The sequence below is a fragment of the Manacus vitellinus genome, unplaced genomic scaffold (genome assembly GCF_001715985.3).
Source record: "Manacus vitellinus isolate BGI_N305 unplaced genomic scaffold, ASM171598v3 scaffold_2_pilon, whole genome shotgun sequence".
Classification (NCBI taxonomy): domain Eukaryota; kingdom Metazoa; phylum Chordata; class Aves; order Passeriformes; family Pipridae; genus Manacus; species Manacus vitellinus.
The window spans coordinates 1,353,997-1,426,085 of record NW_021940208.1 but is presented as its reverse complement, the minus strand read 5'-3'; positions in this window follow the sequence as shown (position 1 = coordinate 1,426,085).

The window sequence follows — 72,089 nt, the reverse complement described above, 5'->3', positions numbered from 1 at the left end:
AGCCAGCATTGACAAGTCCACACACCCCAACTGGCTGCAGTTCCATTCACCACCACTCTCTAGGCCTGGACAGCCAGTTTTTTACCCAGCAAGGAGGGCACCCATGCAGTTTCTCCATCACTGGACAGTTAGTTTCTTTAGGAAAATACTGTAGGAAATGATGCCAAAGGCTTTACTGAAGTCCAGACACAGAACATCCACACCCTTTCACTCAGTTACCTAGTTCAATTTAAGTCTGTTCTTGATTATTGGTAAAGTTTAGGTTCCAGTTTAAACTCATTTTATTGGAATTAGGTCGGAGTAAGGCTGATCATGTGACTATTAGGACATTGTCCTGGCATGGTAAAGGTACATATTTTTTATTTCTGAAGACCAATAATGCACATGAACCATATTTCTAAGCTCTTTGATAAATATTATGAACTCCACATCGTGATTGTTCCTTCCTCACTATTGTAAAATAAATGGAACAAGCTCATTTCACTTAGAAACAAATTGACTTTAGGATGAAAGGGGTTTGGAACTGTGAGTGACAGTCTCACAGGGGCTCTCAAATCTAGTATAAGGGAAATAATAGCCAATGCTTAAACTTTTTCAGTCATTTGATTAGTTGATCTGGTTGTTGGAATTCCTTTTTTGTTGGCCTTTAACTTCCTCCATGTGCAGTTACAGGGACTATTGCTGCCAAATTAAGGGCTAAGAATTTAATGTTTGGACTAGAGTTGCTGCCGGTGTATTTTGGTTCTGAAAAAATCTCCGGAGCAGTTAATTAGGGGTGAGATAAGAAAGGGTTTATTTGCCAAGGCAATAGGTGATATAGCCGCGCGTGCCGGCCGTGCCCGAGAGGTTACATTTTATAACATTATCCATCCAATCCCAGATGTGTCCACCCTTTGGCCCTTCCTCTGGACCGCCCCGGGCCCTCCCCCTGAGAATTGGGTCTGGGGTCTTTTTGGGACCACCTACTTCATCATCTTCAGCTTCATCAGAGTAGAAAGGGTATATTGTTACCTAGTTTTTGACCGTACTCTGTGGTTTAGGCCCTGATACGCTGTTCTCCAAACAGTCTAGGCCTTTACCTTGACAAAAGACTAAACACTGCTACTGGATTCAGGGGTAGGTTGATATAGAAGGCATAGAATGGGGTAAAAGGGTTAGGGAATGTGTAAACAAGGGAAAGGAACAAGGGACAGAGGGGTTTCTGCTTTTAAACCTTCCTATAAAATTTACAAGTCTTAAATAAAAAAAAACATTAGGGGCTTAAGGCATCAGAGTTTAAAAACTAGTATGATGGTCCTCAGTGACACCACATAAATTTTATGGACCAAATCTCTTGTGAAGTAGAAACTCAAATTACAATTTCAAAAAGAAATTGAGAAACAACTAACCTCTACTATCTTGCCTTCTTTCATATTACCAGCCAGAGCTGGTCTACAGAATAATTGCAAGATATCAAACTACTTTATTTTACCCCTCTTTTTTTTTCCTTGTATGCCTAAACCACTTCTCTACCTGCATTCCCACTGGTAGTTGTTACTGTGGGGCCCTCAGTTCATGTTCCATTCTCCTTTATTGAGACATTTGAAATAATGATGGTTTCAGAGAGGGAGAGGGCTGTGTTTTATATCTGACATTTTGCTGAAAGGAAGTCCCATTCTCATACAAGATTCACTAATCATAAGAAAGCAGGTTTTGTCACGTGTATCCATAAATATAATCATATGGTATATAAATAGAATTGTTTTTAAATAGAATAGCTGTCACGATCTTCAGTCAGGCTTCATCAACACCTCTTTAAGAGAAAAAGCTGATTGAAAAGGAAAATCAGTCAACAGCAATTTAGTATGAGGGTTAATAATCAACACTTCAGTTTCATTCCTGTTAAGCAAAAGGAAGTCATTTGACATAGATGTCACTAGGAAGGGTACAACATAAATACTGATGTTTTGAAGACCTCACAGGAACTGCAAAAAAAGATACATGTATATTATAATCCAATATATCATCTATGTGATTACCAAGAGGGTATTTATATTTTAAATATAAATAAATTGAAATAAAAGAAACAAGAAAACCATTAAAAAAATTTATTTTCAAAATTTGAAAATATAGAAAATTATTTTTATGATGCAGATGTATTACAACGTGCATATTCAATACATTGATATTAAAAACTTTCTGTATGTAATGCAGATTCCAGTGAACACTCATTGATGTGTATAAGGTAATCAGCAGCTCCTAATAGCAGTTTCAAAGGTTAATCTGCCCTCATTTACACCTCTTTAGATGATTTATCATTTGCAGAGTTAAATTAGAAGCAATATAAAACAGAAGTGCTGTGTTAAGTATCAGTTTCTGAAGACTTCTTGCAGAAGCAGTGATTGAGCCCTGTTCAAAGAACAGATCGCAAGGACCTGGCCAACACTGGTGCCACAAAGGCTGCTGGAGGGGCTTTTCAGCCTTTATATTCTATAGATGCTGAGAAACTACAGATCTTCTGGTACAGTTCAGAAATAAAAGCAGCTCTGATGTTACATCCTAGGGTGAGGTACTAGTGGGGGTTGACTCCTGAATTTCTTAATGTAAGGACTTTGAGGGATGATTTCTATCACCAAATCCATTCGTTCTTCCATCCCAATGTCCTGAAAATTACCGGGAGATTTTCTTCTGCCTACCAGAGGGAAAGATACTGTCACTCAGCCTTTGAAAAGAAGATGTTTGTGTTCCAAAGATTAATCAGGCTCTCAAATTTGGAAGTAAGACATTTAAAGTTGTGGGGTTACAAAGAAAATAAACAGAACTTCTTTAGATTTCATAGTAAGAAGGCTACCAATATTTCATGAGTTATTCTTTCTCCTTGCATATAACAGTATCAATTGTGAAAAAGATCATGCTGTGCTTGGATGAAGAGCCTTTTCCATTGAATTTGAAGTAAAGCTATCCTTGTTCTTAGCATTTTCAGATGTTGAGAGGCATGAAATTTTACTTCATTACAGCAATAAAAGAACTTCAATTTCTTATTAAAAATACATTATTTTATTTTTATCATATGGGTGTGAGTATTAAAGTGATGGCAATAAGAGGCATTTATGGTAAGCAAGGTAATTATTTATTCTAGTTCACTGTATCTGACTGCTTCACAATAATATTTCAACAGGCATCAGTAAATTTATAAAACAAAACCTGAAGACTTCTGTCACCAATATGATGATGTAAATATCTGACATTTTAGGAACAGGCACTTGGAAAACTTCCACTTAATATGAATATCTATAAGAAGATAAAAGACTTTTCCTTAGTAATTATCCATTTCTACTATTTTAAGATTATCAGAATAGCACTAATATGTTATAAGATTCTTTCAAAACACAATACCAGACTCATTAAGAAAGTCAATAATTCCTGATGTGCTTGAGCATTTCATTTGATGTTCATAGAGCACTATATTTTATATCAATTTATAATTTGTTTATATCTATATGTTAAATATATATATAATCATATATTATACATATCATATTCTTATATATTCACTTATTATTTTAGTATTATAGTCTTATTTTTTTCTCTCTTAGGCTTTTTTTTAGGTAGAGAAACAAGTGCTCAATATCCACATTCAGAGCCATAGGGACATAAAAGCAGTATTTTCAAAAGTTGCCTATGCAATTGGACGAGTTAGGTCTCAGGTGACTGAGATTCACAAGTTATTTATGAGATAAAGTAATTGAGTGATATTAAATGAGCTGCTGGGATCAAGCAAAAAAAACCTTTGAGTACCATACATGTTTGGATTCAAAGTGTTCTGCAATGTCCAAATGCCCACAAATATGAAGTAAATTGAACTATATTTCTAAACCTGCATAAGTTGACAGCTAAGAACAAACAAAAACAATTATGCTATTCCTTGATAACTCTGATAAAGTGTTTAAATCTTATGAAAGGTTGCAGGAAAGAAGCCCCTATGGTATGATTTTTTTTTCTGTTTTTATGAACACTGAATATGCATTGTAAGTAATTTTTATATTATTTCATAATGGTATTTGCCTCTTGTATAATGAAAAATATCAAAGTATTATGAACCCCCCAATTATTAAGACCAGAATTTTTCTTAAAAAAGCCAAGTTTGATCAAACCCGTCAATTTCATCAGCTCTAAAAATTCGTACTAAATATCTTGAGTTTGACAAAAGCTTGACTGAATTACAGGCTGAATTCCACTGAAAGGTTTCCCTCTTTCTTGTTAGGATACTGAAGTGGTTTGGTTTTAAATAATCTCTCTAAACTTAGATCCAGGAATCCAGACCTTCTAGAGTAGAGCCTGCATTTTCAGAGGGCCTCTTTTCATGTCTTTGCCAGAATGCTTTGTTATGTGCCTGGCAACTCTGGCAACTTTGGAGACATGCCACCTACAAGGGTCCTCATTTTCATGCTTTTTGAGTTCAAAAATGCTTATTGTCCTGGTGTCCACAAATGGCCATGGGACAAAGAGTCTCTAAACTCTGAAACCAAACTAATATGTCATCCTGATAACTATAAAACCTTGAACATTCATGAAGTAATAAAAACAATTACTAATCCTGTAGAATTTCCACGGTAAGCATAAAAATTTAATTCATTTAGAACCTGAGAAAGCACATCTACAGAATTTCCATAGTTTCTCAAACATTTTATGTTGATTGTTGAAGAATTTGATGTGTTTTTTAATTAGAATAAAAGAAAAAAAAACAAACACCAAAATACTAAACTGAAAATAATGAATTACAATGCTTGAGGGAGTTTCCTTCTAGCCTACAATGACCTGTTTTCTTATTTGATTTCTTGATTTCTTTTTCCCCTAAGAATACGATGGGGTTTAATAATTTTCTTGACTCCCTTTGAAATTATCTTTTCTTGCTTGATCTTAGTTTTATACTATATAGTTTTGTAAGTCTTTAGGAGAAAAAGAAAACATAGTGTTTTCTTTCTTCCTAATTAATTTCTTCCTCTTTGCACTGCTTTCAATCTTCGAAAAGAACAAGGAAAAGAGCAAACTTCTTTGTAAACATACTCTTCTTCATTGCTGGAATACTAACAACTAGAAAGAGGTAAATTAGTCAAACTCAAATTAGGATGATGCTTAGCAAGTTAGAACCCAAGACAAAAAGTGGTTGTAGTGAGGGAATAATTCTGGACTCTTATTGGCTTATAACAGGCTTGAATCATTATACTGTTCCTTAGTAGACTGTGTCTGCTGATCATATAGTAGATGCTCAGTACTGAAGCACTATCCCCGTGAGCATTAGCTTTTATAGATTCTTATTACATGGCAGATACTATCCCCTGAATGTGGGCTGTTTCATCAGGGTTTACTTGCTTTTGGTCTTTAGGATTTTCTACTGATTTTCTCTGGATGACATTCAAGCCCTAAAAACAACATAATGGGCAAATGAAATCACAAGTTGATACTTTTATTCAGTTTGATGCGCTTACACAGAGTACACCTCTTTGAACAGGTGGTTAAGCTGTACACAGGCTTATTTTCCAAACAGGAACACCTATAGCTTTTCATTTCAGTGATTTTGATGCTTTTCATAAATTGGATATTATATACATAGTGTGGTGACTATCTTTGTCATTATTTAGGGTGAGATTCATGTGATGAAATTTAGACAGCTACTATGTATGCTAATCACTTTCTATTCCCTTTAAAGTAAAAAAGCAATTCATGTGAATGACTACAGCAAGTCAGTCACACTCAGCAGGTAATTGTCCCACATGTAGGTGTCTGTAATGTTGCTTAAAGCTAGACAAGATAAATCCCAACCTGGATTTCTGTGGTAGGAAAAAGATTTACAAACTGAAGTGGAAACAGCATCCACCAGAACACAGGCATGAGAATTGTCCCAAACAAAGGTTTATAGATGTATTTACATATACTCATTTTGAGCTTCCCACCTCTCACTTTCCCCTTAATGCATATCCTAAGCAACCTGCAGTTATGATGATGAAAGTTTATCTTCCTGTGTGTCTCCAATATAATTTTAATCTTTTTAACATAATTCAAGCCTGTTCACTTTCTCCTTCCAATATAGCACTCAGATTTTTTTTTGTTTTTATATTCAAAGGAATTTTTACTTACCTATAAAATATAAAAAGAAAATGGTGGAGATGCTGATATAATCTTTGAAATATTATCATATAATCATAGAATTGTTTCGGTTGGAAAAGCCCTCTAGGATCATTGAGTCCAACTGTTAACCTAGCGCTGCCAAGTCCACCAATAAACCATGTTCTTCTGAACCAAATATTTGTGTCTTTCAAATGCCTCCAGGGATGGTGACTCTACCACTACCTGGATAGCCTGTTGCAGTGCTTGACAGCCCTTTCAGCGAAGAATTTTTTCCTAATACCAATATAAACTTCCCCTCACACAACTTGAGGCCTCAGCTGTTCCTCGTCACATTTGTACTCCAGACCCTTCGCCAGTTCCACTGCCATTCTCTGGACACATTCAAGGACCTCAACGTATTTCTTGTAGTGAGGGGCCCAAAACTGAACACAGGATTTGAGGTGCGACCTCAGCAGTGCCAAGTACAGGGAACAGTCACTGCCCTGGTCCTGCTGGTCACACTATTGCTGATACAGTCCAGGATGCCCTTGGCCTTCTTGACCACCTGGACACACTGCTGGCTCATGGTCAGCTGCTGTCGACCAGAACCCCCAGGTCCTTTTCTGCTGGACAGCTTTCCAGCCACTCTACCCTCAGCCTGTAGCCTCGCATGGGGTTGTTGTGACTCAAGGGCAGGATCTGGCACTTCACCTTGTTGAACCTCATACAATTACCCTCAGCTCTTCGATCATAGCTACCCTACAGTCATAACAACAAAACGTTTACCTCTCTGTCTGTTTTCAGCACAATTTTCTTTCTTGTGGTTCAAGTAACACTTTTTCTTTCAAGACTGAGCCACTTTTGTTCTGCAGGTTGATAGACATAAATTAGGGAATTTATAGAAGTAAATTGTTTTATTCATTTGTCTTTTTCAGGAAGCTCTCTGGTTAACAGATAGAGTTTAAACTTCCTGATAAGCTAACTATGAAGGTTATACCATTTCTGACTGCCCATTCTGTAATGAATTAAGGTCAGCTTTGTTAGGTATAAGACCCTGTACAGATTGATAAATTATTTAGTGAGGTAAAGGCTACAGGGAAACCTAATATGTTTCACTACATCATATCTGGGAAAAAATGAAATGAGCATTCAATTAGAGAAGACTCCCTTTAGGTTTGAAATACACCTAACAAATTCTAAGGCTGTTTATAGAATTATATGGCTGTATTCAAGTTTACTGTATTATTCTAAAATCTGTTCTTATTTCCTTGGCCATTCTGCTACCATGCATACTTACATGTTCAGTTTCCTTTCATTGGCTTTAGTAGGACCGTTACAGGTTCTCTGATTTTGTTATTGTCTTTGGCTTAGTGTATGGATTGCAGTAGACATTTCTTCACTTCAAATACCGGATCATGCAGACAGCATGTTTAGCTTTCAGGAAGAACTGTGATACTATTTTAGTCAAGTGGAACAGAATTTATATTTTAGATAATTATGATTTTAGATAACTATGATAATTATGACTTCTCATCTTATGATAGTTGCTCAAACTGGACAGATGATTCATATCCTAAAAGTGATTGTTCCTATCCATTAAGTGCAAAGTGATCTAAAATCTGGTGCCTCAAATATAAACATCTAGTGTGAGATTAAACTCAGACATTAAATGAGAGGTCTACACGTAAGTGTCAACTCCAAAAAGCAAAATGACCAATTGAGTTGCCTTAAGGTGCCCAGGAAATCTGCATGGAGATGTCAGAAACAACAGAGACCAAGAGAGGTGAATTTGGTCAATCACATGAAACACAGTCAGTGGCACCAAGAGAATAATTCAGCTTACTTTACAGAAGGTATCTGTTGTGAAAGTCACATCCTAAACATATGTGTCTAACACGTTTGAGATTCATAATGATTAGATATTGTCATTCCTGTGTCGGCTCCTTGTGGATGTCTAATACCCTAGGGCATTATAAGCCCACTTATGTGTGTGTCACTAAGCCCCATGCCAGACTATCATTAGATCTAGATGTTTTAAATTAATCACATCCCTAAAAATAGGTGAACTAATCTTACTTTCTAATCTCTTTCTCCTTCATTCCACTCTTCTGTAAAATGAACAAAATGATACCATGCACAGTGACAACAGGATGTTTTCTTAAATGTTATAATGTTGTCATAACTTCATTAAAATAAGTTCATGAAATCTGTGTATAAAAGCAGTCTGCACTAGCTGAGGAACCAATTCAGTAGTTGTAAAGTGCTTTGAAACCCTTCAGTAACGAGGACTATAAAACTGCACAGTAATATCTTCTAAAAGATTTTTCTTAATTAGCCACTAAAACTGTAGAGATAGACCTTCCCCCCAAAAAAAATTTCATGCAAAGTTAAACATTTTAACTGTCTTTGTAATTTAAATATAAAATATGCTGAGTTCTCTCAGTCAAGAAAAAGTCCCTAGTCCATTGAATTTGCTGCTTCTCTGCATTCCAGCAATAATCAGTACAACAGTTACCATGCAATGGAGTCTAAAGACATTGTTAAGACAATAAATCAAAACGGAGCAGCATGTTCAACTTACACTTAATGGACATGATGACACATCTAGATGCAGAGAGTGATTCAGTATGGGTAAGCTGCATGAGATGTTTAAAACCCTTAAATATTACACGGGCAAGGGAAAAAACCCCTAGAAATTCCAGAGCACTAAAAAGAAAGTCACATTTAAATTTGCCATTTAGCTGTCAAAATACATCTACTGATTATGCTCCCAGTCAACAGGATGCATATTTCATACATATCATACATGAAAGGCAAAATACTTTGAAATATGTCACAGACCTATAGCACAGGCATATTTCCTCTGGAAGCAGATGAGTGCCATTTAACCAGAGATCAGTTAATGACTTCTGTCATTGTGCAATTCAATGAGGCCTCTACAATGGTTCATTTTATTTATTTTCCCTTTTGAACATGAGAAAGTATAATTGCATTCTTTAATTAAACCACTTTTAATTATATTTGGCATGCTTAAATAGAATGTTTTTGTACTATGATGTACAGCCCTAGGCAAAAAAATAATACTTAATAGTGTAACAAATGTCATGTTCATTCCTCTGCTCCTTTTAGCAGTCTTCTAGTGAAAACTGTTTTATTTGCCTGTGTTTCTGAAGACCTTCCAAATGTAAGGTCCTTTGAGTAAGCAGTGAACTTTCATTTCAACAGAAAAGTAACTGATGGTAATAATAGCCCAAAGACAAATTGTCCTTGTCAAGAGGGAATTTACTTCTGTGCAAGAGAGTAAGGCATTGTAGATATAATACTACCCGTATAATGAATGCCAGTTACTTGGCCTAAAACTGTATGGAAACCCGAATAGCTGAAACAACACAACAAGATCTTAATTCTAAAGTACTTTTCTAACAGCATATCCGAAAACATACAGGACACTGTCTTGTGGGCATCTTCACTGAATGTCATGCAGCATCAGATATAATATTTTTCTTCTTTATGTTCACTTACAACCATTTATTATATTTTTAAGCAAACTATATTCCTTAATGGAAGCAATTTTTTTAACTGTAGTCTTTCAAACTCTTGCCCAGCCCTGCTGATGTTAACTCTTAGAGCAATATTATCACAGCAAACAAAGTTTTCTCGTCTCTCATTTATTATCAGCATATGACGATTTGTATATTATTTTTTTCTCCAGTTTCATTCAGTTTTTTATAAATAAATTTGTTAGAATGTTGGAAGGAATGGTAGCCTTTGTCTAATGAATATTTATTGTATTAATTTTCAAAGGAATGAAAATAATTGATGTTAATGGCATAATGTTAAATGATTAAATTTGATATAATTAATTCAGACAACTAGGTCCCACATTTCTCACTATCTCCCTGCCCTCCATCATGATACACTCCTTAGCAGTGAACAACAGCTGTCTTCAATTATATTTCAAAGCCAGCTATCATTATTGACTTTGTTTTTCTTTTTAAAGGCATTTTCACTCTAACCTTAATAAATTTACTGTAAATGTTGCAAGTGAGCTTGCCATGTAAAATTAAAAAAAAATAAGAAAATACAAAAAATCCCCACCCTCCAAAAAGACCTGAAAAAACCAAAGAAATAAAGCCCCACTAATTCATTCTGCCCACTGTTTTCCACCTATTGTTTGTGTATTATGTTACCTGTGTTGCTGGATTTATCAGATTTTAAAATTTTGTGCATATTTAATTTTCACTAATCTGGAGAGATACTAATCATCCTATTGATCACGGGCCACTGCTGCCTGCTAAACCCGAAAAGTAGAACCTACAAAGGGCATGATGTATTTCCAGACCTGAAAACTTTGTAAAAGTGCAATTTAGCAAGGCCACAAGATACAGACCAGATGGCAGAATCACCAGAGGAAACATTTAGACTTCTGCCCATACTAATTACTCGAGTTCACCACTTTCAAGCATACTGGATATTTAGGGTTTTTCCTTTGTCTTCTTTGTTTTCCACCCAAATTTTTAGTGTTTTTCAAATTAAACAGCTTGAGACACACTGCATAGTAACTGTTTAATACATAAAGAATGTTTCTTATTATAAAATGGTAATTACATTGAAATATAGAGAAAGGACTTCATTATCAATTTTTCTTTGTACTGACTTGGCTTGAATTTTGACTTTGATTTAAGTACATTAGTGACACCATTTAGTTGCATCAGCTACTTTTAATAATATATTCATGCCAAATGCTATTTTCTGCTGCAACATATTTGGAAAAAAACTGTACAATACAAAAATAGACAACTCTGCTGAAAACATACAGTAAACTCAGAATTTTACAGTGACTGAATTCCAGAGAATTAATTATATATTCATGTTTTTCACTTAAAACCACCATAATTCCACTGGCTTACAGTGCATCTGATCTGATCTGATCTGATCTGTCCCTGAACCACACATTATTTGAGTTTGTAGAAGCATTCTGTTACACGTTTACCCTATTTTTCCAATTCTTCACTGCATCTTCACTTTTCATTATGGTTTGAAACAGGATACTGGACTAGGTAGACTTTTGATCTTACCTAGGAAGGCCATTTATCGGAAATCAAATGACTATTTCATTTCCCCGAAGTGAAATTAATTCTCAAATTATTTTAAGGATATGATTAACTGTGAATATTGTGGTACTATCTGTCCTGCAGTTCACTATATCTCACATTAACAAAACGTGACCTCTTCTGCTCTTCTGACAGCACTGTGGAGTGTTCATCTATTCACTCCTGGAAAAGAATATTGCTACCTAGAGTTACATCTTCAATCTGTGCAAATTGTCATAGCTCAGTTGGAAATTAGTGCAACTATAGTAATTTATACCTGCTGAGCATCTGGTCCCTGGAGAGTGCTGGAGGAAAAAAAATTAAAAAAAAAAAAAAGAAGATAAAAATCTTTTTTGATGTCTCACATCTAATTTAGATTCTCATTTAAACTTTCTTGGACAACTTCTCTTCCAGTGCTTGTTCCGTGGAATTAACGGATTTAAGCCAACAGGAAGGCTAACATACTATTGTTGGACCAGAGGTTCTTATTTTCCAAGAGAACAAAACATACTCTTCACATTGAGGCAACGCTGGAAGGCTTTTGATCTATGGCAAATTCCAGGCTGGACAAAATAACCTGGTGATCAAGTCATTACTGGTTATCATTCAAACTTAATTGTAGTGCAGCCCAGTTGCTCAGAATTCCTGTTTCATGCTGGAAGCAAATGTTTCAGACAGGGAGAACTTCCAAGTTGGCTCCTTCCCCAACCAGAAGATTTTACCAGAGGTTTAGTTCTAATTCTGAGAATAAAATAAAATAAAGGATTTCAGAAGCCAGCTGTCTCTGACATTGCTCTGCACATTACTGCTACTGTTCTCTTGTGATATTTGTCAGTGTTTCCACTGAGATACAAGCACGTATTTAATTTGCTGAACAGAAGTTCTATACAGATAGTGTTGGCTGCATGAAACAAGCCTGCTAAAGCAAAGTCAGACATCAGCAGTTGTCATCAAAGGACAAGAGATATTAAGTGCCAGTGACACAAGTTATATAAATGCTCTGAAGTTTCTTAGAAATTCACAGTAAGACATTAGAGAGATCATATGTGAGTAAAGTGACATTTACATGGAGTTTTAAAATATTTAAGTCAAGAGACAAGGCATTTATTCACAATTATTTGACTGCAAGTTATTTGACATTCTGTTTTCAATTGCATTTAATTAATCATATTGATTTTACAGGAGTTTCTTGATGATTTCTTAATACAGTTATCGCCTTCTGCTGAACCCTAATATCCAGTTAAACTCTTATGAATGTGTGCTAGATCCACAATACTCCTTTTTCCCAGCTGGATAGCAGTGGTGGTGGATTTTAGTGTTTTATTTAGACAATGCCTGACAGGGTCTGGATGGTTGTGATATGATGATTTCTTTTACCTTTTCAATGAAAAATTAATTTTAGGCAATTTCTTATGTGTGCATGGAAGGTGTTTCCACCTTTCAAATAAGTAATTTTAAAATAATTTTCCTTTAAAAAATATTTAAGAATGGGAGGAATGTCTCCCTTCCTCCTCCATTCCTCACTTTCTATTGTGGAAAAATTCCATTGACACCAAGAATAGAAGGCAAAACTACTGCAGTTGAATCAAAAAAGTCTTCAAGGCTGAAACTTGTTTATTTTGCAAAAATATCCTGCTGTAGATTTCTTTCTACAAGTCTAAAAAAAATTATTAATTCAGAGGTACATGTTATTGTGACTCAGGACACCAGTCAGCTGATGAGATTTTCTGATTCTTTTCTTTGAGAGTCTTTGTTCTCTTGTTGATAAATCACATTAGTCACTTTTGATTTGTCAAATAATTTCAAGATTGAGGAAATCTGGAAACATTATTTTTTTCATAGCATCTATTTTTCTCCATGTAATTTTACAATACATCCAGTTTTCATGAGCTTTTTACACTATTCACACCAATTTCAGCATCGTATCTCAAATCTGAGAGCTACCAGATCCTCCTGAGCAGTACCTGAAAGGTTCAGGGCACTCATTAAGGTTTTTTGGGTTTCTGTTTTCCCCCTGCATGTCTCTTTTAGTAGTATTAGAGGAAAAAAAGATTAATATAATGAAAGATACTGAAAGCTCACTAAGGAATGCATATTCACTATTTGGATTAGAATACTGTTAAAATTTAAGAATAAGGTTTCCAACCAAATGAAGTTACTTGTTGGATGCTGCATAATTATGCAATGGGGTACTTGGGAAACCAGGAACATAAATAGGATCCAGATTAATTAGAAAATTATGGAAAATAGGTCCAGGAGTGACTATTAAATATGACCATCTAAGTGCAAACTCTGTCACAGAAACTCACAAAATGCTGCAGGGTGGAGAAATATGCCAAAAAAATAATCCATATGGTTATGTTTTTCTTATCTTTTTATGGGAACCTTGCTACTTACTGCTGTTTATCACTAGATTCACAGAATTAGTTACTATATTTTTAGGTAAAAAAATCAAAACATTGTAATTTGAGTCAAACATTACAAGCATATATTTTAAGAACCAAGTGTTTCCCTTTTTTCAAGAGGAGAAAAATAGTTTATACTGATTATTGCTACACTACAAAAATGGAAAAATTTTTGAACAATTTGTCTTTTAGTGATTAATAATTAAATGTTAATGTGGATTTGAATTTCAGATGCATAAACATGTCCTCTGTTATCAAGATTTTTAACTCATACCCAAACCTTAAGTACATAAAATCTATTTTATGCCAAACTTTTTTCCTAATTAGATTACTAATTGTTGAAAATAACATTGCTTCATGGTGAGAAAGTATTGCTACACATCTTTGCAGTATTTCTTTTATGTGAAACTCTTTTTTTAGTTGGATAGAATATTATTAACGAGGAGAATAAAATGTTAATTTTTAGTCTTTAGTTTAACCTACAAACCTGCAGAGGAGCAACAGAAAAACACAAATGCTTGTGTAGTCTTCTTGAATGCTTGACACAGATGAGAGGATCTATTTAAAGAGATTTAATAGATGCTGTAAATAACTGGAAGTATGACAAAATCTTATTGTACCCCCCAAGAACAGCTCAATTATTGCAACACTGAGAAAAAATGACAAAATTTCAATTTAGGCTAAAAGTGCAAGGATAGTCTGAATGAAAGAAAGGATAAATTGTGTATATACTGAGCACAACAAACAAAACAAAATCCAACATAACTTCCCACAGCCTTTGCAAACAAATGGTAGTTTAGTTGTAGCTGATTTTGGAAAAGAATATCCTTATATGTATATATATATATTTGCTGAGTACACACATTATATTAAAAATATTTGTTCATAATATTTCAGTTCTTAATTATAGCATAAAAAGACAAGTAAAGAAAGGGTAGAAGTGGCAACTGAGAGGCAAAAAAGTCTTTTACCTTCTCAGAAGTACAAAAATAGCACCTAGTATTTAGCCCTTATAAACAAAAATCCATGCTGCAGAAATGGTTATGGAAATACACTTGCTTAAGTAAAATATATATTTGTCTGGTTTTTGTTGAGAAGACTGACACAGTAATAATAGATATTTGGTCTAGTATCTTAGTAATCATATTTAGCTAGCCTAGTTTGTTTTTCTATCGCAAGAGTAATTAGGATTTCATGCAGTAATGTTTTTACAGAGGAGTTGCATTTAATTATTGAGTTGTTTTGGCAACAAATAAAATATTGTGACATACTGTTTGAGAGGGAGGTCTGTAAAATTTCTGACCCTTCATGTGCACAGGTATTTTGTTTGTTCAGTGTATACTAAATAAGTAAGTAATGTGCTTTAGTTTGAATAGTAGACAATTAATATGTTGTCTCAGCTATGTTCACACACCCATCTTTTGCTCCTTGATAGTGCCCCATTTTCAAAGGAGACTAGCAGTTATCTTTGACCCTGAAAGCCTGACCTACTCTAGTGCAACAGGCTTAAGAATCCTGCCTTAAGCCACTACCAAAGAGACCAGTAAAAACTGGTCACCTACCACATATGACTTTTATCTAAATCCATAGAAAACTGAAGTGAAAATCTTGGGAACTACATTAAAGTAATTGTTTAAGGCATGATTGTCTTCCAGAGGCAGCATAGGATATAAGTATTTTGTTCTGATAAAGTTTATCCTTCTTTTTTTTTTTAAACACTAACACTGTCAACAAAGTAATTTTTAATAGCTGTTCTTTATTGACAATGCTAAGGTCTTTTCCCAGTGCATAGCCAGAGAGCTTGTAGAGAGCCACAGGTTAACTAACAAAGCCCATTACTGTTTTGATATTATTGATGATGCAATCAATGCTTCAGGTAGACTGAAAAGGGGAATTGCAACTTTTTCCTGGTCAATCTCACTGCAGTCTCATCTCTGGTAAGGAGCAGATGGGTTGTTAAAGTCTCAAAAAGCGTCATTTATGCCATGGCAAAAACTACCTGTGAATTATACAGCTTCTTACTTTTGTCAGGACCATGCTAAGGACATGATCCCAAACTAGACAACTCACTGAGAATCCCTCCAATGATTAAAATTAATGGAAGAATTACATAGGTTTCAAGAAATCATATAATGAAATGACACTCTTACATCCATGAATGCAGAAACTGAACTACAAATGCAAATTATTTCTGGGGAAAAGACCCTTGAGTGATAGGTGGGAGTTTTTCCGAAACAAACCCTACAACTTTTCCTTGAGCCTTTGCAAGTGAAAGTTAGACTTTTATAATTCATTCCTGTCCTAATTTTTTGGTCACAAAGAGATGTGTTGCACTAGATTTTGGCCTGGAAGCGATAGACTTTTCATTTAAAGGTATTAAACATTATGTGAGATGAAGGATAGCAATAGGAAAAAAATCGGGACAGCAGGAGAAACAAGAAAAGGGACTAGGAGAATAGAAGAAAATGGAGAACGCAGAGGAAATTATGGCAGAGCTGCTCATGCAGCTTCAAAGATGTGAGTTCAAAGATGTGTAGAGTTTGACTATAATGCAGTGAAGAAATGAAAGACATTGATCTGAGTCAATAAATCAACAAAGTACTGACACCCTGGTTAATGACAGCAACTCTAAAATAAATATTAAAATGTTAAATGAACAATTAGTTCATTTCCTAAAAAGGAATATGGCTCCCAGAGTGAGAGGGCAAAGATATTATCAAGAGTGTTTTGGAGAGGTGAGTTGGGAAAGTCCTTTCACATGTCTGCACCAAAGTTTTATAAAGGTAACAATGGAAAAGAGATTCTGCTATTGATAAATTCTTTCAACAGTAAAAGGAGAGTTACTGGGGAGATGAATTGTTTCTTGGTATTGTAATCCCATTGGTGCAAGCTTTCTGAAAACATAGTGGTTTTAGATTTGCAGGCAGTGCCTTAAACCTACAGACTTCTCCAGGGGCGATTTCAAAATTAGAAGATGAAATAAAATATGTTTTATCATTATTTTTTGTCACTTTTTTGATTCAATAATATGATTCATCAATTTTTTAATAAGGGAAGACACAAAACCTGGAAAATTCCAAAAGAAATAAAAAAAAAAATTGTTGAACACTAAGTGTAGTTGCTAAATGCAACCACGCACTAATTTACAGCCTCATATTTAAATTCCAAACTCTTAATGTCAGGGGAATTAATGGCTAAAGATATCATAAGGCGTATGCTGAATACATTATAGATGTAAGAGGATTATTCTGATCAACCAGATGGAAATGCATATTTCATCACACTACTACAGCCTTAACTCTGGCCCAAAATAAACAATGTTTTTCCATCAGTGATTTCAGTATGTAAACAGAACACAGAACACAACCCTGCTGAAAAAGAAACAGTTATGGCTGAAATTTTCAGAAGCAGCTAACAGATCTGAACCATTGTGTGACTCCCTGGGCTTTGTAAATTCCTTCCTAAACCCCTAATCTTTATATACAGCTAACAAGTCTAAAAGAAGAGGTAGCTCTGAAATTTATCAGTTCATAACAGAGTTTTTCTCTTAAAAACTCTGGGCATTCTTCAGTTGATCTTAACAGTTTGTACAGACTGATACATTATTACTTTTTTTTTACACCTGATGAGGTAGCCTTAACATTTGAATGTGTAAGGCATACATAGAATTCCCTGAACAAGGACTGAGGTGCAGTTTCTAGGTAGTCAAGATAACCCTATTTATATTTTATTAATTATGCCTGGTCCTGTACTATTATTCTCTTTCCTAAATGGTAACTTTTTAATATAAGTATCTCCAGGTTCATAAGAAAATTTTTTGAAACTTTTTTCCCAAAGCCATTGTCTCCTGCACATTCCTGTCTTTTGAACCAATCTAAGACCCATGTGTTATTGGGAAGGATTTTATAATGACTTTTAGAAAGGATTTTTATAATTTTTTTTTTAATAGATCTGTGAAGAGAATCAATTTGTACTGAAGACCTTTCTTTGTCTATGGTTTCACCAGTTGGAATTTGTTTACTGTCTTTTTCATTGTCGATGAAGGGAGCCTCCCTTGCACTCAACATCTCGTCTTTAGATGTTGAAGTTAGTTTAAATGCCAATATCTCAGAGCTGTTCTCTTACTCACAGACTTATTCACAAAGACTTGCAAGAGAATCCAGAAATAGGAATTGTCTATCTTCCTAATTTAACGAAGTGGCATTATTAAACTGTTCTGGTTGAAAGTCAGACCATCTAGACTGGTGATATAAAGTTAATCATCTGACGTGGCTATTGAACAGATTTGACAAAGTCTCAGTTTGAGTTCAGTAATAGCTTTTTGATTATTCAGGTCCAACTGTAACAAAGTCATTGCATTGTCAATGTTACTGCTTCCTGGTTCCTGTGGGCTTTGAAAACTGTTCTTACAGCAAATGAGAGAGGAAAGTGTGCATTGAAGTCACTCTAGTATCTCCATTAGAAAAGAACTTTTAATTTATTATAATGAAGGAGTAATATTCTGTACACAGTGGTCTAATGAACAACCTAGAGAAACGCTTTGCCAAGACTTCTTCATAAACATGTGGGTGAAGATAAGAATGAGAGGGGAAGACAAAAGTTATTTCTTAGATTAACATTCAAAAATGTAACAATTTTATGCAGCACTGAAGTAATTATTATATGTGATATTAAAGACTGGATGGAATTAATTAGCTATACTGTAATAGTACAGTAATAATAAGGTCTTAAGTTCTTGCAGCCAGCTGAACTGATGATTATGTACAAAACTCACTTTTCTTAGGAAAATTATCATCATTGTGGACGTGATGAAGGGTTTAACTAATGCAGTATCATTCCTCCAGCCATGACCACTGGCAACTAGTTCAGAGGCAAGTACCAAACCACCATAGAAGACAATTGTGGATTTCCAGTTCAGGATATATATAAAGAGATTCACTGCTACATTGAAGATAAGGCTACCTGTCCTTAAATCTTTATGCTACGTGTTGTAAAAGCACTTTTTTTCCCTCCTCTTATCCTTTCAGAATTGAGTAACACCCCAACTGGCACTTTATGGCAGATATCATTACAGTCGGCTTCATAAACAATTGAACAATTCTCTGAAACAATTCAGAGAAATAAATGTTAACTGATTGCTGATGCTGCTGGCCAGTAGACAAAAGTTATATCATGTCTTTCTGTAGATTAACTCTGTACGTGGAACTGGTAGTCACAAAAATCAGTGCAATTAATTTTTCTCTCAGTCATATGTGCCCTTGCAGTATAAGGTGCTCAAGTAATACTTTACCATGTGCCAGCACATAGAGGAACTGTCCTTAAAGACCAGTGCCCATGTTTTAGTTTTCCTCTGTGCTGAAAAATGAAGTCTATAGGTTTTCATCAGGTAACAAAAATAAAAATACCATCTACTTCCTAGGAAGTCTTCAATTTTAGAAGAAACTCAGCCCCTCTGAAGATCAAATTAGTGTAAGGAGCATTTGTTTCCATAGCTTCCCTTTGGAATAACCACTCATCCCTCCATAAAACAAAGCTCCAACTAGTTTTCTCCATCTGTTACACCACCTTTTTTCAAGCCTTCATTTGTTACCATTTTCTGTATTTACTCCCAGCCATGGTTGAGCTGTTTCAGCACTGCGAGATTGACAACAATGAGCATTTGGGAATTGGCTTTCTCTCACTCTACAAGACCCAGAAACTCTTCCACCAGAAACAGAACAATGGGAATTAAGTTATTGTTCCCATTTATTTATATCAGCTTTGAGTTTCACAGACATCTTTACAGGGAAGGGAAGAGAGGTGAAGAATAGGGAGGCGGAGAAACTGGGAGATATTTGATGATTAGATGGGATGAGACAGAGGTGGTTATTGTGAGATGAATCATACCTCAGGGGCTTCACAAGCCTTTATGTATGCTTCTAATACTCCTGGGTTGTAATTATCTCAGGATAGGTAAAAGAGATATTTTTAGAAATGTCAATTTTCTTGATTTATTGGAATTTAAGAGCTCAAGCAGCAGACTCAGGGAGTGGAACTTAGTGGCCCTGAAAAGGTTGAGACATCAGCCATTTTGCAGTAACAAGCCAAGGGAAAGGAAGGTCTTGATCTCCCCATGCCGGGAAGGCCAGCAGACCTTCTGAGGCATGGATTTGTGCCTACTAAGTGGCTCTGATTTCCTTTTTTCTTTTTTTGTGTGGTTTCCTGGTCTACCTTTCTGCAACCAACTCTAATTCTTAGAGCTCGAACTGTCTCCAGTGCATCACTTGGAGGAATCCCCAGTGTCTATTTAGCTATGGCTTTATATTTCCCTGTTCCCATATCTCCTTAGACTGTTTCAAAGCAAGCTTGTACTTTTAGCCAAATCCTTTAATGTGTATTCTCTATCTGCTTGTTTGTTACTTGCATCCTGTCTGACTTTACCATCCCCAAACCAGCTGCTTTCTTGACCATTTTTATGTTTCGTACCAGGCTGGAGATGAGATTGTATGGAAAGCAAAACAGCCAAGGACAGGCAATGGAGTCTCAGCAGAGAGCTGCTGAGACTGGAACCTATGCAAGTCACCAGCATGTCTTTGCTGTGCACAGCTTTCATTGAACTTGTGCCCTCAGCTTGTTCTGCTGCTAAAAAGCAGCCTGAGACTTGACATTAATTACATTTACTGAGTTTCCCTTTATGTTCTGAAAAAAAAATCCACTTGTTCCCAGAATGCACATGCATATAGATTAAAAAAAAAAAAAAGGCAATCCTGTACATTGTAAAGTGTTGGAATTACAGACTAAGAGCATAAAATCTCTGCCCAGCAAATTACAGAGCTCCCGTGTTACCATGCGCTGTAGAAAAGATGTTTCTCTCTATTCATGGTTATACATAGCAAATTCCACAGCAGAGAAGAGTCTATAGCATTATTCATTTGTTTCAGGTGCAATTAAGTTATTGTTCTGTCTGTGTTCCCTGCTGAGTATTTATTCACAATGTGATCTTGAGCAAATCAGTCAGGGCCTGGATTCCACAAACATTTTGGTGCATTTACTGTAGTGGTTTAACCCAGCCAGCAACTTAGCACCCCACAGTCACTCTATAACTCCTGCCCAGTGGAATGGGGGGGAGAGAATCAGAGGAGTAAAAGTGAGAAAGCTCATGGGCTGAGATAAAGATAGTTTGATAGGCAAAACAAAAACCATGCATGCAAACAGAGCAAAACAAGGAATTCATTCACCACGTCCCATGCGCAGGCAGGTTTTCAGACAGGCCCAGGAAAGCCAGGCTCCATCACATATAACAGTGACTTGGGAAGACAAACGCCATCACTCTGAACATCCCCTCTGCCTCCTTCTTCCCCCAGTTTTGCTCGCTGAGTATGACACCATATGGTCTGGAATATCCCTTGGGTCAGTTGGGGTTAGCTGCCCCAGCTGTGCCCCCTTCCCAACTCCTTGTGCACCCCCAGCCTCCTCCCTGGCTGGTGGGGTGAGAAGCAGAAAAGGCCTTGGCTCTGTGCAAGCACTTCTCAGCAACAATAAAAACATTCCTGTGTTATCAATGCTGTTTCCAGTAAAAATCCAAAACACAACCTGTACCAGCTACTATGAAGAAAATTAACCATCCTATCAGAGACCCGCACACTTACCAAGGAAGGCCTTATCACATACTTGTGTTTTTCTTAAGTCATAATCCCTACAAAGTTTAATAACACCACCTTTGAATTTTTTTTTCAGCATGACTTCATTAAAGACACTGAAGTTGTTCTGAATATGTGTCTTGTTCACAATGATCAGAATTTCAAATCTGTTGGTTGCCATAATTTACCTGGAAAAAAGAGGGTTTATTAGTTAATGCTGTCATATCAGTACTCAGGTTTGCCTATACACATCATTGTTTCAACTTTTAATCCCACTCTTCCAGAAATTATTTTTGTTAGCAGTCTAAACAATAGGTCATTCCTTTTTAAACTGAGTTAATATTCTTGATGAAAAATATGCATGAGAATTATATGTCTCCCTTGGATCTTAATAATGAATGTTTGTGCCTTTATTTTAAACTTTTATGGTCAGAGTCAAAACTAAAATAGGTGCTATATGGGATATAGTGACTGTAGTATTTGGGAATTCACTGTCTCTGAATGGTTTATCTCCAGCCAGCAACTAAATACCAGATAGTCACTTGCTCACTCACAGTGAAAGAAAAAAAGAAAATTCATGGTTTGGTAAAAGAACAATTTAATAATTGAATAATAAATAGAAAATACTAAACAATAATAATAACAACAACAATAATTATAATAATTAAAAGAAGAGAGATTACTAAAGCCCAAGAGAAACAAGTGATGCACAATACCATTGTTCAGCAGCCACTGATGGATGCCCCAGTTCATCCCCCAGCAGTGATCAGTGGCTCCTGGCCAACTCCCCCCAGTTTACATACTGGGAATGGTGTTCCATGTTATGGAATATCCTTTTAGCCAGTTTGTGTCAGCTGTCCAGGCCATGTTCCCTCCTGGATTCTTGTGCACCTGCTCACTGGCAGAACATGGGACACAGAAAATTCCTGGACTTAGTAAGCACTACTCATCGACAATTGAAACACCAGTGTGTTATCAACATTATTCTTGTACTAAATTCAAATGCCACAGTACTGTATCATCTTAGAAGGAAATTAACTCTATCCCAGCCAAAACCAGGGTACCAAGGAAGAAAAGATTATCTTTTCAGATAGAATGTTTCCTTCTTTTAATGATTCTTCCTTATAGTTTGGCTGTTGTAACCCAAAGTTTAATGACAAACTAATCCCATTTCATTATACTAATATATATCTACATATTATTTTCTAAAAAAACATTTGTGAGCTGTTTTCTTCAGAGAGAAACCCACTATTGCTTTAAGAAACAGAAGATTAAAATGTTTGAAAGTTAATGACCTACTGTACCATTGCTGAGGCGTTGTGCAGCAGAGTGGCTGAAGGCATGCATGTGATATACCCCTCTGCTAGTATTTTAATAGCTCCTGGGAACCCACATCAATGTCTTTTGCAAGTTTGCCAGGCAGACTTTATTGATCAGAGTGTCAATTACGGTATCTCATATGCTTACATTAAGTACTCTGTCCATGAGAGTGTAGCAGAGTGAAGGCTATCAAGGCTGATATTAGGCTGTCAGCCCTGGAATTTGTAGCTCCTTGAGAGCACAGAGAGAATAATTTCAAAGACAAAAATGCACGAAAGATTTTGCACGCTGCAGCTATATGTCATGTTCTGATGTCTAAGCTCTTTCCATTTTTTTCCTTTCCAGAATAACAGAAGTTCTCAGGCCTCATTAATGAAATCTATAGCCCAGTCTCATGTACAAATAAAAAAAATTAGCTCACAGAGCTCAGAAAGGGAATTAGATCTATATGAATTAAAGCTCATGCAGGCAAAATGTGACACTGAAAGTGTTACCCATTTTGATGAACAGAGCAAAACTTTTGTTCTGACATAAAATCTCATATTCCAATCCAGGTTTCTTTAAAGAGGTGCTGTCACTTTGTATTTATATTTCTAAATATAAATATTTTTAAGCTATTTAATGATAGTTTTTAAGGTGTTTTCTTCCTAAATGAATAAAGAAAACAGAAATCTAAGAGTGAGTTTAGCAAATTTATTTTATGCATCTGATTAAAGTTTTTAAATTAAATTCAATTTATTCTTTCCCTTTGCTTAGCTCCAATTCAGTAAATAATCACAAGCATGTCTACCAACCACACTAACTCTGAATGGTTTACAAAAGAGGAGCCCTGTTGACACAACAAATTAAGAGCTTTCAGTGAATTACAAAAATAATTATTTTTTGTCAGATGAAATATTCATTAAATCAGAAATTAACTGTATTTGAAAAGATTTTGTATGGACTTATGCATTCAGATATAATGGCATGGCTCTAACAGTCCATGTCCTTCCCACGTGGTAGAGCTGGAATAAGGTTTCATGCACCCTTGCACAGAGCTGATATCAAAAGGTAGCTGATATCAGAAGGTAACAGCAATTCCTTCAGGTATTTTATGGCAGATGTGTCTCCACCTTTTCTGTTGTATGTATTCTGTACAGTGTCCAAAGCAAAGAAAACCTCCACGCCCATCCCCACAATGAAGATGTTATACAGGAGAAGAAGAGAAAATATTAACTTGTGGTTTCTGCTCTGAGTATATTTAGGCTATTGTAGAGAAAGTGGGTGTCTGAATCAGGCACTGTTCTCTGACGGAGAAGAAAGGAGACATAACCAAACTCATTCTAAGAAAAACTTCATTATAAAAGAGTACAGTAGACTTTGAGAAAAATAACTGTGGTGTTAAATAAATAGGAAGTATAAGAAATTCTTCTTGGAGTGACTTAAAATGTCTGCTGCATTAAACCATTCAAATAACAATTTATATTATCAATGCTAAAAAAAAAGCCCAACAGCCTTTTTATAGAAGAAATAATAAGGTGATATAAAGAGTGCAACTTGTGTAACCACAAAATTTCCTTTATCTCCTTGCTCTTTCTTTGCTCTTGAGTTTTTAAAGCCTAGGAAACACCCAGGAAAAGAGATCTCCTGTTTTGTAAGGAAGTGGTAAGGACTTACAGGAAAAAAAGAACCAAATCCCAGCAGAAAAAAAAGGAAAACAAAACTATAAGCCCCATATTAAACTTATCATTTTTTTCATAAAAAAGAGGGACATGAAGTCACAGGTCCATAGCCATACCTCTGAGCACGGTCTGCCATTATGGGCTTTTTTTTGTTATGTAGTGTTCAAACCAGTTTTTTTTCAGCACATTGTCTCCAAGCAGAAATAACGTAGTAAGATGCGCATCTTTAGGGGATCCCAAGGAATTGTTCACAGAGAGGTTTCATACTCATAATACTAAGTCGACCGATTTCCATACTTGTCATACTCTTCCCTGTATCCTTTTTGGGAGGCAACTTGTGCTGAATAGGGACATACATTAGAATATAGATAATGGATATCTAGAAGAGGTATTCTCAAGTGACTTGTGGTTCTCATCGATATGTTCCAGATCGTGCTCAGTTTTATCGCAGCACTTACAAAAGGTCAGTACAATTATTGGAAGTAATGCTTCAGTTATGGTTTCATGCACCATCTCCTGAAAACTGCTCCATATTCCTTCTTTTAAGGATCTGTTAAGCCAACTTTGGTAAAAGTTACATAGTGGTTTCTTGGGTCACCTTGAACTGGCCACTTTAATACTTCCTAAAACAAGAAAAGTAGTACCTCTGTATTTTAGAGGGCTAATGTGGACAAATAAAGTAAAGGCCTTCAGTGAATGTTTAGTGGCCATGTGTCACTAGAATAGTCACTGCTTTTTAGGAAACAGGTGGATGCTTGTGATTTATATATTTAAAATGAGTAAAAACCTTTTCAAAAGATGGTTTAAAACATGAAGGGGCTTTATTAGGGAGTTAGTACTAGATGATCTTTAAGGTCCCTTCCAACTGAAACCATTGTATTATTCCATTCTTCATTAATGTTTGTGAGACTGAGATGCTATGGTGATGAGCACCAGAGAAGCACCACTGAAACAATTAATAGTTTCTTACTGCTCAGGCTCTGAATAATGGCATTAATTAGGATAGAGAAAGTTTACTGAAATGAAACATAACAGTTGGGTTTTTTTTACAAATTATAAACCACCTAGCGGGCGCAGGGGGGAGGTGGGGGGAAGTTGAAAATGTTCTGCTCTGGAAAAAATTTCTGCACTGTTGGAAAAGCCCTGGAATGTCTATGTCTGGTTTTCTTTGTTTTCTATTTATATATGTGTTGAGAAAGGATTAATTATCCCAGTCTTTACTATCGTCATAAATCTTCACCCAAACCCACCTAATTATATAACATTTTTGACAATTTTCCTCCATGTGCATGTGTTCCTCGTTATCCTATCTGAATTTCTTCAACTATTTGTATAGGAATCAAATGCATAGAGAATGAAAGGGCAAATTTGTAGATCAGCACAAATCTGGATCTGTCACAGCAAAGTGGAAACATCTGAGTGGTCACCTCCCGATTCAGCAGGTCATGGGTCAATTTGCATAATTCTTGTCCAGTAAACATGTATTTCAGAGGAATATTTTCACAATTATAAACACACATGTAAGTACACAGATACAGAATTTTATAGGATATGTATGCTTACTTATCTGCATGAGAATGTAGATTTACATACATGCATTATATGTAATGAGCTTTTCATGTGTGAAAGTACATTCACTCGTGCATAAGTTGAATATTTGTCATATTTTTAAAATACTTTACTGATGAAAATTTTTAAAAATAAAATATAAAAATCAATAAATATAAAAATCAATTACATCTAGTAAAAAGAATTATCTGAGCTTTCAACAAAAATATCAACATATTCCGTCTAGGTATTTTTTTTAAAAGAAATGTTTTACAAATGAGATTAATCTAGATTTTCTCATTTTTCCCCAGGAGTGCATGCCACTCTTGATCTACAAGCATGTTATTCAAGTTCACTGTTGCATCCATAAAATGGTTGCATTTGTGTGGGCAAATGGATGTGAGGTTCCTCTTAAATTTGAAACCTGGGATAGAGTTAAATTTCAGCTGGGATAGAGTTAATTTTCTTCTTAGTAGCTGGTAGAGTGCTGTGTCCCTAAAATATTTATTGTTTCTATTTCATAATTATATGTCTCAGAGTCTGTAATCAAACCACACACTATGCTGGACAAGGCTGTGTGAAAAGAAATTATAGGAAAGTGTAAACAACAATCATCTGTATTTTACAAAATGACTAGTGGAAACCTGCCCCTGAAGAACTGCTTCTGAAAACCTGTCTCTTACTCCCAAACTTATTAGCTATTCTACCAGAAAATGGAACTTCTTCCTGCCAGCCTTGCCTCACCTACTTTAGGATCCCTGGGAGGATTCTACACTGCAAAGCACATGCAATATACGTGATCTGGAGAACTGCTCTTTTCTTCCTCTGTAGCTGAACTGCCAAAATCCCTAATCTGTTCTGAAAATCTGTCATATTGTCTGACCTAAAAAGTTCAGTCGCTCATTAATAACCTTCAGAGCTACCCAATATTCTCTGCAATGTATGCACTAATGATGGATGAAGCACTCAGAGAAGCAGCTAGAACATCAGAGAAGGAAACATTGCCCTTACAGTATTTGATTGATTTAGAGCATGTGCAGGAACCGAGTGCAGGGTCTGCTGAGGTTTGACTAGAGTTGCCAAGGCAGTTGGTACTGTGAGAAAAGGTCAGAGGAGTTAGACGTACTTGGATTGTTCACAGATGGCTGATGCTGTCAGTTTTATTTGAAATAATCCATACTTGAGTTTCAAGGGATGAATCAGTCAGATTCTACCACCAAGAGGACAGATTGTTAGCATTTTATTTTACTAATGCTTGTGGTTCTCTTAGAAGCCCTTTTCATGGGCATACATAGTACATAGGAGCAAACAGAGACTAAACCTGCATTTTTTCATAATCTGGTTAAGAACAGAACTGCAGGACTTGAAAGGACATCACTCATGGCATGGTGCCTCTGCTTTTTGTCATATCTTCACCCAAAGTTCTGGCAGAGAGTAGGTTCTGTGTTGCTGTGCTTTTTCTGACATATTTGGTAGGAATGGACTCATACTTTCACTCACTTGTAGGTGACTATGTTATTATTTCTACAAATGTGTCTGAATTTAGCATTCAAACACAAATTAACTTTGTCATAATTTCTCTGTTTATACTTACCATTGCTTACCATAAACATTATGAATATTTGCACAAAATAGAATAAGCTGGTCAAATGTTTTCCTGCTTTTTTTAAAGGAAAACCAAAGTTCCATTTTCCTTGTGTAGAAAATAAACATACAAAACAGAAATATTTTCATTTGGGGCAAAATATTTCTGTTTAAAACAATTGCCTGGCTTCCCCATGGAGCTAAAGTTCTGCTACCATAAATCCCTAATCTTTCTTCATTCTACCATAAAAGAAATGTGTGAAAACTTCATCATTTAGAGAGGGAGGATTTCCATCCAAGAATGCATGGAAAATAAGTGTTTAGTATTCGAAAATACTTTGACATCTGACACATAACATTCAAAGAATCACATCCTATATTCTCTCAGAATGAACACTACAGTAATTAGAAACCTGTCACACAGCACAAATTCTCCTCTGTGTTACAAGTGTATTGCAGAGTTAAAGCTTTCTTTCTCTCTCGTAAAACCAACACTGGTTTACTGGGCAGTTGGTGATTTTCTGAGCTGACACGAGTCTTCCAGTTCCTGTCCTATAATTGGTAATGAAGTCATTAACAGTTTTATGGATGTAATGATTATATTTGGCTGTGGTTTATTATCTTTATCAGGTTCCTTGAGAGTACTTCTCTTTGTTAAAGGTGCTTATAGAAAATAGTAAATGAATGCTGTTCCACAGAAATCTTTACAAATTAATTGAGAAGTATTCAAGGTATTTCAGTGAAGAGATGAGTACTGGTGGTTTCCCAACAATAGAGAAACACTGGCAATGAAACTTTAGAAGTTCATATTTACCAAAAAAATTACTAGAGTTTCTTACTTCATGTTTGGAAAAAATTTTCTCTGGACCAAAATGCTTTTAAGATATGGACAGTGATAACACTTTGATATCCTCTCTAGTCTCACAGTTAACCATGTTCAGGGTTAGTCAAAGTATTCCGGATAGTTTTGCAAATAGTTATTGAGCTTTGAAATTCTAGCACTATGGAACTAGTTTTTCTAGACTATCCTTTCTAACCTTTATATGTCTTACCTTCTCAAAGAAAGACTCGAGTACAGAAGAAATTTTGAACATCAGGAATCTATATCTTTATCTTCTGAACAAAGATGAAGAATGAACAAATTCAGATGTCATTTAGTTTGCCCGAAACTTTAGAATTACTTTGCAATCCAGAACCTGCTTAACTAGGGAGCTGTGATAATAATCATATTTTGCATTCTTTTTCCACCTTAGTCGCACCGTTGCTGACCTGAAAGTATTGCTAGCAGTGCAGGATTTTCTAGAAGACTTTCACAGTGGCAATAAGTGAACTGTAGTCATAGGGCACTTGACTCAAAATTTTACATGTGGACTATGTTGTTTGCATTGCTAAAGTGACTGGGATTCGATATACTCTGAGCTGCAACAGGTTTCCATTGTTAAATGTATTGAGACACCCCAACAGCTCCAGCCTTTCTCTACAGATGTCATTCAAGGTTGATGTTTCAATAACGAGAACATCTGTTTGGACATCCCTTATCTGTGTGTACTCAGTATCCCAAAGGTCTGTAATGATCTCTATGCAAATAATTTTCTCCCTGCAGAGCAGAAATCAGAAGTCTGAGGCAGTTTAGGTGTAATATTGTTTAATAACTCACCTTAGAACTGATAAACAAAACTTGCCCTAGGAAAATGATTATCAGAAGCTTGCTCTCATAGATGAGTTTGGAGCCCTGAGACATTCATGTCTGAATGGTGACAATTCCTATGATATCCATCCAACTTAGATGGCAGCAGATGGGTCTGTACCAGAGGCATGGTAGTTATCTTGTTGATGTTCAAGATACCTAACATAAGGAAATGTTCTTGGAAACAAAAGGCAAAAATTTAAATGGTGAACCAAAAGGTAGAGACCTAAATTACACGTTAAAAAGGATGTCATCAAGCACACGGTTAAAGTATTCATCTACAGTAATGCTGAAATGTGCTTGTGATTTGCAAGATCAGCCTCCCACTTCCCAAAGGTAGTCCCAGCAGACCTTTTCTGAAAAATAAGTGCCTTTAAAAAAAATATTGTAAAAACCACATCCTACTTTCTACAAATCAGTCTGTTCCATTGAAACACACAGTTTCAGTACAAAACAGTATATCTGCTTTCAGTGTCCAAATTTTCCTGTTTGTAAGCTTCAGTGCTGTTTTCAGTCTCATTTGCGGAGATGCATCTGGTTGCTTTCTTCTTGCTTGTTTCATATGTTCTGTGCTCAAAGTGCTTGAAGATATAAGCATTTCATATTTGTTTTTTTGATGATCTTCAGTATTTCAACCTTATGGTTGCCATAATCTTTAGGAATATGCAAGCATCAATACACATGAACTAAAAACCATTTCAGTACAATGAAAGGTAAATTCAGTAAATAGGTAGCAAGAACTTTACAGTATATGATTTGAATTCACAAATAAAAGTCAATAAAAAATATTAATCTATGGTACTCTAAAGCTGCTCAATTAATTTCAGTGTTGCCCATGCTGAATAAAAATACTGATGGTAGTGCAGCTATAGAAAGCATTATTGAATAAAAGGATGTCAGTTCAAGAAAAGATTTCGGGGAAACAAGGGCCTTTGTTTCAATGAAATGAATCCTTAAACTCATCATTAAAACCTCCAAGTAGAAAAAAAAAGTTCTTTATTAAACAGAGGGCATTACATTGTTATTTGAAAATTAGAATATCTTTTAGTAGAAGTCAAAGGTAAATGATTTAGAAGAAAAAACCCTCTTCTCTCTTCTATCTGGTCTGGCTTTTTTTCCTTTGGAGAAGTACTTTTTGCAAAGGAGCTTATTCCAAAAATGTTAAAGATAATGTATTGAAACACTGTGAATTTTAAACACTTCAGAGGAGGTTGTAATCAGAAATATACTGGATGCATCTTTCAATATGAAATTTCTATGCATATAGATTTTTATGTACTCCTCAGCAGTGGAAAGAAAAATGCTTCGTCTATGTGTTGCAATTCCCTCTAGTCCCTGTCATAGGAATCTTGAGTCTTAGCAGCTCTTTAAGGAGTCTTTTTTTACATCTCAAGCAGCAAATAGATCCTTTTATGTATCAAGAACCTTAGAAAGATACCCCATCTGGTGTGCAGTTGTGAATAATCTGAAAATCATCACAGAAATATTTCCTACAGCCTAATGAACAAACTAAGAAATCCAAACAAGTTCATGCTACATTTTCTCATGCAAAAAGAGAGAACATGCTACTTACACAAGGTTTATTGGTTTTAGACATTGAAGCTCAGGAAGGGATCCCTGGAAGTGTTCAAGGCCAGGTCAGACCCTAAGTAACCAGGTCTAGTGGAAGGCAGGAAGTTTGGAACTAGATGGTCTTTAAGGTCCCTTCCAACCCAAACTATTCTATGATCCTCTATGATAAAGTCTCATTCTTCTTAGGGAGTAATTTGCACACAGTGCAGTGTTCATCCAACAGCACTTTGGGGGCATCAGATACTGGCACTTCAAGTTGTCTCCAGTCATGATTGAATTCTTTTTCCCGTGGAATATTTTCAGTCCAAGCCATAATCTCTGAGTTTTCCTATGTTTCCTAATGCATTCCTTTACACAAATCTTTATCATCATGTTTCCTTAGACTGTGACTGTTAAGCTTGGCAGTTCAGGTTGACTCATAACAGCAACCAAACGTCTTTCATGTTTTACAGTACCACTGGTTTTCTGTGTACTCCCCATAACTTAATCAGAAGTCTCTTTTTATTTTCATCTCAATCAAGACTAGGAATATTAAATAGCAGTGGGACAAGAGTGTTATTATTAGCTGACCTTGTGTAATGAGTTCTTGCACAAAATTAACAATTGCATTTTGCAATCTGTTAGTGAAGCACATTTAATCCCTCTATCTTAGGACTTAGTCATCCGTCTTGCATAAAATTTAACTTTTAATCATGAAGCCATGTGATAATATGCTAGTTTTTCATATAAATTCAACTATACAGTAGCTATCGGTATTGTAATCTTTATTTTATTTTATTTTAAAGTTTGATAAACTCAGTATCCAGAATCTAAGCTATTTTTGAATATTGGTATCATAAATGGAACTGTTGGATGCAAATGAGCCTTACTGTATAACTTTGAAAATGTGTTCATTGTTACTGTTTTAATTGATCTAATACAACCCTAATTTATTTAATTAATTAACCATGAATGAAGGCCTTTAGAAAATTTGCCACCATTTGTAGACCTTAATCATAGATGAACTTCTGTTTCAGGTTTCTAAAAAAAAACAATACTATGGCTTTTAAAACAGCAGATGACAAACATGCATGTTTCCTTCCCTCAAAGGTTTCATTTGCAGTTTCAGAAAATTCCTCTTTATCTGAGCAGTATTGCAATTGAAATAAACAGTACTCAGTACGTTCTCCAAGTTTATTTTACTCCTCTCTCTTTTCTGTCTCTTTTTCTCTTCTCTCTCTTTTCTTTTGCAAATCTTATTAGTATTGTCAGCATCTTATCTGTCTTTGTAACATATCAGTGGAGACCTGGTGCTTCTCCACTCACACATTTTCAGTGATGCCATACGATTTTTCTCTCATTCTGCTCATGGTTTGACATACCAGCCAATACAAGCCTAAAAATCTATTTGTCCATGCTTAACCACTGTCCTTACATCACTGCCTCCAAAACTGCCTGCTAGTTATTTCTTCTCATTTGAGTACTGTGGCATTCACAGTGGGGCAGACGAAGGACACATTTTTTTAATACCAATAGAAGAACCAGCTATGTTATTTCCATGTTTGCAATGACGGGATTTTGAAAATGCTCATATATTAATTTCATATAGAATCATAGAATGGTTTAGGTTAGAAGGGGACCTTAAAGGTTATCTAGTTCCAATTCTCCTTCCACTAGACTAGGTTGCTCATAGCCCCATCTTGGGGACCAGCCTGGCCTTGAACATTTCCAGGGATGCGAACTCCACAGATTCTTGGGGCAGCCTGTGCCAGTGCCTCACCACCCTCACAGTCAAGAATTTATTCCTAATATGTAACCTAAATCTACCCTCTTTAAGTTCGAAGCCATTTCCCCTTGTCTTGTTACTTCATGCCCTTTTCAAAAGTCCCTTCTCTAGCTCTCTTGGATTTCCCTTAGGTATTAGAAGGGGCTCTAAAATTTCTCTGGAGCCTTCTCTTCTCCAGGCTAAAAAACCCCAACTACCTCAGCCTCTCTCAACAGCAGAGGGGGCTCCAGGCCCCTGAGCACCTTCATGACTTCCTTTGGACTCATTCTAACAGGTCTACATAGGTGGACTTTACGTTCTCAGTTTATGAAATCTTTTACACATAGAGAAAATCTTTGCAGATACAACAGAACTATTTGCATAAAAAGTGACAGATGTCACAGATAGATATAATACAATCTGGAGGAACAAAAGAACCATATGATTAGTTGTGTACCTCTGCCTAAAAATACAAGTTCAAAGTCTATATTTTCAGGGCAGGAAAGATTGTGCCACTTCACCCATTTTTGTGTTGCACCTCTGCAAGGGTCATTCCTTCTCATTAGAAAAGTCTCCGTGGCCACATGATCCTGAGAAGTCATATGTGCTTATCCATAAAAATTGATGAATCAGCAGGACCCTGCAGTCTGAATCCTGCATTAATCCAGTAAGAGTACTTGTAGAAATGTTAACCTCAGATTCATTTCCAAGGAGCAGTCTGGTAGCAGATTTCTGACATGGAGTCAGGGTAAATCTACTTCACAACATTATTGGATTAGCCTTTCTTAAAGTTTAATTAAATTGGTTTTCTGTCTATTAGCTGTTATAACTAGGAAATGGTAGATGAGAATGAAACTTCACCCATTACAGCTTAAAAAGTTAAATCTCTTGTGTCTTTACTGCTAAGAAATATGCATTATTTTATATTAATCATGCAATTGGATTTTATGTGAGTAACTTCAGATCATGTCCTGTTGTCCATATCTCATCCATGGAGATTACCCACCATTCAAGTTAAATGCACTATTATTGCCTTAGATGACAAAATAGAAAGGAAAGAAGTTTGCTCTGTAATGCAAGCAATCCCAAAGGATGAATGTCATATTAAGCTAAGTGAGAAAAGGAAAAAAAAACACTCAAAACATGCCAAGTGTAACCAACTTCGTAACTGCCTTCACCATTCACTCTTTAGATATAACCTTGTTCTCTTTCTCCCTTTTCAGAAAAATATGTTTAAAGTTTCCTCAGTTTTGGAGCACAAAGAGGTCTAGTGAGTTTGACAGGACAATTTAAAAGGAAGTAGATCATAACAATGTAGAAATTTCATGCTTAACTACACTGTTAAGCATGAAATGCACTGCCAGTGCACTGCCAGTGCAGAAATGCTTTTGAAAATTGCACCTCTAAGCTTGATAAGAGGAACAGAGAGAGGTGTAATTATCTAGGTAAAACAGCAATGGTGGATGCTAGGAAAAGAAAACACCAGACTGGTATCCTTCTAATTGTGAAGAGGAATCTGAACACAACACCCTAGAGGATGCCTGTGAATGATTGGCTCTGTGAGGCACTATCAGGCCCCTGCAAAACAAGATTTTGGTAGAGTCCCTGACTCTCTTGTTCCTGCTGTGCCCAGGTGAAGAGGAAAGCAAGGGCATGATTATAATGAGACTTTTCTACTTCATGGACAAGCTGAGAATTATGGTATCAATTTTAAAATGAAACACACTAGAAAAAATGATACTTTATTGTCCCAGATTTTGATTGCAAAAAGTGAAAAGGTTCTCTTGGATGTCTTTAGCTAATGGAAGGGTTAAGACTTCAAGGAGACATTTTTGTCCCGTCTCATTCTGGAGGTTTTTCAAGGGGAACAGAGGCTGGAATGTGCATAGTTCCTCAGTGTTGTGAAAGTTGTGTTAATGATCTGTGAAGAGGTCCTTAGCCTAATCTCTGCCTCATGGTATTTATCTTTTAAGTCTCAGATACCTTTGTCTGTTTCAGGTGATTATTGTGTCTTCTCTATGTCCACATTAGCAACCTAGCCATGTGCAAGGCCTTCTCTGGTTTTCAACATCCCCTGTTCATGCTTAAAAAACAAGTAGAATAGAAGAGAATAATAAAAATAAAAAATAGAATAGAGTGAAATAAAATAAAATGATAAAACCAAAGGTGTCTGAATTCTACTGAGATGTAAGGAAGACTGATTAACTATGGATTGGTGTGGAGATACTCATCATCTGAAGGATACACAGAAATCTGTGAGAAGCACGTGCTGTTCACACTTTCTGTAAGATATGTTGTCACTATTTTTGAAAACTTACAGGAGTTGAAAAACAGTTTGGAAATTTAAAAATAAAATATCTTGCAGTACACCAGGTGTATTCAGCTTTTCATTACTATTTAATAAACTTTTTTTTTAAATGTCACTTTTTAAATCAGACTTTTCCACAAATCAAGCAAAATATTTTTCAAATATCTGACAGAATTTTCTAATTACTTCAAACTGCCTGCAACGAAAGAACAAGGGCATCAGACTTTGCAGAAAGTAAATATTTTCTTTTTTTTTAACTGCATTTTCTTTATTGCACTTTAACATTTTTCAAAGGAGGAGAACAAACAAATGAAACATAGGTCCACAAGCTGGACTTCAGCAAGCTGTCTTTTGACTTTGTAAATGAGTACTGTCACTAAGATTCTCACTCAACTACATCTACATTTGCAGATGTAGTTCAGTGATAGCCACTGGACAGTCCCCACTGCACTTACTCCCTTAGAACAATCAACATCACAGCTCATTCCTGTGTCTACTGCATTGTGTGTGTCTGCAGTGGGAATTTCTAATGGGCTCAACTCTGCAGCTGACAAACTTGGGGCATGCTGAGAATCAATGATCTTCAAGTCAATGAACCAAAGGCTTAAACACACCCTCTGTACTTCACAAGCCAGTGCAGAACATCTATTGGCTAATTACATTTCTTCTTTCTTTATGGATTTTGCCACTGAATTATATCCACTTCCCATGTCACCAGATTAAGCTAATGCTACTTGTCACAGGACATTAAAAAAAAAAAAAAAAAAAACCTCCACAAAAACCCCTCACCTTCTTTGATATTTTCATATCAGTTTGGCTGCACAGTCAAAATATATTTAGATTCCTACTCATCTAATAGCTCTCTTTGACTACTGTAGCCTCCAAAATTTCAACCCCTAACAGTATAATCACACCTATCAGTGTGACAACATTCTGCAAATGTTGCATCCTACAGATCGAAAAAAATCACATCCATAACATAGACCCTGCTAAAAAAAGTGAAAATTAGTATTTCTGGAAAAGAGGATAGCTAGCATTGAGGGACATGGAAACATTCTAATATGGGATACATCTACAAATATATTTATTTGGTTCACTATATTTAGTATCAAAGTTATGATTATTTGCTCCAGCTCTTCTTTTCAAGAAATTTTTCATTCTGCTTTGAGAATTAGGAGTGAGAGATCAGAAAATAATTTTGTAGAAAATATCCCTCATTAACCACTGGCTGCTAGAATCATTGTATATTGTTCGTGGCATTCTTTTGTCTACTTTATTCTGGATTTTTGTGCATATAATTTCCTCAAAGAATGAAGCCAATCATTTAGAATTTTCTCACAGATTTTGTCATTGTTGCTTTTCATAGAAAACATGCCTAATGTACTAAAAATTTTTCTTTGCATATCTTCTTCGGATGAGATGTTGACTGTGAAATAGTTTACAGTACAGAATCCCATATTCAGTAAAGTCCACAAAAGAGCTAATTGCAAAATATTTCTCAATCATACACACAGAGCACGATTATCTACTGGGAATCCCAGATCCTACTCCAAACAGTGCTCAGCTGGGACTTCTCTGTGTCCCAGTGCATTTTAAGAACCAGTTTGTGAGGTATCAACATTCTTCCTGTCTCAGTCCAAATATATATAGAAAGAGGTAGATATTTTGGTTTTTATTGATGGACAACACTGGTTTATGGTAATTAAATATAAAATCGGACTTCCCCACTCTGTGCCAGATGTCTGTATAATGAGGTTGCACAATTGGGAAGGCAAACTCACATTTTTTTTATTTTTTTTTCCTTTCTTGTCTTTTAAGTGAGGATTTGAACCCATATTTGATACATATTTGAAACACAAATGAAGCAATACCAAGTACACTACGAAAGAAAAATATTTCTAGATTTATAATGATGGAAGTAACTTTTACCAGTTAATCAAACAGATGAGATATACAGAAGCAATATTGACTGTAGAACCTCATAATTACTTTTTCAAGCTAGTTACACTTTTGGAGTTCACTTTATTTGTTTTTAAAGTACTTTCTTTCAGCTATCTCCTATTTTTGAAATGTGATAATGGTAATATTGGCTGACATCCAACTTGTTCAAGATAAGAATTATCTGCTGTTGCAGAAAGTGAGCTTATCTGTAGCAGATTAATTCCTCAGCCAAAGATTATGATCCATTTCAAATTTCAGTAGAATGCAAAATGTTTAACACTACTGTTGATTTTTGGTGGGTGTATGAACATATCTGTCCTGACAAGACATGCATGAAAGAGTATCTTCCCTTAAAAAAGGAGTGATTTTTTTTCTTCAAATAGATGAAAGAAATAAAAAATGAGAAGATATGGTGGTACAAGTCATTTGACCGGAGTGTGAAAGCAGATTAATTAGAATTAATGCATGGTGACCTAAGCTCTCCTTAGGCCACTCACCTCATCATAACTCTAATGAGACTTAGAATCATAGAATCATTGAGGCTAGAAAAGACCTCTGAAATCATCAAGTTCAACCTTCAACGAAATACCACCATGCCCACCAAATCATATCACAAAGTGGCATGTTGACAACTTTTTTCAACACTTCCAGGGATGGTGACTCCACCACCTTTCTGGGAAGCCTATTCCAATGCTCAATCACTACTTCAGTGACAAATTTTTCCTCATATCCAACCTGAATCTCTCCAGGTGCAACTTCAGGCAATTTCCCCTTGACCTATCCCTAGTTGCTAGGGAGAAGAGACTGACCCTCACATCAACATTACCTGCTTTCATGTGGTTGTAGACAGTAGACTTGACCTTAAACTGTTGGAGAATACGGTCCATCACCTTCATAAGAATCAATACAGAAAGATGCATTATATGCAAAGTCTTCAAGCCTGTATACTAATGGCAGCATGAGGTGTTTGCAGAAGTAGTCAGAGGTTATTTAGTCTCTCTACTCTAACATTCCAATTGTTCCATTAATGTTAAGTGAAATTAGGGTCCTAATGCATAAATCCAGTTTTACCGAAGCCATCATTCATGGTTTGGGCTGTACCAGGAGTGAATCCACTTCTGTTTGAAAAATTCTTAATCTTTCAGAGGATTTATTTATGTCTCAAACTAAAAGATGATTGTAGAAAAAAGGCAGATAGTTTTAAATATAGGAACATTTAAACATTGAATATTTTCACAGTATGATTTTCTTAAAGATTTCTTCAGTTCTGATTTATAGATCTTATAAATAAATCTGCAAGAGTGTGTTTTAATTTACAGACTTTTATTTTAAAGATCACATTTAGTTTTAATAGTTTCTGAAACAGTTGACTCATTCCAAAGTGGATTTAAAAATCCACAGACTCATCTGCCATTCTTTGCCTTCTCAAGTAACATAGAAAAATTCAACGAGAGATCTACGAATCAAGTTACAAATCCCAAATAAAAGATTTCAGCTACCCCACCTTATTAACCTCTTGAGATATATCTGATTTGGCTATAAATGTGCCCTTAAATCGTGTCATAATAATCACATTTATAAATCCTGCTGTCATATTTAAATCTGTTATGATTTATAAATCCTTTTCAAGTTTTATGTCTCTGATTTTCGCCCAAAAGGAAGATTCAGTAACGAGCTCTGAATTCATACTGAGTTAAACCAGATGGCCCATTTCATGTGACTACATCATCTGTGGTAAATTCTCGCAGTGAACTTCGAGATAACCCAAGTATCTCATAAGTGCCTCACCACATGGCTCAAAATTGAGTGTCCATGTACGAACGTTCTGGTTAGAAGCAGTACAGAAAAAGACAAGTATATGTTATTTTTCAATAGATTCAGAGCAGTAAACATAGAATCATAGAATCAGCCGGGTTGGAAAGGACCTCTGAGATCATCAAGTCCAACCCTTGATCCACTACCACTGTAGTTACTAGACCATGGCACTCAGTGCCACATCCAGTCTCATCTTAAAAACCTCCAGGGACAGAGAATCCACCGCTTTCCTTGGCAGCCCATTCCAATGCCTGATTATCCTCTCTGTAAAGAATTTCTTCCTAATATCTAACCTAATCCTCCCTGGCACAGCTTAAGACCATGCCCTCTTGTCTTGCTGATAGCTGCCTGGGAGAAAAGACCAACCCCCACCTGGCTACAACCCCCTTTCAGGGAGTTGTAGAGAGTGATGAGGTCTCCCTTGAGCCTCCTCTTCTCCAGGCTAAACAACCACAGCTCCCTCAGCCTCTCCTCATGGGACTTGTGCTTGAGTTCCTTCACCAGCCCCGTTGCTGTTCTCTGGACATATTTCTGTTGTTCTTGAATTTAATTCCATGAACCTGCAAGATGAATAAGGAGTTAAAGTCAGGATTTTCCTTCAAGAGTTAGTCTAAACTCAGGTCCAAAGTTAGTCATTAAAACATTTGACTTCCATTCTTCAGCATCCCTTATTAAAATAAAAATCATCACAGTTAAATGATTTGCCTTTCAAGGTAAGGTGTCTCTGTATTTTAGCCAATATGAGCGGCTTTAAGGCACTACAAAGAGAAAGTGTAAGCTTTTTGCAGTGAAGAGCAGATCAGAGGGTCCAGTTGGTCTTACAAAACTTAGGAACTACGTGATGCATTTTGAAGTCCCATTTAATCTACTTGCAAAATATTTAGGTGTATGTCTGGGTTTGTGGATTTTTATACATTATTATGTCTATATTTATGCATCTGCCAGTGTCTGAAAGTTCTGTTTTGTATTACAATAAAATTTTCTGGTTTCTTGCGCCTTACTGAACTCATTTGTGTGACAGACATTGTGGATGCTTCATGCCCCCTTGTAAATTCAGATAAAGTTAGCATGGACTGAATACCTTCCAAGTGTAAGTAGTGAACCATCAAAAGGGACTAAATTGACCACAGTTTTCCAGACTGGATGAGCCTGAGTATGTGCATGATGGAGTATCACGAAATCATAATGAATATAGAAATATGCATGTAAAATAGCTATATCTAGGTGATTTTACTATGTGCTGTTACAAAATATATAGTGTAGCTGTGGAACATTGGTACCGTGGAAACTTATGCTGGCAGTTAGTGTTAAAAAAAAGTTGAAAAGAGCATTAAATTCTTAAGAAAAGGAATCTCTCCAGATCTAATAAACAAAAGATAGCACTAGCTCAAAAATTCTGCAAGGTATAGATTATTTGAAATCACTAGGGAAATATACTGTGAAAACATCATCATATAGGTCTTCTGAGACTCACAGTCACTTGCCATTTGATACAGTAAAACAGAATTCATAAATATACAAACTTCTGGTCTTGTTTTGAAAGGAGATCCCTGAGCTCTCATGTGTTACTCACTTCCCTCACACCATTTTCCTAGTTACTTGGAGATCCGTATGATTTTACAGTATCAGATAAACAACTTTTTAAACAAATTAGTATTTCTATTGATTTCTATGTATTTAATATCATAAGGATTCCGCTTATTAGTATTGTCAGCATCATCAGATCTGGAAGTTTGCATTCAGAAATTCAAGTCTTGCACGTCAGATAACATTTATTAGAAGCATTTAGTTTATTATGCCAATTGAGGACTTTGTGAGATTCACAGCTGAACCTAGAATGGCATTGTCAAATCCACATATACTTCTTTTTCTCAGAGAATAAGGATTAACACATGCACTACTCCAGAACTGATTTTCGCTCATTTTCTGTGTTCTTGCTATGTTACATTCAATGGGATGCAACCTAACACAAGTATTGTATCATTCTTCCACAGCTTTTTTTTCAATTCTGCATGCAGTAAAAATGATTCTTTCATTAAAAGAGGACGGTGTGAAGGTAATAGTAACAGTTTAACACAGCTGAAACAGCCTTGTTCCCTGAGCTGCTCAAGCTAACGCTTCTGCTTCCTCTGGTACTATCAGTAGACAGGTCCACTCTACTCTACCTGGGAGTTTTCCTCTTATAGCATAGCTGTTTAGTAGCTAAAGCCTGAAAAAAACCCACCATTCCTAGTGAAATGAAAAAAAGTTTTACTAGAAGAAGGAAATTTTTCTCTGGAAATGTATACCAGAGAAAAGAAGATTTCTTCTGATCCAAAACCTCTAAACAACTTCTGGTTAAACCAGTATCCAGAGCTACTTTAAATGACTTGCTCTGCTTGTAGGAAACAGGATTGCAACTTCTGTAACAGTTTATTTGGCTGTGGCTGCAGCCTTCAGCTCAGGGACACTTATTTTCTAATTAGAGAGCTTCTAAAATACATTCTCTTTTATTTTCTACCCTAACTAGAAGCCCATCTCCATACTAGGAAATTTTCTCATGGCAACCCTAATGAGGCTGCCACTGAAGCACAGACAATCCCTTCTTTAGGAGATCTTTTGTTTAAAAGAATCCTCTGCTCTGTTGACTGTCTGATTATACTCAGATTAGATAAAGCCAATTAAGCACTTACTACTTAGCAAAATGAATATCTAACCGGTTATGTGGGAGTTATTAGAGGAAGTCAAAGGGCTACTTCAGTAAACAATCTATGTTTTTATTAAATCAAATCTGATGTATCCAATAAAGACATAAAATAGGAAGAGGACAAAATCACTGTAACTTGCTAACTACATTCATATTTACTATCTGATTTATTAAATATAGCCTTGAAGGAGACTTTGAAGAGTTTCATTTATTTATTTATTTCCATATGTTGTCTGTATATATTCCTTCCTTTTCCAATTTTTTAAAATATATTTGGTTAATGTTAAAAAAATAAAATTTTAACATTTTTCAAATTGCTCAGGCATCAAGTTTATATTGGTTCTAATTATTGCATTACTAGTGTTATGTCACCATGACAATACCTTATATTACATCACTAATAAAAAGAAATACAAATTTTCTCACTTATATATAGTATTATAGTTTTACCCTTCCAATAAGTCAATCAAAAAACATTAATGTAGTCCTTGCAAAAATAATATATTTTGTATACGTCAATACATCCACAGTTTTTTCATTCATGCCAAGTAGATTTTGTAGACCCAGTTTTTCATAAGCTAAGTAAAAACTCTAATTGTGAAGAGGATAGGGGACTGTGTAGTTAAAAATCTGTATCACCATAAAAGTAAACATCAGAAAAATATCATCAGAAAAAAAAGAATTTGTTCTCCTCCTATATTTTTTTAGAAGACAAGGTTTTGATGAGACACCATCCAAACTTATTAACAATAATCATATTTTCTCAGCAGCTCTGTGTCTCTCTTCCTTTTTGAAGTCATGAGGTCTAAATACAAGAAAATTTCAGCATTCTCTGAGGTGTCTGCAAAGTCTGTACAGAAATCCTGTAGCTCTTATTTTCTGTTTTTCTTCCTTCGTGCATGCATGATGATGTCTGTTTTCACATAAAGATTTACAAAACTCATTAACCAATTTGAAAGGCTGTCATGGTTTTACATCTTCCCTTCACATAATCATTGAACTCTCATTTCTCTTGCTTTCTAGGGAAATAAAGGTCTTTGCTCTAGAGCTCTCTGCTACACTATGAACTTCCAAGTATACTCGTGTAAATCATCACAAAGTCACTGAAGTCTCCACGGAAAGGTTGGGAGGTTGTACTAATACACTAAAGGAAAAAAAAAACCACAAATACAAATACATGTTTTTAAATACCTCCAGGGATGGTGACTCCACCACTTCCCTGGGCATCCTGTTGCTAGACAAACCTTTCAGTGAAGAGATTTTTCCTAATATCCAAACTAAACCTACTCTGGTGCAACTTGAGGCCATTTCCTCTCATCCTACCACCTGGTTACCTGAACTCCTTTCAGGTAGTTGTAGAGAGAGGTAAGGTCTCCCCTGAGCCTCCTTTCCTTCAGTCTAAACACCCCAAACTTAATCAGCCATCCCTCATCAGTATGTGTTCCAGACTCTTCCCCAGCTCCATTGTCCTTCTCTGGACATGCTCCAGCACCGTAATGTCTTTCTTGTCATGAGAGACCAAAAACTGAACACAGAATTTCAGGTGCAGTATCATCATGCTGAGTTCATGGGGAAAATCATTGCCCTGGTCCTGCTGGACACATTATTTCTTATACAAGCCATGATGCCATTGGCCTTCTTGGTCACCTGGGTACACTGTTGCACAGTATTCAGCCATCTGTAAACCAACATCCCTAAAGGGTATACGTATTTTCTTCTCAGTTTAATTAGTAATTTTCTTCTTCTTTGCTGTCCATAGTAATTTTTGTACATAAAAAATGATAAAAGAATTGAAGACAAGCCTTGAAACATGAAGAGTGAGGGTATATTTTGACAAATTTTCCAGCCAAAGGCTCAACAGATCATGTGTTCTGGAAAGTTTATTCACCAGCATTGAAATCAGCATGGATAACCCTGCTCAGTGATTTCCTTCTGGGTTGGCTTCACATTTTGTTATCACATGGGAGTATTTCTGAAACCAACTGGAATACCTACACGTTCTGTACCACCTTGCTCTGCAGCTGTCTGTGTTCTTACGAGTCATCTTGCATCACACACCCCCATTCTGAATTTTCCTTTTCCCTAGAGCTAAAACTGGTAGGGCAATTTTGCAGTTCTCTGACTGTCTAGCACATGGGCTTGGAGTCTAGTTCACTATCTGGAAAAGTAGAAATTCCAGGAATATTCAGAAAGGAACAAAAAATGAACTGATATGGCAGGTCCTGACAATGAATGAAGAAGTGAATAAAGGTTCTGGTCTATGCAAACAGACATCTGGGCTCAGGAATTTATTTTGCCCACAGTGTCTACAGTTATTAACAAAAGAGTTATTAACACTATAAGGTATATGTAATATTCTAAAAATATTTACTGACGAGTCCACCAGGGCTTTCTTTTAATCAGTCCTTTTGGTATTTAAGTAATCTTTTCTATTAAACCCTATGACTGTATGTAGCAGAGCTTGACTAATGCTTAAATGATATCCCAATGAGAAATACACAATGAGCTGTGATTCCATTTATAAAAGAATGCATAAATAAACATACTTTAAAGAAATTAATCAAAAGAGTATGAAGAAAAAAAAGTCCCAAAGTCTTACCCTAGCAGGTTGCTAGTGAAACAAATTTTCTGTATTTGGAAACCAAATTAAAATTCAGCTCTTTCATTAAGAACACTTAAACAGGGTACAGTTATCCTGCATTTAAATCAGTGCAACTAAGACCAGATTTTGATCTTCTATATCTTAACTGCTCTTCAAATAAGTATAATCAAAGATGTTCAGAGAAAAAGAGCTGTGGCTAATACCATCAATATTGATAACAATTTTTTACTTACTGCAGTACTCAACTTTTCTTGTTATACATTTCCACACTTTGTCATAATACAGCACATTTTCAAAAGAAGATATCTTTTTCTAGCACTATAATTATGAGCAATCTCAAGTAGAATGCATGTGAAAATAAAAAACAAGAGCACACAAGGGAATAGAGTTACAGGGTTATTCAATCTGGTTGCCTTGACATGCTAAAATGGGAAAGTGAAAAAAGAGAGAGGGGTACAAGTGGCGGGCTTTTGTTAATGTATTCATCCTGCTGTATACATTAGTGCACATTCACAATGGTAGGTTTATAGGGATATTTATCTTACAGAAATTTGTTTTCCTAAAAAGCACACATTAAGAAGTCTGACAACTCACTAAAGTGACATATTTACTCTCAAATAAGTATGAATTTTGATCAGAGCAGCATATGCATTGATAAAATGTCTTGAGTCTCACTTCTTAAACCTGGCAGATATGTACTGAAAGTTCACGTAATTCATGCAATCCAGATTACCTACAAAATACTTTTCTGAGCACTTATACATCCTATAACACCAAAATACTTGAATTTTCTTAAATAATTGTCTTGAAAAGACCAAAATTAGATGGCATAAAGTTGGGAGAAATGGTTGATAAACCTGATGGTTGTGCTCTCAATCAGAAGGACCTGACAGGCTACAGAAATAGTCTGAAATAAACCTCAAGTTCACCAAGTAGAAAAAGTTAAATCCTGGTCATGAGGATGATCAGCCTCCTGTAGCAGCACAGGCTGAGGACCATGCAGAATCACAGAATCACAGAATCACAGAATGTGCCAAGCTGGAAGGGACCCACAAGGATCACCGAGTCCAACTTCTGGCCCTGCACAGGACCATCCACAAGAGTCACACACTGTGCCTGAGAGTATAATCCAAACATTTCTTGAACTCTGTCAGCCTTGGTGCTGTGACCACTTCCCTGGGGAGCCTGTTCCAGTGCCCAACTATCCTCTGGGTAAAGTACCTTTTTCTAACATCCAACCTAAACCTCTCCTGACACAACTTCAGGCCATTCCCTCAGTCCTGTCACTGGTCACCCCAGAGAAGAGATCAGTGTCTGTTCCTTCTCTTCCCCTCATGAGGAAGTTGTAGACTGCAGCGAGGTCTCCCCTCAGTCTTCTCCAGGCTGAACAGACCAAGCAACCTCAGTTGCTTCTCATATGGTTTTCCCCCAAGGCCCTGCATCATCTCATCTTTGTTTCCCTCCTTTGGACAGTCTCCAATAACTTAATATCTTTCTTATATTGCTCCAAAGTAACTTGACAGAGATGGACCCAGGGGTCCTGCTGGACACAGACTTGAACACAAGCTGTCCATGTCTGGCTGTGGCAATGACATCAGCTTGCTGGAGTGCTTTAGGCAGAAAAGTGAGAGCAGGTTGAGTGAAATGTTTCTTACTCTCTACTAGAGGCCCTGATAAGACACACCCAGAGTGCTCTGTCCTTTTCTGAGCTTCCCGGTAAAAGAGAGATGTGGACATAGAGGATCAAGTCTAGCAAAGGGAAACAAAGATAGTTTAGAGGTTGGAGCATCTTTCATAGGAAGAGACAGTGAGAGAACTACAGTTGTTAAACCTGGAGAAGGCTCAGAAGGAATGTAAACATGTGTACAAAAACTGATGGGAGGGAACAAAGAAGATGCAGACAGAACCTCCCCATTGGTGCAGAGTGGACAAGAGAGAATGGGTACAATTTGAAATGCTGAATACTGCCCTGAGTAACCTAACTGAGCTTGCTAAGTTTTCAGAGGTGCCTGCCTACACCTTTCGTTCTGTGATTCTATGAAGGACAGTTTAACACTAAACTGCTGAAAAAACAGAAGAACAGCAGGTCCTCAAGTGTCTACATAGAGGAAAAAAACCCAAAACAAACCAAAAAACCCAAACCCAAACAAATAAAAAAACCCCAGTCTGACTGCAGTGAGCACCACTCTAAGGACTGTTTAGTGTAAGCAGTGAAGCAGTGGAATTAGAAAAAATATTATTCTCTTCCTCGTGGTTGCCCCTCTGGGAGCTGTATGTGTATGTGAACTGGAGCTTACATCTCTTCATATGCCAGAAATAAGTTAGTGCTCTTCTTCGGAGAGTGTAAGAGGTTATTTTTGTCCAAATAGCAATTAATTAATATAATCACCAATAAAAAAAAGATAGGAACATTAAAATTAAAATCAAGCACATGCATGTAGATACTGGACAGAGACATAAGAGTGGCATTAGAAGAATAACTGTGCTACAAAGATCAAGCAATGCCTTGAAACCTTACTGACTTTATTATTTTCTTGTTATCCACATTATCTCCACTCAAAAAAAAAAAAAAGACACAATTTTATTACATTATGTTGACTGATTTTTATGTCAGTCAAAGGAGTCCTCAGACCTGAATTTTGATTCGCAAGTTTTGAATATCAAAAATCATGCCTATTATCTAAGACACCATTAAAATGGCAGTAATTCTGAATTTAAAATATATATTCTATTATTTAAATAGCTTTCCTTAAACTTGTCAGTGATATTACTGAAATTTATAAAAATTAGTCTTCTTTAACTGTTGAAGATTTGTACCAATTTTCTTTTTTTACAGTACAAAAAAGAATATGTCCAGAGTTCACACACCTTGACTTGCCCTGTTGTTCTCATATTTAGTGTTCTGTTGGGAATAATTGTGACAGAAAAAACCCTGAAAGCTTTTTTTCTGAAGATGTTGTTGTAATCAAAGCAGCAGGAAAGTGCATCTCTTAATCACCACATAGAAGAAAAGGACAGTCGTAATTTTCAGCCTGCTGTTGTATGTTATGAATATTGAGAAGCTATTGGGGATTTTATGTGTTTTGTTTTGTTTGGGGTTTTTTTCTTGGATTTTGAGAAATATTGGTGGGTTTGTGGGTTTTTTTGCACAACATGATATATAAGGATTATGTACCTTGATATAATAATAATACTTTACAAAAGAAGGTATTATGAATATAAAATGCAGTAGTCTATAGTGTTAGCATGAAATTTCTCATATGAATGTTCCAAACTTTTAATTTTGCTAAATTACAAAGCTCGGTTCAAGACCTTCAAGGAAATGTCATGATTTGTCATTATGGTTACCTTCAGCTGCAATTATTCAAACTCCTATCATTTGTAAGGAAAACAGTAAATTGAGTAAAATTAGTCTGTAGCATTAGACTGGATCAGTCACTGAACCAGTCATACTAACAGCTATTGCCTCACCCAAAGATCATTTAAATTTCAGTGGATTTTGGATCAGCTCTCAAAAATGTAAGTTGTTTAATTTTCCTGAATAATTTTAAACCACACACAAACTCTTTAAAATAATCAAGGCTTTGCTGATAAGAACAGGATACATGAGGGAGAGAGAGAGAGATGCTGCTGTCTCTAATATACTTTCTTAGAATATGATCCAATGCTCCACTTTCAAGAGACCTTTAAATCGCCCCTAACTGGGCAGGCAAACACTATCTATCAAACCACATCAGCATATATATTTTATGTATTTTAATATTCTTTTAAGTAGGTTGGTAACATAACAACAGCAGTGAGTAGATCTGAACCATCTATCTGGGTTTTTTTAATCAACAGATAAATATCATCATTTTGCTTTGGAAGGTGTAGTGTGTCATTTTTTGCTCACAGCTATGTTTTAGTTGTTTATAGGGCACATAGTGATATTTAGATTAGTTTTTTAATTTTAGATAGAAAAAAACTTTTACATCAGGAACCTTTGTTTCAGTCAGACCTTTAACAAATATTTTTCCATTTATAATAATAATGCTTACTGCAGTAAATGTTCTACTCTTATTTTGGCTGCTCCCTAAATATTTGCTAGGTGAAAACATTTGGTTAGGAATTCTGGCAGCTTCTTAAAAGACTACGGGGAAAAAAGCAGATGTTTATTTAAATCTGCATTCAAAATGGAATGTACTTCAGGCAACAAGCCATGGGAAATAATCTTTCAGTGGTTTTTGAAAATTAGACCTGTACACAACTTAAACCAGCAGATAATTAAGCCAAACCTGTGTTCTTCCTTTATATATTCATGCATCTTAAATATATATGTTTTAAATGGGAAGACAACCCTATCTTTTGGCAACAGAAAGCAAGGTATGCTGTAAAATGTGTAATGCAAAAATCACTCAAAAAACATTAGTCGCTTTGGAACCTTCTGTTTCATAAAACGTTGCATGTTCTTGAAAAAAGAATTGCTAGAAGTCTGTTTTTACGTAATTATAGATACCTTAGAGACAATCCTGAAACACAGTGGAAGGAATAATAAGCTTTGTACTGTAAACACATTTGCAGCGCTAATAAACAAAAATGAAATAAAATTAACTAGTTAAAAACCAGTCTGAATGCTAAAAAGCTAGAAGTAGTGAGGCCCAAGGGAATGGTATTGAAATGTTAAACCTTTTAGCATGAGTTAAAATCTGCCCCAGATCGTCAGTGACCTCAGGAATTTATAATATGAAGGTCTATATTATAATTTGACCATTAAAAAATAAAAATAAATGTCCATCTGTCCAAGCCTCCACTCCCCATTATCATAGATCCAGAGGTTTAGTTCAGCACCTTTTCTTTCTCCCTGCAGCCTAGGGTCTCCCAAAACTGGGTTTTAACAAAACAATCCATTAACATAAGTTAGAACAACCTTAGTACTCCCTGTTGTACGAATCACCACCACCACAAGCCCACACTACCTGCTGTTTTAACAAACAGCATAGACTGGAGATGGAATAAACCTAATTTACTTTCAGCTTTAGAAAAATTGGACATTAAACTAGTCTTCAGTATTGGTGGGAAAGAATAACCTCTTCAGAAAATGATTCAGTTCCATCCTGAAATGGGACCCTCAGAGAAGCAGAATTGTGAAGAAGTATAAATTGCTCTTCGGAAGTACAGTGCTTTTTGAAAAAATCATAGAAAGTAACTTGACGACTCTGTAGGACCAGAGGTGAAGTTCACAGGTCAGGACATCTTCATGCCACTGCCTTCATTAGACACCAGATGTAGACAGGTTTCTAGTTATCATGGATGGAGTGACACAATTCACTTGTAACAGAGATCTAACAAAGTTTGATAGTAAATGTGATGGCAGTTCTTAAAGATTTTATGGCAAGGCAAGCTTGATTGTTTATTGTATAGAGGACAGGATGAGACAAAACTGTCAGAGAGACTCCCCTGTTGAACCATGAAATTCAACAAGGACCTACTTCTGTTTTAAACACCTTTCTGAGGGGAGTTTGGGGGCATCTGGATCCAGACTTAGTCCCAGACTTTGTCAATGTGTAAATATGTGTAAAGGATTATATATGTACAATCATTTATATCACTTATCTATATTTCAAAGTGTTAGTGTTCTTATTCACAATTCAGTTACCAAGTATCTGATGTGAAAAGGATTCCCTCAACCTTAAGGAGTATTTGCTTGTATTTGCATACAAGCTGTATGATTTGCTCAAAGGCAACTAGAGCCATTCTATGATGATTCTATGAGGTGCCATGTCCTCTAGTAAGATCTTAACTGTTGAAGTTAAAGTTTGTTTTACGTGACATTTAGCATATACAGTCTACCCACTAGGTATTTTCATGTGACTCATTGAGGCAAAAGCCTCCAGCAGAGGCTACAGGAGAGAAAAGGTATAGAAAAGACCAAGAGATGGTGAGAAAATGAATAGCAGTTTTTGCTAGTTATAAGACTTTTAGGCATTTTGCAGGAAATGGTCCTACAAGATTAATGACTTGAATGATGATTTCTCTGAGATACTGTAGAGACAATCAAAATAATTTCAGGTCTTGAAAAATCAACGTTTTTCAACAGTTAGCCATTTGGAGTGACTTGTTTTTCTTAAGAAAGGTTGATAATTGTTTGAAAAAATAAAGCAAACAAAGAGTTTTTATTTAACACTCAATTCTGTTGAATGTTGTTTGAATCAAATATTGTTGTATTGAATATTGTTTGAATCGAAAAGCATTTCAGCTAGCTCTAGTTTATGTGTTCAAAATCTTTGCTTGTAAAGCATTTGCTAAGTACAAACCCCATAATTATCATACCAACAACAAACTGTTGCTAGAATCTTTTATTCTTTGCATAATAGTAATTTTTAAACTCTTGGTAGATACAAAATCCTTTTAGAGTAGAACTTCTAAGAAATTACTTTTCCTTTCAAATAAATGCTTTCTCTATTCAGTAAGTATCTCTAACGTATCAGGTTGCTATAGACAACCCTTTGATATATTTAGAGTGATAATTTAAGTGAAATGGGAATGGAAAGAAGGCAAAGGTCACAAGGTTGCAAATAGTTCCTTAGAAAATATTTGTTTGGCAACCTGGCAAATACGCCACTGTAGGAACCTGGGTTACATTAAGGTTCGCAATCTTATGTCAACCAGATATTCCTCCTTATATAATTTACTGTGGGGGTGGTGAAGTACTGAAACAGGTTGCCCAAAGGAGTTGTGACTGCTCCATTCCTCTGTAGTGTTCAAGTCCAGGCTGGATGGAGCTCTTAGCAATCTAGTCCCCATGGCAGGGGAGTTGGAACTAGATGATGTTTTAGGTCCCTTCCAACACAAACCATTCTAGGATTCCATGATTCAATTAATTTTTCCAAACACCTCCCTCAGCATTATTGTCCTCATGTTTTGTCTTTTAACTTCAGTAAAACATACTTGCTTTCCAGACAAGTTTAAACCTGGATTTCTGTTTTACTTTGTTTATGAGTATTTCTCTGACTGTGTCCATCCAGACTGCCCCAGGGATTGAGTTAAGGGATTGCCTTGTAATGACTAGAGATTCAGCTTTTGGAGACTGATTTCAACCATGCTTTCAGTTTTTAGAGAATTTTTAATTTTATTTTTAACATAGTTTCTATCCACTTTATGTTTTCAGTCAGAGACAATCACAGTAACCTTGTGTGTTCTGCCTACTCTTATGAACACAGGCAGGGAACACGCACATCTGGACAGCCAAAAGCCGGGATATTTTGGCTAGCAGTAAATTGAACATGCCCAGAAATGTTTCCTGACACTGAGGCTAAGTACCATGTCTCGGTTTTTGATACAAGGCGGCTGTGTAGAAACTGGCTATTGGGAATCCACCTTTAGAATATTTTGGCAGCCAAACTGTATCAGGGAACTGTACAGAAAGGCTGGCAAAATTCATGCCAAAAAACATATTAACAGCTTAATGACTCAGCAACACACTTCAGTGCCTAGGAGTCTTCCTGAGCCCATGGGATTTACTACTGTGTGCAGTCTTTGTGCTGTTTCCATCTGAAAATTGGTTCAGTCACAATTCTGACACAGGCTTAAATTATTAGAAACTTTTAATATTTTTATGTCATTGTTTTAAATTGTACTTGTAGCAAGGACACAATAATGTAAATATGGTTTTCATGTTTGTGCACAGGGTCAGAACAAAACTTTATGAACCACTCAAGCCCTGAAGCCAAGAATGCATAGTTCTATCGTAAATAACATTAAGGTTATGAGAAAGACTAACTGCTAAATCAGCCTGTCCACTTCAGTCCCAGAGAGCTCTTTGTATTGTTTCTGATGGTTGTGCTTGGCTAGAAGATACATATTTGTTTTCCATCACTACCATTTAAAAAAAAATTCCATTGCTATAAATTGGAAGAAAACAGGAAAACAAGATTGCATTTCATCATTGGAAGAGAAGAAACAAAACTCATATTTTCATCAGGGCAAACATATTTTCGATTTTGTCTTCTCTCTCTAGGTTAAAGCAATTTCTGCCTCTTACTCAGTGTTTCATATTTCCTGGAAGAAAGTTCAAGGTTGTTTTTTTTATTTGGTTGGTTTGGTTTGGGGTGGTTTTTTTTAGCTGCTAAAAAAAATAATCCTCTACAGAAAATGTTTAGATTTTCTTTTCTCTTTTACGATGGTATATTCATTCTATTGTAAGAACTGAATTGGAATGTCCTAGTTAGCTTGAGTTTTTCCACCACTGCAAAGTGACTGAATCCCAGACAAAGTTCATAATTTTCTGCATTTGCTATTCTGATCAGGAATTCACTAGATATTCAGAATTTAGCCACAAAAGCTTCTTGAAAATGGTTCTTCACTTTAACTCATTATAGATGCATCAAAATGATAAATCAGAGTGGATCTCTTAAGGATTTTTTATTTAGCAATTTCTTTTAGGGTACTTGCTTTTCAGGACAAATCTTTTCAGTTCTAACATGAAATCCCTGACCAGGATAGCACTAATTGCATTGCCTAGGCACATGGAGTAGGGATTTCATTTCACACATCACAAACTATCCACACAACCTTGTCACAGTAATATTTCACACATATATTTTTCCCAGAAAAGTCTAATCTCCCTATCCTAGTTTCACAGTCCACTACACTGAAACAAAGCTCAGTTAAATCTTAATAAAAAAGAAGCAAAATTAAAAAGAAAAAAAAGGCTCAGTGGCTTCTCTCAGGCCATCATCCCTGATCTTGATGAAAGTTTCCACAACCTCAGTTGAACTTGAGGGACAAGACTTTGGTACCCATCAATGCAGGGGGTTGCTGATACAGTGTGTTCAAAGGGAAAAAAAATTAGGTGTAGAAAGACAAAGAATACTTCAGGTTAAGCATACCATTATAGAGTTTAATAAAATTTTATTTTTTACTCATGCCTTCTGTAGAAATTAAAGATTTGAAATTCAGATTCTCTCTCTTTTTTTTAATTGATACAAATTACTTCTAAATCAAAGACAATTAATTTTAGTGCTTTATATTGAACAGGTCTTGGATGGTTGTTAATTGTTCTGTATTGATTCCATGCACCTGTTTTACCTCAAAAACATATTTTCAAACCAGCAGTATGACAAAAATAGGAGAAATTTCCTTTTGTGGACATGTTATTTCACTAAGTGCTTCATGAATGTTTTAGATCCCCTTCTGAAGCACTTTTACTGGTCACTGTCAAAGTCAAAATGTTAGTTGGTCCACTGACCTGTTATGGTGCATTCTTCTGTATATTGCTTTTCACCTCTGTTTCTCAGGCAGGTGCACAATAAGGTGAAATAATGTTAACTCCTTCTATTTGACGTAAGGTCTCTATTTTTTAGAAAATTATTGTTCTTGGGAAGTTACGTGATTACTTTTTGTGGTTGAAATTCACTCTTGCCTGTAAAATTTCTTAAAAAAAAACCTAAAAAAAATTGCAGGAAGCCAGTCCTCAGCTGCATGAGAGTATAATAATTATCGGAACAATTAGCATCAAGATTGCAACACTTTGAATGCAAAGTTTGTATCAAATTATAACAGTTAGCACCAAGCAATGATCTGCTTTTTTTTTTTTTTTTTGATGTATTGAAAAGTAGCTTCAGATTGAATATCTTATTACTAGAAAAAAATGACAGGTATTTAAAAGTGTGCATAAAGAGGTAAGTAGATTTTGTTACAAAGTAAGTAGACCTTTTTCTCCTTTGGAATCAGAAATATGGAATACTAAGCACACCTTCTCACAGGACCACTGGGAAGACCTGAGCCAGAATAATTTTTTCTCTTTTTATGACTGTTTTAAATGCATCTTTCGGAAACTGCCATTTCACTGCAATTATTTTTAAGATATTCTGAATCTTACAAGATGTTTGTTTTTTCTCTGTTTATTCCTCTGAGGGGACCATTGCTGCTCAGGTACCAGTTATATCATTAATGTTAACAGGAGTGCTTTTCCAGTGCAGAAAGCAATCTAGTTTTCCTGAAATCCACTGAACTTTCCTCATTTTGGGAGAAATTTAGTGGATTTAGTAGACTTGCTTGATTTAGTTATTTTTAAATGTCTGAATCTCAGAGGAAGCTTAGTAGGTATTTTTGCAGTTTAGCAGTAAATATCTGAAATTTTTTATTCCATGTATATATGGTTTTCTGTGTTTCAATGTACTAATATTTATTGTCCTAGAGAGATTTAGTTTCTGAAAAATAAATAAATAAATAAATAAATAAAGTTGCATATTTGATTTTTTTTCCTAAATATATTTGGGGTTTTGCCACAGTTTGTGATCTTTATGATATTTTCCATGTCAAAAGGAGCAGAGTACTATTGGATGCTAGTTCAGTAATCTGGTGACTGTTGTGTGGAAGGAGACGCCTGCATCTTAAAATGTTTGTGCTTATGCATCTATATCTCCATTAAATAAGTGCTGATATTTCAGACTGTTCTGACACAAAATTAGCCCCGCTTCAACAAATTAAAGTATGCTTTCATTGTAGCATATTTGTTTATGGTATCTCACAAGCTGCTCTGCCTGAGTGCCTGATACAGATGAAACCATTGCCTTCTGCTTGGCAAGTTAAACAAATGCCACCATAGGATTCTTAAACTATGATAAAACCATACATAAAAATCTGTGTTCCTGGACTCCTCTCTTAAGTGCATCTGTTCCAATCCTGCACGCAATGAAGATGAGATTCTTCAATGGATTTTTGTACAGTCAGTGGCTTTTTTCTGATGTCTGTCCATAGAGTCTGCCCTTGGCTAGCGTATTCCAGCGAAACATTAAACACCCTGAGCTGGCTAATTAATGGAAATACAAAAAGCTTGCTGCCAGGGAATCAAATGTTGGCAAACAGGTCTCTTTAGGCTCTTTCTGAGAAGGTTGGCAAATACAAGCTGTCTACGCATTTGGCTTAGGATAAAACACAAGGCTAGACATGGGTTCTTTCATTTTCTTTTTTTCTTCCATGCAAAAAATTCTGCAGTAGTTTACAGGGCTTAGATTGACTTCAATGCAGTTATGCAGGGAGTAGGTCAATATGGAATTCACTCTGCACAATCATATGTTTCATATTGGATTGTCATTCACTTTGTTACTCCAGGGTATAACTCAGGAATGAGTCTGCCAAGACAGCAAAGTTACATTTTGCTTTAAAGTAGATAAAAAAATGAGAAGAGAATAAAGCCTATATTGTGAGGGTAAGAGAGAGAAAGAAAAGACCATGGAAGTTGAGTGGTACAGTTTCAAAACTACATGTTCTGGAAAAACACTATTTCCCAGTTTTAAAATGAGATAATTCTTTAAGTGGCTCTAAGCTAACCCTTGCTTTAAGCCTGAAGCTCTGGCCCTTACAATGAGAACCAGGAGAGTCCACATTAGTTCACTGCTTCTTTTTTGATTTTTAACTGTCAAAATGTGATGTAAAAATGTCTTCACAATATAGTGCTTCCACCTGATTTGGTATGCAGAAAGAAGGTCAATTATGCACATTTTTCTTTTTACTGGTTATCCTCCAGCTGCGATACTGGGGAGTTTTTCTTTGGAGTACCTCATCTACCCTGCTCCATTTCTCAGCTTTAACTGACTTAAAATGTCTCAGAGAAATAACTACCAGCACTGAAAGACTAGGATAACTCTTTACATCCAGAAGTGAAATAACGAGTCAGGATAAGAGAAAAATAGCCCACTTCAGCATAGCTGACATCTTAGATGTCTAAATCCTTAAGTGACACATGAGATATGACCCATTTTCACTTATCTGATTGTAGTTATAGAATCATAGAATGGTTTGGGTTGGAAGGGACCCTAAAGACCACCTAGTTCCATCCCCCACTACCATGGGCAGGAACACATTCATTAGACCAGCTTGCTCAGAGCTCCATCCAGATTTGCCTTGAACACTTCTAGGGAAGAGGTATCCCCTGCTTCTCTGGGCAGCCTGTTTCAGTCCCTCACCATTCTTATATCAAAGAATTTCATCCCCTAATAGCCTATCTAAATCTACCCTCCTTCAGCTTAAGGCCATTCCCCCTTGTTCTATTACTACATGCTCTTGTGAAAAGTCCCACTCTAGACTTCTTGTAAGCCCCCTTTAGGTACAGAAGACATTTGTATCATGTCTTCTTCCATTTCAAGTGCTTGTCTTCATCAGATGGGGTATGTGCTTTTTCTATTTATATAAGACCTTTCAAAAGTCCTGGGTTTGACCACATGCAGTATGGAGAAATTTCTGATCTCAATAACTTCTGCTGCTTTGAAATCTGGTACTCAGCCAAGTGCAACAGCACCACTGGTGCAGCACCCTGTCATCCTCACTGTCTGACTCAGTTGGCCTAAGCACAGAACCTTCGAATATCTCAAGTTGGAAGGGACCCATAAGGATCATCAAGTCCAATTCCCTTCTCCTTACTGGACTATGTAAAACTACACCACATGACAAAGGCCATCATCCAGGTAGTCCCTGATGTCACATTAGATTGCACCTACACCTTGACAGCCTCACACTCCCTGATACATGCCAATGTAGAACCTTCTGTGGCCATCACTTAGAATATCAAACCCTTAATTGGACAAACAGAGCACAGAGTTCACATTATCTTAAGAAAACACCATTCTCTCTTAAAATTCCATAACCTTCCTTAATATCATGCCTAGTGAACTCTACTATGATTGAAAATACTGTTTCACCCTCATAATGACCCAGTAAAAGTCAGAATAAATCCCAAGTACTGCATCTGGTTTTCAGTCCAGTTTATTCACAATCCATTTTAATCTTGTACGCAAGCACCTTCTTCACTCTGTATTTTATATTTGCTCTCAAAATGCCTTATTTTGGTCCCATGGTGATTGCTACCTACTGCTGTTGACAATCTGTGGTGTATATAAATTAGACTAGACCTTGGTAAACTATTTAGGTTTTCAGATGTACTTGTTCACAAAGAGTAGGCAGCACTTGGAATAGACATTTTCTTGAAGTGACACAGTATGCATGTGAAGTTTTAAAATCAATACACCATTCACTAAAAAGGAGTTGATTTTCTGAAAAGTTTTGTTGATTGCATTTGCTTTGAAATGCTTTTTTATATAGCCCTAATTGATTATGGTAGTCCCTTTTGTGAAAATCATTAATTAAAAGGACATCACTCTCAGAACAACTTGTATATAAAATGAACAGTAGGACCACACTTTTATAATGAAAATTTTCATTAAAAAATAAAAGGAGGAAATAAAGAATTCTGCTTAAATATAAATGTGTCAGGCAGATGCACATAAAAGTGACACCTTCCACTTATATTTGTCTTTAAGCAGATAACCCAACCCTGAGTCCTCATGGGATCACAGACTATGTCAAGGGGGTGCTATTTACAACACCAATTATTAAAACTTACAGTCAGAACACTAAAAATATTTTTTGTTTTACAGAAATTTGCTACTCTCTTTCTTTGTGTCAGTATGCAGCTTGTTTGAACCTCATTTCCAATCTTCATATTCCTTAGCTGTTGAAGTGTTGAAAGTTTCCTGGCAGTCTGTTTTGGTAATTCTGGTTGGTCTGGAGTAAGACTCTGGGAATAAAGAAGAATTGGGAGCACATTGCTCAGAACAGCTTCTCCCACAGTGCTTGCAAAGGAGGAATTAGCTATGGACAGCACAAGCTGTTCTTACAGCTCAAGGGAGTTCCCTGTAAACTGCAAGCCAATAAACTCATGCTACTCTCTAGGATGCTTTAGGTCCCAGTTTTCTGTGGAAATGCTTCATTCCTTCTGTGCTCCTGAGGGGCTGGTGATGACAAATTCTCAGGAGAAGACTCTCCCCTCTGGAACTAATTTCCACCAGTAATGCAGCAAAACCTGAAGGCATAGAGAAAAAAACATCTGTTCAGACAGGCTTTTGCCTGAGGTAGATTAGTAGGATATTTCAGTCTGTCCTTGGTTTCTGTCTGAGGATGTACCTTTATATTTACGCTTGCTGGATAGTACTCAAAACAAACTAGACAAAATTACTAAATTCAGACAGTTTAAAATGTTGTCTCTATATTTCATTTGTTAGAAATAGACTAGGACTATTAACAATGGAAGTGTGTTTTATTTATGCCATCAGAAATTACTCACTGGTTTACATTGACGGAAGTATGACCAAAAAATACAAGGGCTCAGATATCTCTCAGCTACTGCTCTACTTCAGCTTCTTAAGCCTAAATTAATACTTTTGTTGAGAAGGCTGGAGATGAAGATGAATTATTTGTATTTACTGAGTATCTAGCTGTGTGATTTTTATGTTCCATATTTTGTAGTCACTGCAGTGAAGATATAAGAATTGATTCCCACGTACACTAGATCTGTAGTTTAGCAGTTATTATTAAAACCACGTGAAAGCAAAGGTGAAGATCCCTTTTACATTATAAATTCTCCATACACTAAAAATAAAACAACACAATAAGTTTGAGAGGATGAAGGTTCAGTAAGAGAATAAAACATTGGTGTACTAGAGCTACAGTGAGGTTTTTTTTGGTAATGTCTACTTGGAGACATTTTAATTATCATTAAGCACTGATAATTCCCCTACAGAAAAAACTCCAGTTCTGTTTGGTGTTATGCAGAGGTTAAGTGCTTGAGTACTACTACTGACCTGAGAAACTTTGATTTCAGACAAAGGATGGAAAGTGGGCAATACTGTTATCCCCAGTCTACACAATATAGTGACTTTGTAAAGAGAGATCAATCCCCAGTGAATGGACCACTGCATTTTTGTAGGACTTGTCAGATATTTCAGAGTTCACTGCCTGGGAGAGCCAGCTTATTGCAAAGCATATATTTAAGCACAACAAAAATCAGGCACATTAATGATTCACACCGATTTTAATGGATTTGCAGCAGTTTGCATGTTTAAGTGTTGTTCTAGGTCAGAATCCTCTCTGTTCTGTGCCATATAACCTGTGCTGCCATCCATATCAGCACCTTTCCTGTACCTGAGGCAATTGGGGTATTTGCAGTCTTTTCCTTTCAGGAAAGATGAAGGATAGTATATATTGATCAACTACCCCTTGCTAATAACTTGTTTTCTTCTTTGTATTCAATAATTAAATTATTAAAAAAAACATATTTCAAAAGAGTGGACAAATGTATTCATTTGCTAAATTCTTACAGTCATTTGGAACTCACTTGTACTCAGGTCTCCTTGACCACTCTGTCTTTCATTTACTCTTCATTGCACTTCAAAACTTTTATTATTTGTTTGGCTTTTTCTAAGAACTGTATCACTCCCAATAATGCCAATTATGCTGGAGTACTACAGACTAAGTAGAGTTCAAAACAGCTTTGTCTGCTACCAGTTTTCATCAGTTCTTCAGTGTTTGTTCAGAGATAGCTACCATGAGCCTTCCTTCTCCTTCCTGTCTGCAAACCATTGAGATAACCCCAAAGACTATGTAGCAGCACATAGAAGTAGTAGTGTATGGCCCACCTAGCACATCCAAACCATGACCAATGCAAAAATTAGCATTTGTATCCCTGAAGAGACCCAAAACTCATCTAGACTCATTTAAATAATATTTTCCATCATCATGCATATTCACAGTTGAATCAGTTGGACTTATTATGTATATGAAGAACAGCATTACTTCTTATGATCCATAACTGATAACACAAACTCTTACACATCCATTAATTATAAAACTAAAGCATAATTATCTGACTTAACTAAACCAGTTCAAAAGAAGAGAAAAAAATATTTCTGCCTGAATTACTGTTCAAACATTTGATTGTTTTTACATGAGAAAGGACTGCTGGCTGTACTATCCACATCTTCAATGTACTACTGAAAGGAACAATGCTACAAGATTTGGAATTTGGTATAGAAATGACACAACGCTACCTCTCCCCGGGTAATGTAGCTCTGTTAATTATCAATAATTAAATAAAGGGGAGACAGAGATTTTAATTCAGAAACTTCTTAGCTGCTTTTAGAAGGACTTGGGTCTCAATGGGTTGTCTGCCCATTCCAGAGAGAGAGAGTGAGGAGGCAGTGAGTTGCTTGTACCTTGCTTAACTAGGGTAGAGCACTGAATTCCAACGTCTCCTTTTACATATAAGCAGGTTACACTAAGCTAAAATTTCTCTATCAGAGAAATTCATATCAGTCTTTGGTCTTACTATTCAGGTACTAAAATGTGTCATTGACTTGGATTAAAATATCTGTAGGGTTCTCAAAAGTAGCCTATGAGAAATGAGGAAAGAGACCTGTCAAAATGAAAGTATCGCTGACTGTACTATAACTGCCTTTTACACTGAATACAAATGACAAACTCACCTCATACCAGTTTCCTTCTGTGCAAATTTCTAGTGACATTGCACTGAAATAATGGCATTTTAAAGCCTTTTAGATAGGTTCAAAGTCAGTCACTAACATTACAGAACATGAACCTCTATTTGCTAAAGCAATAGTGATTTTTTGAAAAGGCTGCAGTGTTAAAATTAATATAATTGTTGACTGACAAGTAAAAATGCTTTCCAAAGCTTAACAGGGTTTTTTAAATAAAACTTTTCTTATTTGCTAAAATTTCACTTTTTAAGGTACTCTTGGGCACAATAAACTGCAAGTTGAAAAATTTATGTGACACATAATAGAGAATCAACTCTAGATCTCTGCTCATTCTAGCTGAATGTATTTCCTCACTCTGGCAAATGTGCTTTTTCCCTTAGATGTTTGCATTTTCCAAATATTGAAGATCCTTAAAAAGTTCTCATCTCTTCTGCATGAAGAAGGTGGCACCAGCATCTGATACCATGCTTCTATAAAGCATTGCTCAAAGTAAGAGCAGTTTTGTGGCACCCAATATACCTAGTGAGTGGAATGATTACCTCAGAGAGTAGAGTTGGGTTGATTTTTAAAATTAAGTACCAAGAAGACGAGGTATCAACAATTAATTGTCTCTTCTGAAAAGCAGACACAGGATCCTAACTTGTCCTTAGCAAGTAGTTCATGGAAATTAATCCCCTCTAATTCACTAATCTACATTTCAAGGGTCCTATGTGTCCTATTCCAGATGATCAGTCTGGGCTCCTCTGGATGTTTTGAAGGGAAAGCAACACTGTCAGGATAAAATCCACCCGACCTATTTAATGTGTCAGATTGAGATTCCTGGAAAGGAGATGTCCCAACTCTAATTTTAGAGAAGTCACAACTGGATTTCCAGGAAAGGCATTCTCATTCTGAAAAACACACTTGTTGTTGTGATTGTGGAGTTTTAAAAGGTTTTTTGAACTCTGTTGGCTAAAGTAAACAGATTAGATTAGTAAAACTCTGTATTTTTTTTTAATTTTGCATCAGATTCTATAGTAGTAACATAGCATTTCTCAATGTCTTTCTATTCTTTTGAAATTGTATCGTTGATTTTTAATGTGAAAAATAAAATAGCACTCCTATTAAAGATCATAAACACTTATGCTTTAAATAGCTAACACATAATAGAATAAATTTAACAAAATTCACATCAGTGGCTCAGTTCTCTGTTTTTCTCAATGGTATAGTTTGAGACCTTTAAACTAGACTGCCTTTCTGCTATCTTAGTATTTTTCCTCAATCTACAGTTGAAAAGTTCAATTAATTAAACAGTATTTCAAAATATATCACTAAAAATTTTATGCTATCTTTGAGTCCTAAAATCTGTGGAATGTTACTCAGTTTATATTAGTCTGGGAGTAGGAATTACAAGTGTCTTAATCCAGCTCCCAAACAACATATATTATTAAGTGAAATGATATTTGGAAATGATTACATCAGATCAAATTTTACTTACAAATATTGGTCTGAAAGTAGCTCTGACAGCCAAGAGAAAAAAGGAAATTGAAAATCTCTAATATATTTTAAAGATTCAAAATAATTTAAAGCATATTTTTGCAAGAATCCAATTTTTTAAGCAGAGCTGAGAAGCTGGAAATGAATGTCCTGCTGTATTATATGGATTGCACAGGAAAAGCAGGAGTGAAACACATTGACATAGGATCTTTTTTAAAAGTAATGGTAGGAAACTTGCTGCAAGGTTTCTGAATAAGGAGAGAGAAAATAGAAATATAAGCAAAAGCAAAGAATTTTCTCTACTAGTGAAGCACATAAAGTTTATGGAAATTAACTTAGTTACTGAACTTTTTTTAGTAACACTACTAAGTGTTTGGAAGTTGGGGAATATATACAAACTTCCTGGTGTCTTTAGGGGAGAGTAGAGGAAAAAGGTGTAGGCAAACAAGAATATAAACTTCTGTAAAAGGCTAAGACAGGAATAAGATGTTGGAAATCTGCAGAATGCTGCCTAAATACATTTAGTAACCACTATGATAGTTACATCATAGAATAGAAAAGAATAGAATAGAATAGAATAGAAGGAATATGACTATTCTTTTGGAAGGGACATACAACGATCCAGTCTAACTGTTTGACCACTTCAGGGCTGACCAAGTTAAAATGTGTTATTAAGTACCTTGTCCAAGTGCCTTCTAAACATTGCCATAACTGGGACACTGACCACCTCTCTAGAAAGCCTGTTCCTGTGTTTGAGCACCTCTTAAGTAAAGAAATGCTTCCTAATGTCCAGAGCAAACCCTCCTTGATGTGGTTTTGAATTGTTGCCACGTGTCCTATTACTGGACACCAGGGAGATCAGCACCTTTCTCTTCCCTTCCTCAGGAAGCTGCAGGGAGCAATGAGGTCATCCTTCAGCTGTCTTTTCTCCAAACTAGTCAAAATCAAAGTCCTCATCTACTCCTCCCAGGACATTCCTTTTAACCCTTTTACCAGCTTTGTTGCTCTCCTCTGGATGCAAGTTCAAGGATATTTGTAATGGAGGTTTATAGGTAGAGTAGATAGAGGTCTTTTCTTAGACCAGTTACTAGAAGGGAAATATTAGCTCAGTTGTCAGGCACATGAGTCCTTTTTTGGTATCTGAAATAGCAGCAAGAAACTTCAAGCCTAAAGTCAATCTAGGAACCATTAGTAATTATTTAATTACATGTGTGTCAGTTGGACTACCTTGAAGGAAAAGTAGGCCAGTGGAGGATGGATGTTATTAAGGAAAGTTAATAAAGTAGTTTATTCCTAGGAAAAAAATGAGGAAACCATTTGTTTATAGCTTATGTAGCATAGAGCTTAACACCAACAGATCTCCACCACTGCCACAGTAAATAACACCAAAATAGAAGCATCGACATTCATGGATCTCTCATCTGGAAGTTGTAGGATATAACACATTTGATCCTGGGTAGCATGTCCTCATGGTATCAACATGGGATAAGGCAAGCAACAACTACACAGCAGGATGAACTCATGCAATCAATTAGGAGCAGAAACACCCCAGTGACAATAAGGGAACATTTCTTACAGAATAATCACTCCCTCTCTCCTGATTCTCAATGAAGACTTAAAAAACACTCTGAAATGAAGAGCCTGGAAAATTCATAATTCTGTTCAAGACCAGAAACAATGAGCAGAGATTGATCTTTTTGCACATTATATTCTCCTTCCCCTACAATGACCACAGAAAATGACTATCTGTCTTCCTATTTCTCATGAGGAATAATTATCCTATGACTATACTAACATACTCCCAGATTACAAAGATGGCCTAACATGAATACACTGAACATTTTTTAAACCTTAACTTTGAAGTTTGATGTTTAAAGGAGGGAAATGGATGTCTAGTAGCTTGTCTAATTTTTCCACATGTATGCTTAGTAGGATGACAGGTGTTATCTTCATTTAAAAGGTTCATCTTCCTTACTACTGTAAGTGCATACATAAGAGAGAAAAAGCCAAATCATGACAATTCATGTCCTCAGTAAACTGTGATATTTAATACAGGAACATAGGTAGATGATTATGTCTAATCAATGGGTAGTAACAACTTTGAGTCTTTTTTATCCAGAAAACCTCTTTTGTGGTCAATATGTAAGGAATGTGGGCCAATTTTGGAGATTGTATATCTGCTTGTATATCTTCTTCAAAATGTAAGACTTCATGAATCTTCATGCTCTCTGTGGCCTTTTTACATTGTGAACCCTCTTATCTCGTGATATGTAAATGGAGAGGAATGGAAAGAGTTTGAACAGGGCTCAGGAAATTCATCTTCAGTCCAGTGCATAACCAGCAGAGTTAAATCTGCTTACAAATATAATGCAGCAGGATCCACTAGTTTGAATAGGTGTATTTTTCTGGAACGGTATCCCATGGAAACAGGAAAAGATCATGGTCTTTGCAAAGTTCTTGAATCTTTGTCCTCTCATATTGAACTCCACAGGGGAAACTTTCGAAGTTATCTTTATTTTGCAACATTTTATAGGGTCATTCTACAAAAAGGAGCAATTAACTCACCACAAATATCTCTAAGACTTTCAACAAAAGAAATTTTATAATTTGGTGTCCATGGCTGGTTTTCTACAGAATGATATTATCTTTTGACACTTCTAGAGAAAAAATAACAGAAGTTAGGGTTTCTATTTCTCAGATATAAAAAAAGCCAGAACCAAACAACTATTTCAGTTTCACAACGTAGGGAATTTTTCCTGGAAATTTCTATATCTTGGTTATATGGCAAATTGATCATCAGTGTGTAAAATTTAGACTGGCTCTTTCCAGATGGTGTTGTTTCACCCATTTTAATTGGACTGCATTTGTCTTTCTTTTAAAGGATTCCTCATGGGGGCAGAACTTTTTTGACAAAGTTTAAAAAAAGTAATAGAAACCTCCTTTTTCATCTCTGCTGTAAAAATCTATATATAAGTAGACAAATTGCTTCTTTAATTTAAGTGTTTTCTGAAAATTCTTATCCCTTATTTCTATATTTCCACGTCCAAATTTTGTCTCAATTTGATTTAAAAACTTTAAATTCTCCATATTCGCAATAGCTTTTTTCTAAATGTTTCATTCTCTTATTCCCAATTTCTTATTATTCAAGAGCTGTCAAAAATACAGCTTCTTGACTGAGTAAAGATTGAACATTGTTTTGGGTGGTTTTTTGTTTTGTTTTTAACTATGTTTGATTTATGCTACAGTATCTACTGTAAGTCAAGAGCAGTAGCAAACTTACATTGATAGAAAATAGCATTGATTCCAGGAAAATGGAACTGTCTCCCTGGCTTTGAAGAAACCATAAATGAGACTAGCTAGAAAGATTAAACAGCAAGCTGATTAAGGCAGAATGTAGCTATCAAGGGCTTTCCTGTGTCAGTTCCTTAATTTCCCTTGCCTCATCAACATTTAGATTTGTTTCCATTATGGAGTGACTTTTTTCATCTATTGTCAGTCTCCTAGCCTTGAACACAGCATTGTTAGTTGTGACTCAATACATGTTTCTAGGGGCTACTTCGGATCATTTGAGCTTGTACATGTCCTGTTCTGTATTACAGCTATCATATTTTTCCTGATACATTGTGAAAGCAAAAGGAAGATGAGTTAAACTACAGGGTACATCAGGCTCTAAAGAGCAAGGGATTCAATATCATTGCTCTTATGTAATTAATATTAAGAGCAATTCACTGGGTGGTTTTGGAAGTCAATGCCACACGTAAATGTACATAATAAACAGGCATACTCGCGTCATTTCATTTTTTGTTTCACATGGGGTTTTAATGACTGTTCAAGTTTCTATATGATAAGTAATATTTCATGCCACAGGAGATAGCTCAGGAAAAAAAAAAAAAAAAAACAAGAAAAAAAACCCACAGGACCCTAAGATGGACATTTGAATTGGCAGTTCTTTGCTGAAAGTCATTAAGGGCTGAGCTGTATTTAATACTTTAATAGAAATGTGTCAGAGATATGACAATGGACTGTTACTGTTTGCAAATGGGATTTTGCACTTTCTTCTCACTTTCAAGGAACCATCCACCTTGTACAGAAAATGTTCTCAGCAAATAAAAGCTAAGCCATCAGTTGCTCAGGTATCATGTTGATGTTAATTAAATTGGCCCTTGTATTGTCCTCTGCAAAATTCCCCTTTCATACTCCTCTAAAAAAGTGTCAGATTCATTCTTTGATATTTTACTGAGGTAAATCCAGACCAACCTCAATGATCTCCAAGTGTCAGTGCCTCTACTCAGTGAAAGTCCAGGATAAATTCAATGAAGTCATTGACATTGTTTCAAGTTCCTACTGCTGTAAATTAAAGTAAACTTGATACGAAAATTTGCATTATTAGTAGAAGTAATATGAAAAAAAGCCCCTTCAGCCATGATCCACATAATCCAAATAAGTACCTTTTTTTTACACTACTTCATTCACTTTAAATATACCAAAGAGGTCAAAGCAAAGTTTAAGTACAGAAGAGAGAAAAAAAAAAACCCTGCAGATTTCATTTTTGCAAAAAGAATGCAAATATCTAAAAGGAAACGTGGGAAGGATATTGCATTTAAAACCTGTGTTGATAAAAGAACAGAAACTGAAATGGCTATTGTTGCAGGTCACATTTTACATCTCCTTCTACCATATTCTAGTATTTTTTGTGGTGGGGGACCTAGTGAACGCAAGGAATTGTGCAATAGACTTTTGATGGAATATTACTTAAAATACAGTAGAGAAGGTCCCAAGGAAAAAAAAAAAGATCTAACTAGGAAAAGTCCTGCAGTGAGGACAAATATCTGCTTTAATCTATCCTTAGCTTTTCTGATGTTCCAAATAGAATTTTATACAAATATCTTGAAGCTACTATAAAAAAGATGTGTCCTCCTGTTATAATTTTGCTTGGGTAAAAACATTCATGATGGTATGCAGTCTACTGAGAACCAAAGTTGGAGGATGAGGGACAGTGATATAAAAGTAATATCCTTTGAGGGGAATAATGTAATCCATAAACGGCACACTTTGTAGTGAATCAATTCAGTGAGATTTTTGTCAATTTAATAACAGAGCATGGCCAGCAAACAGTGGTTGATGAAAACCAAACTGAACAGAGTTCCTCTACCTTATTTCTTTTATAGTGTCCTTTTATATACTACCGCTGCTAGTATTTCCCTTTTTGAGAGACAATTTTGAGGCCTTATGATGAAAGATTAAACCTTTTTTGTGAAAAGGTAAAAATCTATTTGATCTCTGGCACAATTCACCATTTCCAGCAGTGTAATCTGTAAGCCTGATCAAGATGTCATTCCACATGCACTGGGTTTTTGTGGTAAGGTTTTGGTAGTGGGGGGATACAGGGGTGGCTTCTGTGAGAAGCAGCCAGAAGTTTCCCCCGTTTCCAAGAGATTAATGCCAACCAGTTCCAAGAAGGACCCAGCTGAAGTACTGCAAGGGACACACACTGGAGCTGGAAGAACTGCAACCTGTTAGAAGGACTCATATTGGAGAAGTTCATGGAGGAATGCCTCCCATGGGAGGGACCCCATGCTGGAGTAAGGAAAGAGCAGGAGAAGTCCTCCCCCTGAGGAGGAAGAAGTGGCAGAGAGTGTAGTGAATTGATTGCAGCCCCTATTCCCATTCCCACTGTGCAAAGATGGGGGAAGAAGTCAAGCCCAGAAAGAAGAGAAGGATGAGGAATTTTTTTCAGTTAACATGTCATAAGCATCTCTTGGAGATAATCAAAGACAAACCAAAAGTTAGATACGGTCATATAATCACTGATTATGTCCACTTCTATCAATTCTTTCCCATTTACAAGTGAAACAGAAATCTATGGCTAATTACTGCTTATGCATTGTGTGGATTTGATCATATACATAGCCACACTTCCAGGAGGATTTGTATCTTTCCAAATGCAAACTCGAGCCAGAAATTGTTGTAAAATAATGCACTGAACTATGTGTGGAAAGGAGAAATTTTGCTCTGGGGTGTGTATACAAGTAGATGTTTGTATTTCTATTAAAAAAAAATAAATTGCAGAATTCCTGGAGGGAACTTTTTGTGTAAATCTTTAAAATTGAAAGAAAATTAAAGGAATTTTATATGTTTAGAATCATTCAATTATTTCAGCTGCAAATGAACTTAGAGTTGTTAGAGTCCAGAGTACCACAAATAGCAAGGCTAAACTCAAAATTGTCTCAGATTACTCAGACTTTTTTCAGCTATATTCTGAATATCTTCAAATCTGAAAATTTCATAATTCCTCTTGTCCCCTTTTTCAAATGTTTGACTGATCTCATGATGAAGAGATTTTTTTTCTTATATTTATCTTGAATTCCCTGTGTTCCAGCTTGTGTCTTATCCTATCACTGCACATCCAAAAGAATTCTTATAAGCATCCATTTTATGAAGATGACAATAAAATCTCTTTTTAAATTCACAGAATCACAGAACAATTTAGTTTAGAAGGCCTTCCAGAAGGCCTATAGTCTAACCACCTGCTCAAAGCAGGTCTAATTAGAAAAAAAAAAAAAAGAAAAAAAAAGAAAAAAATCCTTATATTTATCAGAATTGTATTGTTTACTGTTGAACTTCATGGGTTTTCAGTTAGTCCCTCTCATCAACCTTTTGAGATCTGTCTGAGAGTGTTCACTTAACTGATTTACATGCTAACATACTTCACCTTTATTAAGAATCATGTACTTCCATCTTCATTTAAGGTAGATGCTATAAGTATCTGAATCTAAACAATGTGAGTCTCTCTTCTAAAACTGAAAAGCAAATCTTGACTCATGGAGCTGCATGGATCATCCAAACAAAAATTTCTCCTTAGATCCTTAGTCTGATCCTTTTAAATGTACAAAATGAGAAGGAACAAATTGGTTTACATTCTATTTTTGGCCTTTAATTTCATTATTCTCTATCTATGGCTAATATAATTTCAAAAGACTAACAATGAAAATAAACAAATAAAAGTATGATGCGTATCTAATTTAATTACATAAGCATCCTGATATAATGATACTAAAGATGTAATGAATATAAATGCAAATATTTAACATACACATGTGTTTGAGATTTTTGCCCATCCATGTGCATGTACAAAATCGCACAAAGTATCCAGAGGTAAAAATGAGGCCCTTGATATCAGTAAAGGCATTTTTATAAGGGTAATGATGTAGTTATCACCATGTAGTGCAATTGATAACAGTATTCAAAATTAATGGACTTTGTAGTGCAGTGGATTAATGCACTCTGTACACATCGCATAAATCTTCCTGTCTGGAGTTTCATCTGGAGTACAGAACTAGACCACATGTGAATGACAGAGGAAGGCTTTTCGGTGTCCGGGCTGTACTGAAAATCATGCAGTGTTTTATAGCCTGACATTATTCATAAATAAAATTTAGTAGCAGGACAAGTTTGTCTAGAATTTAGCAGCGTATCTTAAGAAAATACAAATATATGGCTAATAGAGTTTTAACATTTTTCTGTTAGTCTCAGCAAATAAGTCCATTCGTATGCTTTATGAAGTGTGATCCTAAATGGTTAGTAGACTGTAGTTTCAAAAAGAATGTGTTTTAAAATGTTGATTATATTATTACTTTCTGTGCTGCTGTCAGTCATCCCTCAACCTTCAAAAAAATGATTGAAGACTGGGAATGCATGAACTAAATTCTGCTCTCAGAAAACCATGTAGATACTCAGAACAAATACTTAAATAATTATGCCACTTTGGATTTATATAGTTATAAGAAAAATCAGAATTCAACATTACTTTTCAGTTACTGCTATGTAAAATGATGAAAATCTCAGAGACAAATAATTCATATAAGTATATATTTTTCCCCTAACATTATTTTATGTTATCAATTTATTTTGATAAATTTAAATATGCCCAAAAATCAGTGATTATTCTGAGCTTTTTTTGTTGTTATAATTTTGTTTTAAGTGAAACTTTTGCCCTAAACCCTATGAAATGCACATCTATTTTTGGTAGTCTCATTACTCAACATATTTAGGTACTTGTATGGAGAGGTGACAGTCTTCTTCATTACTGTCAAAACGAGTATCCATTATAATGAGCTATTTTAGCTTCCCATCCCTGCCCTGGAAATGATCTTCTCCTCAGTACCCTGGAGCAAAGCCAGCTATACTTGCTTTCTCTGCCAGCTAGGATTTTCCTCATAGAAGGAGAATTCACAGGAGTTTTACTAACTCAGCATTAAGATATCGGATCAGTGCAAAGCAGCTATATCAGGAGCCAAAGGTTTAGATCAATACAGTTTGTTTCCTGTCATATTACACTAGATTCAATCTTACTTGTAAATTGTCTTCTCAACAGTTTTTTGCCTTTTTTTCTTTTTAAGTGGGTAAACAGGATTATTTTTTCCATTTTAATAGTGACTGTAGGTTTTAGGATGTTGTTTCAAAATGAGTTTCTACTTAAAATAGCTTTTTTACATGTTGGAAGAAATTAATCACTGTAGTTGAGTTTCCAGGTACTGTTCTACCAAAATTTCCATGGGAAATTTTTAAGAAAATTGTGCTGACCGCTGCCTCCTACAGGGGCAGTTTTTCTGCCAGGATGATATGCTTCATTCTCCACTCATGTGTTCTTTGCTATATAGTTAAAGTCAAAGAATCAGAATAATTACAGTTGGAAAGACTCTCTGAGATCACCTAGTCCAACTTTCTGCATATCTTCTATAGGACCAGCTTCAAAGTTAGAGAAGGTTTCTCAGGGATGCACGAAGACCCTCACCAAAGGTGGAGACTCTATAGCCTCTCTGAGCAATCTGTTCCAGTGCTTAATTACAATCATCACAAAAGCTATTATACTAATATCCAAACTGAATTTCCCTTTTTGCCTCTTGTATTCTTAATGTGGACCTCAGGGGTGAGCCTGTCTATGTCCTCTGTCATTATTTTCTTCGTAGTTGAAGACAGCTTTACTTTTCCCCAGCTAAACACTTTCAGCTCTCCCAGTCACTCCTTATATGCCATGTGCTCCAACCATTGACCTTCTTGGTGGCTTCTGCTGGGCTTTCCTCAGTTTTTCATTCTCATACTGGGGAATGCTAAACTATATATAGCACCCTGGATTTGGTCTTGTGATAGCTGAGCTGGGGAGAATCACCACTTTCCTCAGCTGAAGAAAGTTTTTATTCCTCCAGTACTCCCACGTCCTTCTTGGCAGAGCTCTTCTCAGTTCATTTGCCCTGAACCAAGTGCAGGATGTTACAGTTGCTCTTGTTGAACCTGATGAGATCAGTGCTTTGAGGCAGTATCCCATGGGATTATGCCTAACAGTTCTCTGAGAAACCATAGTTTGATCTCCTGAAGTCCTGAATGTCTTTATTTTGCTACTCACTTCTAATTCTCTTAAGATTTTAAGTCCTGTGATCTCAAGGTCAGTGCACCCAACTATCACAACCCTGAATAGTATAGCATTTGTTACATTGCATCCCTAAATTGGTATTATGTTCATGGGTAGCAGATCCAGATCCCATTTATTTCCCCATAGCAGCCGTGTGCAGTTGTGTACAATAAAAGCTACTCCATTCAACCACCAGCAGTTGTGTCAAAACAAAATGGAAATTTCTGAAGTGTTGTGTGACCCTTCTAGGAAATATGGTTAATGTCTTCCATGAGGACCAAGACCAGTGATCAGAAGATTTCAAGGAGGCTTCACTCATCGTCTCTTTTTTATCAGACTGATTAGCAGATGCATGACACAACTTCTCTTTCTCCTGTGAACTCACATCTAATCCTAACTCACAAGGTCTGTTCCTTTGCAGAATTCCATATGTATTATCTATACACATGCTGTCCATCCATGTGTTACACACTGTCGTTTGAGTCCAGATGGAAATTAAGCACCACGCAGCCATTGCTCAAACCCCTCACTCTCCCCCCTGCCCAGTGGAATACGGAGGAGAATCAAAGTAAAACTTGTATGTTAAGACAGTTTGATAATTGAAAATAAAGTAAAATACAATAATAATGGTCAATAATGATAATAAAAAGGAAAAAAACGAGTGTTGCACAATGCAATTGCTCACCATCCACTGACTGATGCCAGACCCCCCTTCCAAATCCTCCCAGCTTATATACAGGGTATGACATTCTATGGCGTGGAATATTCCTTTGGTCAGTTTGGATCACCCATCCCAGCTATGCTCCCTCCAATTGGCAGGGCATGAGACAAGGAAAGAAAAGAAAAATAAAAAAAGTCTTTGACTTAGGATAAACATGACTTAGCAAAACCCAAAATATCGGTGTATTTTCAACACCATTCTGATTCCAAATCCAAAACACAGCACTGTAACAGCTACTGAGAAAAAATTAACTCTACCCCAGCTAAAACCAGGACACACATGTGCATCCATCCTTATATCCATCCATAGCCAGACTCCATCACCACACTCCGGTTTTACAAGCTGTCCTGACAGTAACTCCATAGTTCTGCAGTTGTGCACAAACCTTCAGAAAAACCTTCTTTCGGATTTCTCCTGCGTGTGTTGACAGGCCCTTGAGAGGGGTTTACATCTTCTTACAGACCATCTTATTTGTCTAAATTACCAGATTATTGCCATGTA